Raw genomic sequence first — 72,089 nt, forward strand, 5'->3', positions numbered from 1 at the left:
TGGATGTTGCGCTTGTCCTTGGATGATAATATATATCTCTTGATGCGATCGTGGGGAAACATCATCGACAATAATGTATTGGAAATGCGTTGAGGATTGTTTCAGATTTCATTTAGCATAAAAAACAATGCTCAAATCTCTCACAGACTGGCGCTGTACGATTCAAAGGATGTGCAATCATTGGGTGAGTTGTAAGGAGCAAGTGTGAAAGAGCATGGTGCCCCCACGTGTGGTTTTGGTAATTGATGACATTCTCTATGGACTAATGGTTGCCTTGAGTTATATTTGAAGGATTAGTCCATGGGCATTTCTTGAAGTCCATGTGTTGTTTCAATGAGTTTATGAGATGACCAAGGTGTTATTAAAGGAATTATCCAAAGATTGGTCATGTAGAAGTCATGATACAAGGTTGATCAAGACTAAGTAAAAGTGTGAATCAAGTTGATCAACACGCAAAGTGTAGAAGATATACCAAAAGGGATCAAGTGATCCCATTGTCTATGTGAGAGCTCTATGTGAAGAAATATGCCCTAGAGGCAATAATAAAGTTTTTATTTATATTTCCTTATATCATGATAAATTTTTATTATTCATGCTAGAATTTTATGAACCGGAAACTTAATACATGTGTGAAAATACATAGACAAAACAGAGTGTCCCTAGTATGCCTCTACTTGACTAGCTCGTTAATCAAAGATGCTTAAGTTTCCTGACCATAGACATGTGTTGTATTTTGATGAACGGGATCACATCATTAGAGAATGATGTGATGGACAAGACCCATCCGTTAGCTTAGCACAATGATCGTTAAGTTTTATTGCTATTGCTTTCTTCATGACTTATACATATTTGTCTGACTGTGAGATTATGCAACTCCCGAATACCGTAGGAACACCTTATGTGCTATCAAATGTCACAACGTAACTAGGTGATTATAAAGATGCTCTACAGGTGTCTCCGAAGGTGATTGTTGGGTTGGCATAGATCAAGATTAGGATTTGTCACTCCGAGTATCGGAGAGGTATCTCTAGGCCCTCTCCGTAATGCACATCACTATAAGCCTTGCAAGCAATGTAACTAATGAGTTAGTTGCGGGATGATGCATTATGAAACAAGTAAAGAGACTTGCCGGCAACGAGATTGAACTAGGTATGATGATACCGACGATCGAATCTCGGGCAAGTAACATACCGATGACAAAGGGAATAAGGTATGTTGTTTTTGCAGTTTGATCGATAAAGATCTTCGTAGAATATGTAGGAACCAATATGAGCATCCAGGTTCCGCTATTGCTTATTGACCGGAGATATGTCCCGGTCATGTCTACATGTTCTCGAACCCGTAGGGTCCGCACACTTAACGTTCGATGACGATTTGTATTATGAGTTATGTGTTTTGGTGGCCGAAGTTTGTTCGGAGTGCCGGATGAGATCACGGACATGACGAGGAGTCTCGAAATGGTCGAGAGGTAAAGATTCATATATTGGAAGGTAGTATTCGGACATCGGCATGGTTTTGAGTGATTCAGGTATTTTACCGAAGTACGAGGGGTTACCGGAACCCCCCGGGGGAATTAATGGGCCTACATGGGCCTTAGTGAAAATAGAGGAGGGCTGCAAGGGGTGGCCGCCCCCCTATGGCAGTCCAAATTGGATTAGGGGAGGGGGCGGCGCCCCCCTTTTCCTCTCCCTCTCCCTCTACTTCCTTTTCCCTTCGGTGAAGAAAGGAAAAGGAGGGGGCGAATCCTACAAGGACTAGGAGTCCTAGTAGGACTCCCCCTTGGCGCGCCCCCTCTAGGCCGGCCGCCGCCTCCTCCCCTCTTTTATATACGGGGGCGGGGGCACCCCAAAGGCACATCAATTGTTCCCTTAGCCGTGTGCGGTGCCCCCCTCCACAGTTTACTCCTCCGGTCATAGCGTTGTAGTGCTTAGGCGAAGCCCTGCGCAGATCACATCACCATCACCGTCACCACGCCGTCGTGCTGACGGAACTCTCCCTCAACCTCTGCTAGATCAAGAGTTCGAGGGACGTCATCGAGCTGAACGTGTGCTGAACTCGGAGGTGTCGTACGTTCGGTACTAGATCGGTTGGATAATGAAGACGTTCGACTACATCAACCGCGTTAACCTAACGCTTCCACTTTCAGTCTACGAGGGTACGTGGACACACTCTACCCCTCTTGTTGCTATGCATCTCCTAGATATATCTTGCGTGATCGTAGGAATTTTTTTGAAATTGCATGCTATGTTCCCAAACACTATGTGGGGTTAGGTATTTTTCCATGGGCTTGCGTCAAGAGGAAGATCTCATATAACCCATGGGGGATGACATCAAGTGGTGATCGTCATCAAGATTGTTGTGTGCAAGTTCAAGTGGAGCATCACGAAGAGATCATGCTGGAAGCTTGCCGTCCATTGTGGTGACAATGGAGTTGTGAAGATGTGTCGAAGAGTGGCTCACCCATAGTGGAGTATGGGGGAGCAATCTACTTGTCAGCGCAGTCAAGAAAGGTGGTCCAACTTAGGAAGTCAAGATCGTCATCATCTAGCTCAAGTGGACTTCCAAGGCAAAGGTTTGCCCTTGATGGGTTTTCTATTTTACCGGTCTCATGGTGATAGTTGGGAGGCCGGGTTATATAATCAATTGTCGTACTATCAAAGGGGCCCTTGAGTAAGTAGCTTGATCGTATCATTCGTAGAGAGCTCAAACCATTGCATCCTTGCATCATCTTTCTTGGTTCTTGTTTGGTGCTTTTTTTTGTGAGTTTTAGAGCTTATGATCATCTTTATGACAAGATCGAGTTCATCGAAAACGGAAATCATATGCATCTTCTATGATGTTTTCGATGTTGGAGTTTTTGCCGGTTCTTCATTCATAGAGGTTTCACATCTTTATATCATTGGCCCTTTTCTACTACCTCTTCTCACTATAACCATTTTCTTGTTTTTTAGGGTATAACCATTTTCTTGTTGGATATTACTCGTCGTCGTCTATTCAACAAGCTTGAGTTTTCTCAATTCGGAGCTCATATGTACAAGTTATGGCGGTTCTAGTTTTCTTGCTCCTTCTGTTTTGCTTGGGCGGTTTTTCAGCTTGAGCGGTAGTAGAGTGGTAGTACCTCTCAAGCGGTAGTACCTCTCTCCCGAGCGGTAGTACCGCCTAAGCGGTACTTCCACTGACCAGTACCGCTTCCACTTCCGCTTATTTTATGCTTCTGTTACCCAATCCGCTTGAGCAGTAGTAGAGAATGGTAGTACCTCTCTAAGCGGTAGTACTGCTCCCCCGAGCGGTACAACCTCTCAAGCGGTACTACCTCTCTGGCAGATCTACTATTTTTGTTTTTTTCTCCTCGTTGGGCTGTTTTGGCCATGCTAAGCGGTAGCACCGCTCAACCAAGCGATAGTACCGCTTGTGCACGACCAGTGGGCATAACGGCTGGATTCGCGGGTTCCTATTTAAGGGGCCTTCTTCCCCAATGGTCCCCAACTCTTGAGATCGTGTTTTGCCCCCATTGTTGACCCTCTTCGATCTGCTATCTCTCAATCCCTCCAATGATTCTTGCTTGTTCTTGAGGGAAAAGAGAGAGGAGATCTAGATCCACATTTCCACCAATTACTTTCTCCTCTATGTGAGGGAAACCCCTTGAATATAGATCTTGGAGTTCTTGGTGTTCTCCTTCTTGTTCTTCGTCTCATATTGTTCCATAGCTTTCAATGCTTTGGTGGGATTTGAGAGTGAGGGACTTGGGCACTCCATGTGCCCTTGCCATTGCATTAGTTGCATCGGTTTGAGTTTTCCAGAGTTATACGTGGAAGTGAAAAGTTGAGAAGCTTATTACTCTTGGGTACTTGGTACCCTAGAGCTTGTTTCTCTTGGGTGATTGGGCGCCCTAAACGGTTGGTGGTGTCTCGAAGCTCAATCATTGTTGTGTAAAGCTCCGGGCTTGCGTCGAGGTCTCCAATTAGGTTGTGGAGATTGCCCCGAGCAATTTGTACGGGTTCCGGTGACTGCCCCCAAGGGTGCCAAAGTGTACGGGTTCGGTGACCACCCCCAAGGATTGCCATTTGTACGGATTCGGTGACCACCCTCAAGGGTTGCCATTAGTACGGGTTTGGTGACCACCGTCAAAGGTCCCTTAGTGGAATCACGGCATCTTGCATTGTGCGAGGGCGTGAGGAGATTACGGTGACCCTAGTGGCTTTTTGGGGAGCATTGTGCCTCCACACCGCTCCAAACGGAGATTAGCATCTGCAAGGGTGTGAACTTCGGAATACATTGTCGTCTCCACATGCCTTGGTTATCTCTTACCCGAGCCCTTTACTTATGTACTTTACTTTTTGATATCTATAGTGTTTCATGATATATATCTTGCTATCACCTAGTTGTTTATCTTGCTTAGCATAAGTTGTTGGTGCACATAGGTGAGCCTAATTGTTTTAGGTCTTGTGCTTGACAAATTAAACGCTAGTTTTATTCTGCATTTTTTCAAGCGTAAATCGTAATTATTTTAAAGCGCCCATTCACCCCGCCCCTCTAGGTGACATCCACGATCTTTCAAAGTGAAGCCCGCCCCTCCTAAGGGTGTCACCATTTATCAATATATAAGAAAGCTTGTGGTTTTTTATTTTCACATTTGCATTACTTTGAGAATTCTCATCAATTTGTGCATTTGTTTATTTTAGGATGAGATAGCCAAAGTGAAGTACAAACAAATGCCCAAGTCGAATGGGAAAACCGTTTGGGCTCCAACATTATACGGATTTGTTGGAAGAGCATGAGAAGTGTAATTCAACGAATGATGATGGCGCCCCAAAAGCCAAGAATTGGGCCAATTCCTTTTCGGAGATGGACGGCGGTGCAAATGATGTTGATAGAATGAAAATGGCAAATATGGCTAGAAGTACCATTCTAGCATCTAGCACGGGTCGGCCAGATGGGAGGAAGCAGAAGAACTAAGTCTCAAGAGAAAAGAAGAGGTGGGGGCAATAAAAAAATAGATAAGTTGAAGTGGACATGAGACGAGTATGTCGAGAAGAGGAAGCAAGATAAACTAGAGATGGATGAGAAAAAGAACCAAGAGAAGAGGGCCAGATGGGATGAAATGCAAGTGAGAAGATGGTATCATGAAGAGATGAAGGCACGTAGGCACCAAATCCAGTAGGAGATTGAGCTGCGTAGGCTTCAAATTTCTGACGCCCCCGATTCAATCGTACACTAATCATACACGCAAACGTGTACGATCAAGATCAGGGACTCATAGAAAGATATCACAACACAACTCTAGACGCAAATTAAAGTTATACAACTTCATATTACAAGCCAGTGGCCTCGAGGGCTCGAATACATAAGCTCGATCATAAAGAGTCAACGGAAGCAACAATCTCTGAGTACAGACATAAGTTAAACAAGTTTCCATAAGATGACTAGCACAAACAGGGAATTTTAACATAGGAATACGAAAATTTATTTCACAAAAAAGTGTAAACTGTTGATTTCTTAAATGGGAAAGTGTAAAAAATGTATTTTAAATGAAACAAAATGTAAAAAATATAGGAAAAACTAGGGAACTCTAATGTAGCAATAAAAAAAATGTATTTTATATGAAAATGAAAAAAATGATGGAGAAATGGGGAACTTTAGTGTAGAAAGCTAAAATTTATTTCACAAAAAAAAAATTTGAAAAAAAATGTTGAAAAACATTCTTGATTCCTTGAAAATGAAATGTTGAAGGTATCAAAGAAAAATTGTCAACAAGGTCATAAAAAAGGAGGCAATAAAAATGTATTTGAAAAAAATGTAGCAATAAAAAATTGTGAATCTTAATATAATAATAAACAATTTCACACAAAAAATGTGAAACAAAACATTTGCATTCCTTGAAATTGAAAAATTGTTGAAGATATGAAGAAAATTGTTCAGCAAGGACTTAAAAAATGTATTTCAAATGAAAGTGGAAAGAAAAAAAAAGGATGGGAAAATGGGGAACTTTAATGTATGAAGACAAAAACGTATATCACATAAACATTGTTAAACAAAAAATTTCATTCCGTGAATAGGAAAATGGCGAAGATAAGGAAGAATGGGTAACTTTAATGTAGCAATAAAGAATTTATGTCATAAATACATGTGAAACAAAAGACTTTAAAAAATGTATTTGAAATGAAATTGAAAGTGAAAAAAACGGGGAAATTTAATGTACCAAGACAAAATAATGTATTTCATACAAAAATAGTTTATACCAAAATGTTGATTCCTTGAATGGGAAAATACCAAAACTATGGAAGAAAATTGTTTAGCAAGGACTTAGAAAATGTATTTCAAATGGAAAAAAATGAAGAACTATGAAACGAAAATGTATTTCATAAGAGAAACATGTATCCATCAAAATGGGGAATTTTAATGAATGAAAAAAATGTATTACACAAAAACGAATTCCAGAGAATGTTGATTCCTTGAATGGTAAAAGTTTTGAAGCAATGAAACAAATTTGTTGAACAAGGACTTTAATGCAGCAATAATAAAATTGTCAACAGTCTTTAAAAAATGAAGCAACAAAAAAAGTATTGCACACAAAAATGTGGAAGTAAAAAAATGAGCAAAAATAAATGGGGAACTTTAATGTAGCAATAAATAAAATGTATTTTAAAAACAAAAGTTGAATAATAATGTTGATTCCTTGAAATAGAAAAAAATGAAGTATGAAAGAAAATTGTTCAATATATATATATATATATATATATATATATGTATGTATGTATGTATGTATGTATGTATGTATGTATGTATGTATGTATGTATGTATGTATGTATAATTTATTTCAAATGAACAAGGGAAATTAGGGAAATTTAATGTATGAAGAAATAAATGTATACCACAAAAAATATTAAAAAAATATAGATTCCTTGAATTGGAAAAACCCGAAAAGGGGAGAAAACAAAAAGTAAAAAGAAGATGAACAAAGAGCTGCACGAGATACAAAAAAAATGAAAAATAATTATTCTACAAACCTTCAGTTGGTCTGGGTGAACAATGCAATTTCTTAACACCCCACTATTGCGCTATGCATGGAATAGATTGCCCGCGAGTCCTATATGTCCCTCATTGTGGCACATTGTCGTTGAATTACATAGGGACGACCGAGGGCATGACGAAGTGGGCAGACCCACTTGAAATTTTTTTACGTGCGACCATCTTGGTTTTGAGAAGTTCCTGACATGTTATTGGAACCTTTAGAATGTTCCTTTCCTGAATCTGTTTTTTCATTATGTTGTTTCATTTTTTATTCCCCTATTTTTTCCTTATTTTATTCTCTTTATTTTTTCATATACATATTATAAAAATGTTCAATCTACCAAAATTGTGCGTGTTTTTAGAAAATGGTCACAATTTCTGACATTTATTCCTAGGAAAAGAAACATTCATGTTTAACCAAACTTCTTCACATATTAAAAAACGTTCATGTTCTTTTAAATCACAAATTTGAAAATTGTTAGCGTTTGCAAAAATGTTCCTGTTTTGATAAGTTTTTCTATAATTTTCAATATTCCAAATTTCAGAAATGTTTAGATTTAAATTTTGTTTTGATTTTTAAATAATGTTCCTGTTTTGAAATTTTTGCACATATTCAAAAAGAATTGCATTTCCAAAAAAATTTGGATATGTTCAAAATTATTCATATTATCCCAAAACATTTGAAATAAAAAACTGTAGAAAACCCTTCCCCTATAGTGTCGGTTTACTTTTTTTTGAGACAATCTTACGAAGCTTTTATTTAACTCGTCACAGTGTTTACAGGGACGAAGTATAGTTCACCTGGATTGCTTAACCACACATGGCGGCCAACACCAAGTGAGAGAGCATGCTTTGCTAAATTGTGAGCCCCGACATTCAAGCTCCTAACTCATGGCTAAAAAACAGGAAACAAAATGCTTAGATCGATCTACAATCTCCCTAATGATAGCTCCATATGCCGATGCACTCTTTTGCCCAATATCATCAACAACCACTTTGCAGTCTGAGGCCACCAAAATCCTGCGTTCGTAAAGATCATCCGCCAAAGCTAGTGATTCCCGTATTGCCAAAGCCTCTAGCATTGTAGGATCATCTAGGCCATCGAAGGTGATCGTGGACGCACCTAGGAAAAGCACGTGCCTGTCCCTGCACACAGCTGCTACCGCACCAACCGGCCTGGTCCTCATAAGTGCTGCATCAACGTTAATCTTGCATGTTCCTTCGTTTGGTGGCATCCACCTGTCTGGCCGAGGCCGAATCACCCTGGGCTGACCCTGTGGTTTCGCTAGAACCTGAAGATCGCGAATGTAAGCGGCAACGAATGCATTCGTTGCGTACGGCGTTTGGTGTACCCCTTCATGGATCATTTTCCTCCTAGAACTCCAGATTGCCCACAACGTGACTCCAAGTCTAGTAAAGTCCGCATGTGATAATGTGTTTTTCAGTGAAAACAACCATACTTTTGCGCTTGCGTTGTCACATGTGCTCATCTGCTCGACAAGGAGATCAGGTGCCAAGGACCAGACGCTCCTCGACATCGCGCATTCGAGCAAGGCGTGCCTCCAGGAGTCCGCCGCCCCGCACATCTGGCATGCTGGCGAGGTTGCCATGTTGCGGTGGTGGAGGATATCGTATGTGGGTATGGACTCCTCGCCAGACGCCACAGAAACACACGGATCTTGTTCGGGACTTGCGTCTGCCAGAGAGACGACCAACTGCTGCCTTCCTCGGTGTAAGAGGGACCCTCGGTGCCATATAGCCAGTTCTCGCGGTTAAGCTTGGTGTTTTGTATCATGCGATATGTTGATCTGATAGTAAAGTTACCTCTATTTTCTCTGCTCCAAGCCCAGAAGTCTTCCACTCTCCTTGTGCACAAAGGGATCTTTAATATGGCCTCGACATCTATAGGGATGAATACAGAGCGGACGAACTCCACTTTCCAAGTGGACGTTGTCGAGTCTATGAGTTCATGCACTCAGGTGGGTGGGTTGGGAACCATATATGTGATTGTCCTTGGAAAATCTTGCCTCGGGATCCAGTTGTGTTCCCAAATCAGCGTGTTCTCTCCTGTCCCGATTCTTCAAATAACTCATTGCTTCATTATATCCCTTCCATCAATGATAGCGCACCAAATCTGTGAAGGGTGCGCTCCCAGCTCGGCCTCCAACAGGCCTGTCTCAGGGAAATATGCGGCTTTTGGGATTAATGCGCTCATAGTGTTTGGGTTGTCTAGCATTCTCCATGCTTGCCTGGCCAATAACGTGAGGTTAAAAATCTCCAGATCGCGGAAGCCCAAACCTCCCATATATTTTGGCCTCGTCATGATCTCCCATGATACCCACGCTGGTTTGCGTTTGCCGTGCTTGCCGCCCCACCAGAACTGTCTTATGATGGATGTGATATTGTCACACAAACCTCTCGGCAGCCTAAAGCAAGCCATAGAGTAATCCAGAATTTCCTGAGCAATTGATTTGATTAGTACCTCCTTTCCTGCCGAGGATAGTAGCTTCTCCATCCAACCCTTGACCTTCTCCCACACCCGGTCTCGAAGATACTTGAATGTGCCGTTTTTTGAGTGACCCACATCTGTAGGCATTCCCAGATATTTGTCACTTAATGATTCTCTATGGACTTGAACAAAAACTTTCACAGTATCACGGGTGATCTGAGGGCACCCTTTGCTGAAGAAAATAGTGGACCTGTCATTGTTAACTCTTTGGCCAGAAGCACCACAATAAGCATCCAATAGGTTTGACACCGCATTCGCCCCCTCAACACTTTCTTTGAAAAACAGCAGTCTATCATCTGCAAACAAGAGGTGGTTTACAGCCGGGGCTGTTGGCGCCAACGTGATTCCTTCTAGCACCGATGACTGAGAACTGGATTTTATCAAAAACAAGTAAGGGGAAATAGGGTCTCCCTGTCGAATACCTCTCGAAGGCTTGAACTGCTCTAATTTCTCTCCATTGAAAAGAACTGAGAAAGACATTGAAGATACCATGTTCATCACTGTCTCAACCCATGGTTGTGCAAATCCCAACTTGGACATTATAGTCCTCAGATATGGCCACTCCAGACGATCATATGCTTTCATCATATCGAGCTTTAGGGCACATGTGATGTTAGTTTTTGCTCTGGACCTCTTCATAAAATGCAAACACTCGTAAGCACAGATGATGTTGTCTGTTATTAACCTGTCTGGGACAAAAGTTGACTGTTCCTCAGAGATAATGTCAGGAAGTATTTGCTTAAGCCTGTTCGCCACAACCTTTGAAGCAATCTTGTATAGGACGTTGCATAAGCTTATGGGTCGGAATTGAGAAAGAAGAGTTGGATTCATTACCTTTGGTATTAACACCAAAACAGTATCATTAATGCTCTCCGCACTCTCTTCCCCTCTGACAATTCTAAGGACAGCTCGTGTGATCTCATCTCCGCATAACGACTAGTGTCTTTGGTAAAAGTGAGCCGGGAAGCCATCTGGTCCTGGTGCCTTCGTCGGGAACATTTGGAAGAGGGCCACCTTCACCTCTTCATTCGTGTATGGAGCACATAAAATGTCGTTCATGCCCGCTGTCACCTTAACTAGGACATGCGCCATCACCTCTTCAAGCCCCGTAATTCCTTCAGATGTGTATAGCGTCTGGTAAAAGTCATTAACCATCTCCTTGAGATCTCCTGGATCCTCGATGAGCACTCCCACCGAACTTGCTAAGGCCTTCACCATGTTTTTCTTTCGCCTTATACTCGCTCTGAGATGAAAAAACTGGGTATTCTTATCACCTGCAGCGAGCCACTCGATCCTCGATCTCTGTCGCCACATCAACTCCTCTCGGTGATACAGCTCCACGAGTTTATCGTTGATCTTTGTCTCCACGTGTGAAGGCCCAGTCCTCCCGGGCTCACCCCTTAGACAGTCCAACTCTGTTTTTAGGGCTCGAATCTCTTTGCGTACACTGCCGAAAGTGTCCTTGTTCCACCTTGACAGGTCAGTTGCTAGCTCCATAAGCTTTCGCCGGATTTCCTCTACTGTTTGTCTGGGATGTTTGGAGTTCCATTTTTCGAGGATTGTATCCTTCCAATGGTCATGCGTTTCCCACATAGTTTCATACTTGAAATCTTTGCGTCCCAAAGGGGTATTGGGCTCATTTATTTCCAACAAGATTGGACAATGATCCGACGTAGCAGCTGTCAGGTGAGAGAAACTTGCTAGAGGGAACTGAGCACTCCATTCCGCCGATTCAAGAGCCCTGTCTAGTCTGACTCGGGTGAAAGTGCCACCGGCCACCTTCTTCTCAAAGGTCCAAAAGCAGCCTCTATACCCCAAGTCCATCAACATGCACAGATCGATAGTATCTCAAAAACCCTGGATCTGGGCATTGTTGCGCTGCCCCGCACCTTCGTGCTCGTCCGGACGCAGAACTTCATTAAAGTCGCCTATGCACAGCCACGACGGCGTGCTTGTGCTGCTTATGTTTTTTTATCACAGTCCATGTTTGGTGTGTCAGATGGGTTTGCGCTTCCCCGTACACACATGTCAAACGCCATGGATCTTTGCCGGGGTCAAGAATTGAACAATCAACATGGTAAACAGAATAACCCAAAATCTCAACTTTTATTGGATTGTTCCAAAAAATTCCAATGCCACCACTCCTTCCTTGACTATCTGTAGCAAAACTATTATCATAACCCAACGTTCCAGCAAGTGATTCTACCCTACCTCTCTCAATCTGAGTTTCTACAATACAAAGAATAGGGGGGGGGGCAAACTTCTTCGCTAGCTCGCAAAGCTCGTTAACTGTCGCGGCATTTCCCACAACACAACAGTTCCAGCATAGGGTATTCATTGCTCCAGGCGACCCTCCAAGTTGGAGGACGCCGATGAATTCTCTTGAAACTTGGACACCAACGAGACCTTTGGAGCACTCTCTGCACTTGCGACAATCTTGGCCCTCTTGGGTTCCTGTTTGGAGTTCGGGCTGACCGCCAAAGGTGGAGCTAGGAGCAGAAGAGTAGACGCTCCCACCGTCGTACTCGGTCCTGCAGGCGCCACCTGTGCCTGAGGGTTTGAGGTTTGGTTCTTTTCAACATCGTCACTCTTGGTGCGCTGACGGCTCTTGTCAACCTCCGTCATTGTGGTATCATGTGTCATACCCTCTTCTGAATAGTCATCCGGTGCCGCTCCTCACCCGCCTGATTGGCCTGCGCGCCCCGCGCCTCTGCTGCGGCCACCACGGCCGCCACGTCCAGCAAAATGATTTTGGCCAGGCCCCGAACCAGCCCCTCTGAGCCACTCTGCGCGCAGCTCATTAAACACTAGCGCTGACTTTGGGTGTATGCCGCTGCCGTGCTCCTTAAACTGATGCCCTAGGTGGCCACAAACGGCGCACGATTCCGGGAGCCTTTCGTACTTGACGTTGAAAATCTGCCTCTCATCATTGTGAACCAGGCTGATCGCGTTTTTGAGTTGTTTGAACACATTGATCTTGATCCTCACCCTGTAGAAGTTCCCCTAGAAATCCTGAGACTTTGGCTCGGCATAAACAACCTCTCCCACCTTCCTCGCAAGGGCCTTTAAGAGTAAGAGGAGGTAGAAACCATCAGGCAGATCATGCACTTGCATCCACAACTCCAAAGTGTCCAGCTACATTAGCGAGGGCTTTGTGACCGTGTCGGTTTACTACAATAGACCACCTTGGTACAATGCAGCAATCGCTACAGTGCTCACTCGCCCTGGCCTTATTGCAGTTCGTGCATGGCCCGGCCTACCCATACGAATCCCTGTGCAGCCGCCTCATATTGAATCCCACTTCAACTCCCGTGGTTGCGACAAGTGGCACACATGCAGCGCGCCACTTGTCGCAACCTGGGAGTTTTCTCTTTTTTCGTAGATCCGTTTATTCAAAACGTTTTATCTCTGACACCGTGCGTCCAAATCTCGAACCGCTTTCACCGTTGGATTTCTGGCGTTGAGATCTTCAAAACTAGATCCCATGTTGATAGGTTTTGACGAATTTTTTTCTGAAAAACCGGACAAAAAAAGAAGAGAAAATGCGTTTTTTTTCCGTTCCCAAGGAGGCACGACCGTGACTCTCGCGAAAGCACAACCGTGCCTCTCGCGGAAGCAAAACCTTGACTCTCGCGAAAGGAAAATAACAAGAAACACATTTTTTTTCCGTTTCCGAGAGGCATGGCCGTGACTCTCTCGAAAGCACAACCGTGCCTCTCGCGGAAGCAAAACCGTGACTCGCGAAAGAAAAATAAATAGAAAACACGTTTTTTTCGTTTTCGAGATGCACTTCCGTGACTCTCGCTAAAGCACAACCGTGCCTCTCGCGGAAACAAAACCGTGACTCTCACGAAAGGAAAAAAAATAGAAAACACGTTTTTTCCGTTTTCGAGAGGCACGGCCGTGAATCTCGCGAAAGCACACCCGTGCCTCTTGCGGAAGCAAAACCGTGACTCTCACGAAAGGAAAAAAAAACAGAAAACGCATTTTTTTCTGAGAGGCATGGTTGTTCCTCTCGTGAAAGCACACCCGTGCCTCTCGCGGAAGCAAAACCATGACTCTCGCTAAAGAAAAAGAAATCAGAAAACGTGTTTTTTTAGTTTCCGAGATGCACGGCCGTGACTCTCGCTAAAGCATAATCATGACTCTCGCGAAAGGAAAAAAAATAGAAGACGCGTTTTTTTCTGTTTCCGAGAGGCATGGCCGTGACTCTCGTGAAAGCACACTCGTGCCTCTCGGAAAGCAAAACCGTGACTCCCGCGAAAGAAAAAAAACAAAAAACAAAAAAAAAGAGAGAGGAGCACACCCGTGACTCTCACGAAAGAAAACAAGAAAGAAAACAAGAAATGTAAAAGGAAGAAAGAAAAGCGAGAAAATCAATGAAAAACGGAGCTGAGGGGGGAGCAACTAGTTGACGAGTGCTCCTTCGAAAGCCTCGCAATGATCAGCACCACTTGGCACGCTCCCAGCCACCCCGCCATGTGTCGCGTGCTTGGCGCTCCTTCATATTTTTTCTATTTTTTCGCACGCGTTTTCGGCTTTTTAAACGATTTTTTCTGGGTTTTTCGGTGTTTTGGTTTTCCCCCGGTCTTCCTTAGCTTTTGGGCCGGTTTTTTTTCCCGAAATTGCATGAAAAAATGTGTTTTTTCTGCTTTCCCCGAGAGGCACGGTTTTGCTTCCATGAGAGGCACGGTTTTGCTTTCGCGCGAGGCACGACCGTGCCTCTTGAAAAAAAAATGTTTTCTGGCTTTTTCCCCGTACCTCTTGGAAAAGAAAAAAAAAGTTTTCTATTTTTTTCTTCGGCGAGAGGCATGGCCGTGCCTCTCAGAAACGAAAAGAAAACACGTTTTCTGTTTTCTTTCCTTCCACGAGAGGCACGGTTTTGCTTCCGCGAGAGGCACGGTTGTAATTTCGCGAGAGGCACGGTTGTGCCTCTTCAGAAAAGGAAAACATGTTTTCTATTCTGTTTTCCTTTGCGAGAGGCTCGGTATTGCTTCAACCTGGGATCTAGTTTTGAAAATCTCGACGCGAGGAATCCAACGGTGAAAACGGTTCACGATTTGGACGCACGGTTTAAGAGATAAAATGTTTTGAATAAACAGATCTACGAAAAAAGCTTCCAGAATGTGACAACTGGCTCACATGCAATGGGTCTTTGCAATGAGTACCGTTCAATTAATGATTTCGAGCAAAGGAAACCTACAGCGCGGCGAGCAAACCGTACTAATGGGCTAGCCGGCCAGTTAGGAGTCGGTACGGGCATCATATAACCCACTGTAATGGGCAGGGCCACGTGTGGCTCCAGCAGCCTACCCATAGGCCGAACTCGCAGTTCACTGCATCACTTGAGTGTGCAGGTGCGACAAAAAGAAGTAGTCTACTCTCCTTCCTTTCCTTAGCAAGAAAATTCTCACTCCACTACGTAGTAGCAAGATTTCGTGCATTTTGCGCTGTGGCTGTGCATGCATGACAAGTCCTTCGAGTTCGATCTACTGTAGTTCTGAGCTTTGAATCGTGAGAGCATCTGGGAATCTTTGCTTTGTTGACGTTCCGTTGCGCCCTCAAAAGCGGTGGCTTCAGCACTCAAAAGGGAAGCCAGCAAAGCTTCATGCAATGCATAACCTGGGAAACCCCCATGGCCGGCCTTTTTCGTTTTGCGCCTCGCTTTACTTTTTTGCCCTTTGCCGCCATGGTTGCGTTTCATGTACCCTGCCAGTACTCTGATCTTGCCGAAGCTGGCAACCACAGGGTGTCCGCAGTTAAAGCCATGGATCTGCTGCTGCTCAGAACTCGCCGCGGAGATCAGTCCTTCAGTCCGTGCCGCGGCCGTTGATCGTATTAATATATATATGTACGCCACTGAATAATCTGACCGACATGGAGCTCCTGGATCTCGCATATCTGCACTGCATGGCGACACCCAGCAGAATCTACTCGTCTTAAAGTGCGCTCCTTTAATTAACAGCAATCCGTTCCGTGGTGCTGCATGCATGTCATGCAGTAAAGTTCTGCATGACATGCATGGCGAATCTCGTCGGAAGGCTGGCCGGACGGGAGCGAGCGAGAGTGAGAGAGATACGGTGGAAAGCTCGGATAGAGAAGATGCAAAGCTGGACGTGGAAAGAAGATCACTCGATTTACCACCCCCTAAACAAACCAATCAACCTAGGGGCTCGCACAAAATCAACCAAATGGACCTAATTAACTAATGAAAACCTCGTGCGATCCACGCAGGAGCAAGGATACGGTCTCGCTCGCTGCTTGCTCCACATAAAGCCGACGTACTGTGCGCTGGCTTTCTGCAAGATTATGCCTAAGCCAATACCTTTACTTCCCTAGTTATTATCTTAGCAGCCAGGAGCGTGATTCTGCCTATGCCAATACCTTTTGAGATTTCTTCCCTAGTTATCTTAGCAGCAGCGTGATTCTCCATTGCCCAATAGCAATGGCGCCATCGTCTCTCTCTATCTATCTACTTGTCTCTTTTCGTTGTCAAAGTTACCTTGCAGAAAGCAAAGGGGCGGCCTAAGCCTTGGGAACCTTGCATGCGTGCATGGCAATATGGCCTCAGCATGGCGGAGCATGCAGGAGCCGAGATAGATCCGTCTCGTGGCAAGAGCAGCCAAGCCAAGTGTTGGTCGAGCCCATGTTGGCATGATAAACAAGAAAAAGAATTACCAGTACTACTACTCATTTTAAGCACTTGGAGGATACCGTTGCATTGCAGCGTGTCGTTGGGAAGTGAAGCCATGAGGTATACTTGCGGCCATGAGAATCCAAATGCACAGGGGTTTGTTTCCTTTTTGCAGCAATCCTGCCTGGTCACCCCTCATTTTAAGGACAGGATCTCCTCTGTTCGGACTTGTTCTAGTACTGTACTTCTTTTTCATCCTATGCTTGCATGCGCAGCATCACAATCTGCCTCCACGCTTGGTAGAGAACTGCTCTAGTGAAAGTGTACCTTCCTGATGTGGTCCAAATATTCCCGCTAGCTTAATGTCGAGGAAATGTGAAACAATTCATGGACTAGCAGATTGGTGTGAAAAGTTAAACTTGCAAGAATCTATTCCTGTTTTTATGCAAAAGCAGAGCTCCTGCTGTTCACATCAATTTTTTTTATCCAAGCTTGTCTTACTACGGGCCGCCCCCTGAACAAAAGTACATTAACTATTTAGTGCATTTTATTTTTTGTTTTATGAGTTGGTCTGTGTTTTCATTTTTTAGCATTCACTAGGCCCATAACTTATTTTAATTTTTATTGAAAAACCTAAAACTAATAACCACCACCCATAACCGAACTAGCGTTCCACACAAACGGTCAAACAAAGATCAGAACCATATTTGAGGTTTCATGATCGACCTGTTCCTGGTTTGGAGAGAAAATGGTAGAGTGGGCCACATATCTGTGCCACGATTCGGAAACTTGGTTTCACACATTCCGCACTAACTTCCTGTTCACTTTAAGTTTTGTGTAGCAAAACCTAGCAACTTATGCATAAGTGCACTAGCCCACAGTTTTAAGTTTAGCACAAACATTCAAACAAAGTTTAGAATCAGACTACATGGTTTTGCATTTGACGGTTTAGTGGGAGCAAGCGTCGTAGTTGAGGATTCACGGTGGACCTCTTCCTCTACCTTTCACGGAGAAGCCTCAGTGTGGTGAATCATGAACCAAATTGGAACCCACACGTCTAATCCAACTGTCCACGATGAGTTGCGCATCGGCTTTCCACGTCCCACTTATGAGCTAGCTAAGCTAGCCCATGGACAAAACGACAAAGGTGCTTTGATATTCTCATAACAGTTTATGTCCTCTCAAAAAAATGAAAAAGGTTTCTTGCAAAAATCCTGAGACTATTTCCGGGGTATTGCCCCTGCCTAAATTATTCTTTATGCAATGCCCAAGAGCACTAGATCAGTGGTCAACTCAATAAAAGGAGGCCAGCTGCCCCCTTCACGTAGGACTATAGGTGCCAAATTATGCATGGCTTTAGTGGTCTTGTCCTAAGTCAACTTGTGCGTGTGTGCCATACTACTATGCCTATATGCACTTATGATTCTTGCATGATTACATTGTCATTGCTAGAAAGGTGGCTAGGTGATAAGTAGAGGCAAATAGGCCCACAAATTTCCACCAGAAGATGTGGTACTTTATATTACAAAGAAATGACACTTGAGGTGCTTTTAAATTTTATTTGCGTTGGAAAAAACATGTGCACCAATTATGAGTGACACTATAGGAGAAAAACAGAATAAAAATGGGCAGGGAAGTCATGATCGATCTCCCTTTTGTCCCTGTCACTGAGCCCAGGGCTCTGAAGGTGAGATACTAGTCCTTGTAGGGGCCAAGACAATGCCTCCTTGCTTATCGAACAAGTGTTAACAGTTGATTGATGTGATGGAGGTAGAACTGCTACTAGTGAAAGTGCACCTTTGTGATCATGTGGTCCATATATTCCCACTAGCTACTCGGTTCACATGCCATGTAAAATTTCCCTGGAGAACTTTATGCTAGCTGCTACTAGGGGGGATGAAAACCCTTTAAAATCCTGAAGAAAACGACATAACTATAACCTGAAGGTGATAATCGATTGGGTTTATAGTATAATACTTTATGTGCCTGTCAAGCTAATCTCCTTTTGATGTTATCCAGAACCGTTGTTTAGGGGGATCAAATTAGTATCTATATCTTGTAGTCACGCGGCGATATGGTTCAGGAATCATTTTCTTTCTACCCGTGAGAGGGATGGCAGTGGTGTGGTGTCCGCAGGCGTTCAAGTGTTTTTCAAGAGAGCAGAGAGATTGATAGATGGCAGCTTCATGCCGAAGCTCGCCCAGCAACTGAAGGACTGCACGCGCGACACGTACATGCAGCTTTGGCCATTGCACCGCCATGAGATGAGCACAATGAGAACTGGACAGAGTTGGCAATGTCAGGACATCCACCAAACGATTCCCACCAAACATGCAATAAAGAAAGAAAGCAAGGAAAAGGCAAGAACTAGTACAAAAAGATCTATGCTCGATGATTTTGCAACTGGCTCTTCTGAGTGAACTAGCTGTGTCGTTTTGTGGCAACAGGGAGTATCCATCCAGTACTCACTCCTTCGGAAAATATAAATATTTTAGTACGCTCTCTTTCCCAAAACATAAGGCGAATTTTTTTATCTTTATCACACGAAGTTAACTATGATTTTTTTAACGAGAGAGGCATTTTGGAGGCCGAGCTTCATGAGGGTCTTTATTTTTAGTTCAAAAAATTCTGAAAAAAATATGTGTATATGTAAGGATGTAATCCACATGTGTGAAAAAATTCATGATGAAATACCTTGAGTTGCGACCTATAAAAAAAGACAAATTCATGGCCTGAGAGGATGAATAGTATCATGTGTTAAACAACCCAAGATTTGTTGTTTCGCACAGCCCTCATTTCAACGTATTTTGCCTTGAAAAATTACACACATGTGTGTTATGGCTTCATGTATATCTGTGTTTTTTTCAGAATTTTTTAAACGTTAAAATATGAATTTTGATGAAATTTGGAGGCCTCATTGGAGGCCGAGCTCCAAAAGGGATTTCCTTTTTTTAACACAGTATATAGCGCTCATATATATGCGCATGAGAGTTTCCACTGAATGCGCACATAAAAAATCCTAAAATAAATCTAGGATAAATGCAAGCACCCGAACTTGAACCTTAATGGGTTGGGGATACTACTGTCTTTCTAACCATCCAATCACAGGCTGGTTCGTTGTTAACTATGATGTTACTTATTTTATGTCTATAAAATTAATATAAAACATATGAACTAAAATTATATTGCAAGACAAATATGATGATAACATTTATACATGTTCAATCATTGCAATATGGTATATATTAATATTTAATGTATTCACAAAAACTTATTTAATGATCAAAGTCATGCATTAAAGACCATAAAAAGTCAACCATGCTTTATATGTTGGGAAGGAGGGGTAGTTTTCACTTCAAGGATAGTATATGTCATGGATATAAGGGCTACTCTAGACTAATTCCCAAAATTTAGCCTCTTAAACCCCTCCTCAAACCTTAACTCCTTAACTTTGAGGAGTTATTAAGATACGAATCTAACCGAACACTCAATCTTAACACTTCATACAAACTAGACCCCACACATAAGTCTCTCTTCCTCTTCTTCTTACTTCTTCATTCCTCTTCGTGCATGACGTAAGCGTGCGGCGAAGTAGTCGAGAAAGTAGGTGAAATTTGTTCTCAACAGACCATGGCTTGGGCGCTTCTTCGGATGAATAGGTTCTTCGCCTCATCCTTCTTATAGTGGTGAGATGGCATGGTCCAATACGCAAAGAATCATTGAAATAGGCGATGGTGGCCGGCGACCACTTTTCTTGTATATCTTTGCTCATGGTTGAGGATGACTGGAGAAGCGTTGCTGGGCTAGAGACAATGAGGGGGAGTGTTTCCGTGACCAGACATGATGGAAAAGACAAAAAAAGTTCGTCGATCTTATCACTGGGCAGGTTGGTTGCTGGAGGCAAGAAACACATCGGTGGGCGACACCTGGGTGGAGGAAGACGAGAAATAGAGAGAAGTGGACAAACAAGAGAGAGTGGGAACCTTTTGCTAAGAAATAGTTTTGACTGCTCAAATTTAAGAGGGAGCACTTCTCCTCAAATATTTGAGGAGTTAAAGATTTTTAGAGTTCGGCTAGTTGCTTCTTAACTCCTTAAAAGGTAATCTTATTAAAGAATCTTTTGAGGAGTTAAGCCTTTTAGGGTTCGGCTAGAGTTGTCTTCAGAGCATCGGCAATCATTAATTATGAGGCCAATGAGATAGCTCTTGCTATTTGGCAACTAGAAACCAATATAAAGATTGGGTCTACGCACGTGTATGATACACCTAAGCGAATGAAGAAGCTAGAAATCACAGAATATGTGCCATTTTTGACTACCCGCCCCCAGCTATCCCTTAAAGGTAAGGCGCAATTTTTTTAAGAATAAGTGAGTCATTCGGTTAGTTAACGGGAGAGCAAATAAAATTTGCGACATGTACAATTAAGATACTTCACACACTATAACTAAGAAAGCTTCGTTGACATAGTACAAGAGACGTCATGGTCAACACTTCTCCCAAACAAGTATCATCTCATCCCTTCTCCAGGAGCAAGTAGCTCCGACTTCATCATAGATAACCACCGAGCCAGCTTACTCCGAAGAAGCCGTAGGAAGCCACATGAACATCCATGCCAGTAGGGATGGACCCAGGGGTGGGCAAGCAAAGGCCATGGCTCCCCTTGGTATTTAAAAACACTCACATATTGTTAGCTTAGGATGCTTTAGATTTATATATTTGGCCCCTCCAACCTTTTACCTCACATGTTGATCCCGCATCCATCAAGATTCATGGCTCCACCACTAAATGCCAATCACACAGCCACATGCGACATGGACAAAACACCTCTGATTCGGACAAAGAGCTATGAGGAGAACTATGCAAGGTTCGCGTCGCGAAGATCATGAACATACCACCTGCGGCCCGTCATCGTTTTCACCTAGCCCCGCCACTACATCTCCAACTTCACAAACAACCCAAGATGAACCCATAGACACGTTGGAGAAGAGACAACTACCGATAGCATGTAGCAACCCTAACATCGCTCACCCCACCGCTGATTGCCACAGAGGTCCTGATGCCACGGTCGCTACCTTCCGCCATCCACATGCACACTGGTCCCTTCCAGCTAGTGGACACTCCAAGAAGGATGCCCCAATCACGAGCATGACGTAGAAATGCTACCATCATTTGATCCCGAAGGACATTTGAGGTTTCCTCAAGAGCGATCGGGTAGAATGCATCACGCATCGATGACATTTGCAAGAAGAAAGCAACACCCAAGAGCATTGATGTAGCCTGCCTTTGCAAGGGGCCCAAAGTGGGGCTTTCAACCGGTGTTGCCACACCCTCTGCTCTCCCGTGTCACGGGATAGGAAGGACCACTGAACTATCATGCACAATCGTCAAAGCCTCTCCAGATCCATGGCACTGGTGTGTCCATCCCGTTGCTTCCATTCTTCCGTGACACCATGTGTTTGGCAGAACCTCCACCACACAGCAACACAGCATAAGATGCTATTGCCAATCCCTCTAGTGAAGACCATCGAGAAGGCCCCATGAATTCTCCTCAGTAGGCCACTATCTCGTCAGATCCAACATCAACTCCCATGGACAACTTTTGACCAGACCACTCTCACACACACACTACCACCCCGACCAACTACACCAGTAATGCGGCAGCCAGAATCAGCCATGTTTGCCGACTGTGCATCTGTGCGTCCACAGGCATTGACGTTGTTGCTCCATCCAGGAGGCCATGTATGTGTCGAGCCCCACTCCCCATCTTCACCCATAGGACCGAAAGCCATATCCATGACGGCCCATTGTGCCTCTGCCCTCTGGGTCACCCGACACCTACACAATCCTCCATGTCGACCTCCATTCCTCCGTGAAGCCGAGCCGCGCCACACCTCTCAAACCTTGCTATAGTAAGAAATAGCCCACCACCATTGACATTACGCGGGCTTTGCCCGGTGGCAGCCTTCAACAGCGGCGAGGGAAGTGATATTGGGTGTGAGGTGGTTGGTGGTGGCTGATACGTCTCTGACGTATCTATAATTTTTTGTTGCGTTCATTCATATTTACATCATTTTTATTTGGAAGTTGCTGTTACACCATAAATTTTTGGTACTGATATTCTGAAAAACAAAAAACAGGCAAAAAAACCAGAAAATGGCATTGGGCACTAAGTTAATAGGTTATCCCAAAAAAATAATATATAAATGCTTGAAAGTGTATATAAAACACCCAAGATTGATACTATAATAGCATGGAACAATAAAAAATAGATACGTTGGAGATGTATCAGTTACTTCCAAAAAAATGATATAAAATAGAATAAAAATGCATATAAAGTATCCAAGATTGAAAATATAATAGCATGAAGCAATCAAAATTTATAGATACGTTGGAGACATATCACTCCGCGCCTCTCAAACCTTGCTGTAGTAAGAGAACCCAGCGGCACCCTTTATCAGTGGCAAGGGAAGTGATATTGGGTGGGATGTGGTTGGCGGTGGCTGATACGTCTCCGACATATCTATACTTTTTGTTACATTCATGCTATATTTGCATCATTTATATATGCTTTTTGTACAATTTATATCATTTTTATTTGGACTAACATATTAATCCAATAACAAAGGCTAGTTTCTCTTTTCTAGATTTTTTTTGTTTTTTAGTTGTACATCATTCAGAGGCAGAAAAATCTGAAAAATTGACGAAAATTCTTTTCCACCAAAAGACTCCACCTACCAGAAGATGAGCCCTAGGGGATTTACCAGGTGGCCACCCATCCCCTTCATGTGGCCAGGAGGCATGTGGTGGGGTTGCGCGGTAGCTCCTTAAGTCAATTGAGCCTCTTCTTTGGCAGTAAGAAAATATGAAGATCTAGAGTACCCTTAAAATTTTAGCCCAATAGAAGGATCTCTGGTTATTTAAGAAAAGGTGATTGATGACCCACAAGTATAGGGGATCTATCGCGGTCCTTTCGATAAGTAAGAGTGTCGAACCCAATGAGGAGCAGAAGGAAATGCCAAGCGGTTTTTTAGCAAGGTATTCTTTGCAAGCACTGAAATTATCGGTGATAGATAGTTTTTTGATAAGGTAAATCGTAAAGGATACCAAGTAAATATAGTAAACAAGGTGCGTCAAGGTGGCCCAATCCTTTTTGCAGCAAAGGACAAGCCTAGACAAACTCCTATATAAAGCAAAGCCCTCCCGAGGACACATGTGAATTGTTATCAAGCTAGTTTTCATCATGCTCATATGATTCGCGTTCGTTACTTTGATAATTTGATATGTGGGTGGATCGGTGCTTGGGTGATGCCCTTCCTTGTACAAGACTCCCACTTATGATTAACCCCTCTCGCAAGCATCTGCAACTACGAAAGAAGAATTAAGGTAAACCTAACCATAGCATGAAACATATGGATCCAAATCAGCCCCTTACGAAGCAACGCATAAACTAGGGTTTAAGCTTCTGTCACTCTAGCAACCCATCATCTACTTATTACTTCCCAATGTCTTCCCCTAGGCCCAAATATTGGTGAAGTGTCATGTAGTCAATGTTCACATAACACCACTAGAGGAGAGACAACATACATCTCATCAAAATATCGAACGAATACCAAATTCACATGACTACTTATAACAAGACTTCTCCCATGTCCTCAGGAACAAATGTAACTACTCACAAAGAATATTCATAATAAAATCAGAGGAGTATTAAATATCATTAAGGATCTGAAAATATAATCTTCCACCGGATAAACCAACTAGCATCAACTACAAGGAGTAATCAACACTATTAGCAACCCACATGTACCAATCTGAGGTTTTGGGACCAAGATTGAATACAAGAGATGAACTATGGTTTGAGAGGAGATGGTGCTGGTGAAGATGTTGATGGAGATTGACCCCCTCTTGATGAGAGGATCGATGGTGATGACGATGGCGATGATTTCCCCCTCCTAGAGGGATGTTTCCCCGGCAGAACAGATCTGCCGAAGCCCTAGATTGGTTATGCCCGGGTTCCGCCTCGAGACGGCGATGCTTCGTCCCGAAAGCTTCTTCTTGATTTTTTCAGGGTAAAAGACACCATATAGCCAAAGATGGGCACCGGATGCCTGCCAGGGGGCCCACAAGGTCGGGGCGCACCTACTTTCTTTACCCAATACTTTTATTTATTCCAAAAACGTGCTCCATGAAGTTTCAGGACTTTTGGAGTTGTGCAGAATAGGCCTCTAATATTTGCTCCTTTTCCAGCCCAGAATTACAGCTGTCGGCTTTCTCCCTCTTTATGTAAGCCTTGTAAAATAAGAGAGAATAGGCATAAGTATTGTGATATAATGTGTAATAACAGCCCATAACACATTAAATATCAATATAAAAGCATTATGCAAAAGGGACGTATCAACTCCCCCAAGCTTAGACCTCGCTTGTCCTCAAGCGAAAGTCGATATCGATAAATATGTCCACATGTTTAGAGATAGAGGTGTTGATAAAAATAAAATACAGACATGAGGGCATCATGATTATCTTTAGAAAAAAAACATATAATTCCATTCTTATGCCAAAGTAACAATTCGTTCACAAAGTAAAGTATGAATCAGAAACTTCATTGAAAACTAGCAAACTATGATCTCAATCATTGGAGCAATTGCAATTTATCATAACATCGGAAAGAGTCAATATAAGAGCTTTTCAGCAAGTCCACATAATCAACTATCATATAATCTTTCACAATTGCTAACACTCACGCGATACTTTTCGGTACAATGTTTCAACCGAACACAGAGAAAGATAGGGGCTTATAGTTTCGCCTCCCAACCTTTTACCTCAAGGGTGATGTCAACAATAATACTTTATGAAAACCTACATCCGAGGCCCTTCACAGAGGGAAGCAGAGGTTGTCATGCGCTTTTATGGTTGGATGTACAAAATCTTAGTGCAATAGAACGTCACTTTATATTGCCGCTTGTGATAAGGACCTTTAATATGCAGTCCGTCGCTTTTATTTAATCCATATCACAAGCTCGTATAAAGCTTACTTTCTTCACACTAATAGATCATGCATATTTAGAGAGCAATTTTTATTGCTTGCACCGATGACAACTTACTTGAAGGATCTTACTCAATCCATAGGTAGCTATGGTGGACTCTCATGGCAAAACTAGGTTTAGGGATGTTTGGAAGCACAAGTAGTATCTCTACTTGGTGCAAAGAATTTGGCTAGCATGAGAGGAAAAGGCAAGCTCAATATGTTGGATGATCCATGACAATATAACTTCTATTCAGATATAAGGAAATATAGCCCATTATGTTGTCTTCCTTTTCCAACATCAACTTTTTAGCATGTCATATTTTAATGAGTGCTCACAATTACAAAACATATCCAAGATAGTATATTTATATGTGAAGCCTATCTTTCTTTATTACTTCCTATTAATTGCAACAGTGACCTAAACTATGTTTGTCAACTCTCAATAATTTTTATTCATCATACTCTTTATATGTGAAATCATTACTCTCCATAAGATCAATATATGATCCTTTTATTTTTTTATTTCCCTTTTTATTTAATTCCCCCAAGATCATAGCAAGAAAGCAAAGCCCTTATCTCAAAACTACTCTTTATTATATATCGCATGGACTCGATTGCATAGAGGGAACATAAAGAAAAACTCAAAAGCTAGATCATACTAAAACTTTATTCTACTAGATCAAGATATAACCAAAAGGATCGAACTAATATAAGCAATAAAGATAAAGATGTGATGGTGATACGATACCGGGGCACTCGCCTAAGGTTGGCAGTTGCCAAGGGGAGTGCCCATACCCATGTATTTATGTCTCTTTCTTCTGGGGTGGTGATTGAGGGAGTCCTGGACTAAGGGGTCCTCAGGCGTCCGGCCTATTATCCATGGGCCAGACTGATGGGCTGTGAAGACATGAAGGACAAAGACTGCACCGTGTCCGGATTGGACTCTACTTGGCGTGGAATGCAAGCTTGGCGACCAAATATTCCTTCTTATGTAACCGACTCCATGTAAACCCTAGATCCTCTCGGTGTCTATATAAACCGAAGGGGTAGACCGGAAAGGACACCACATATACTCATTACCCTACCCATATAGGCTAGACTTCTAGGGGTTAGCCATTACGATCTTGTGGTAGATCAACTCTTGTAATACTCATATTCATCAAGATCAATCAAGCATGAAGTAGGGTATTACCTCCATAGAGAGGGACCGAACCTGGTAAACATCGTGTCTCCCGTCTCCTATTACCATTAATCCTAGACGCACAGTTCGGGACCCCTACCCGAGATCCGCCGGTTTTGACACCGACATTGGTGCTTTCATTGAGAGTTCCACTGTGCCGTCGATGAAATGCTCGATGGCTCGCCTTGTCATTAAAGACAATATTACCACAGGGGTAGTTTTGGCGTCGGGCCAAACCCTCCGGCTGGGAGACTTTACTATGATTGCCCGTTCGGCCGCAGAGCCGACGATGACCTCTCGGGCCATCGAAAATCCCCTTCGCATCAACTCCGAGCACTCCAAGCAGATGGATCCGGTTGAGTTTTCGTCCCTAAACGAGCTCCTAGATCACATCGCCGCTTTGGGAATCGTCACAGATTATGATCAGATCAGGCCTAAAACCGATCAGGGAGAAACCGAAACTCCATCGGTCACCCACCAGATCGCGGACATCCTTATCAAGGAGGCCCAGAACAACACACCCCAGAAGATGACGACCCAAGAGTATTGATAGTCTTTGAGACATTCGCTTCAAATAACAAGCGCAAAAGGGCACTTCGTGAGCTCAACGAAGTCTGCCAAATCGCTGTAATAAACCCATGGAACGACATGGCTATAACATTCAACGCTGGTGACGAACCAAAGTACAGAACAACACGAGAACCAGCCGTGTTAGTCCTCAGCCCCATCGTGGATGGGTTTCAACTCACCAAGGTCCTCATGGACGGCGGCAGCGGACTAAATCTCATTTATGAGGACACACTCCATAAAATGGAAATAGACATGAGCCGCATCAAAGAAAGTAACACAACCTTTCGGGGAATTATTCCTAGCCGGGAGGCACGGTACACGGGCAAAATCACACTTGACGTGGTATTCGGATCGCCAGAGAACTATCGTTCCAAAGAAATAACCTTCCAAGTGGCCCCTTTCAGCAGCGGATATCACGCCCTGTTGGGGCGGTATGCTTTTACACGCTTCCAAGCTATACCTCACTATGGATATATGAAGCTCAAAATGACCTGACCAAACGGTATAATCACTCTCGTCAGTGATCCGGACATAGCACTCCACGCTGAAAACAAAACCGCATCCCTGGCCCTGGAGGCGCTATCCGAAGCCCTCGTGGCCGAAAAATTAACCGCACTACGCTCCACAGTGGACAGGGACAATGTGATCCTCGACAAACGCCCCAAATCCACCTCGTTCAAACCGGCAGAAGAAATAGTCAAATTCTAGGTCCACCCAATGGACCCCAAGAAGACAGCATCCATCGAAGCTCAACTGAACCCAACAGTTGACGCCGCACTATGAGAATTCCTGCGTGAAAACTGGGACATATTTTCCTGGCACCCTTCGGACATGCCAGGGATCCCACGCAAGCTGGCCGAACATAGCCTCAATATATTAAAGGGGTTTAAACCGGTTAAACAAACACTGCGGCGCTTTTTCGAACCCAAGCGACAAGCCATGGGGGAGGAGCTGGCCAAACTCATCGAGGGCGGATTCATTAGAGAAATCAAACATCTGGACTGGCTGGCAAACCTGGTGATGGTACCAAAGAAGGACAATCTTGGCGCATGTGCGTCGATTTCAAAGACCTCAACAAAGCCTGCCCTAAGGATCCCTTTCCCCTCCCCCGCATTGATCAAATCATTGACACCACCGCAGGACACGACTTACTGTGTTTCCTCGATGCATACTCCGAATACCATCAAATCAAAATGAAGGAATCCGGTCAAGCTGCAATAGCATTTATTACCCCATACGGGCCATTTGCTTCAATACCATGCCCTTTGGGCTCAAGAACATCGGCGCCACATATCAATGCATGATTCAAACATGGCTGGAGAAACAGATCGGCAAAACAGTAGAAGCTTACGTTGATGACGTTGTCATCAAAACCAGGCACGTGGAAACACTAATAGACGATTTATGTCTTACATTGGACAACCTCAGGGCGTATGACATTAAGCTCAAGCCGGAAAAGTGTGTCTTCGGCGTCCCCGCTGGAAAACTGCTGGGCTTTATCGTTTCCAATAGAGGAATTGAAGCAAACCCAGCCAAAATCCGAGCTTTGTCACAATTGGCTAAGCCAACAGACCTTAAGCAAGTTCAAAAACTGGCAGGTTGCGTGGCAGCTCTAAGCCACTTTATCTCCAGATTAGGAGAAAAGGCACTGCCTCTCTATCGCCTTCTACGGCGAACCGACCACTTCGAGTGGACGGACCTGACAACAGCCGGACTGGAAGAAATAAAAAGCCTTCTCGCGAGCAATCCAATCCTGGCCGCACCAAACTCCGGCGAACCGATGTTATTATACATATCGGCAACACATCAGGTGGTGAGCGCCGTACTCGTTGTCGAACAAGAACATGATGGACATAAATTCCCGCTTCAAAAGCCAGTATATTACGTATCTACTATCCTTACACCATGCAAATCCCGGTACCCTCATTATCAAAAAATAGCATACGCAGTCTTCATGGCATCTGAAGCTCCGTCACTAATTCCAGGAGTGTTCGATCACGGTGGACTCCGAAGTACCACTCAATGACATTATAAACAACCGCGATGCTATGGGCTGAATTTCCAAATGGGCCATTGAGCTCCTGCCATTTGACATTACATATAAACCACGTCGAGCTATCAAATCCCAAGTACTGGCCGACTTCATCGCCGAATGGACAGAGGCCGAACTCCCTAAAGAGTACGGCACATACTCCAATTGGGTCATGTACTTTGATGGCTCCAAAATGCTGGCAGGGTTAGGAGCGAGTGTCGTTTTAACGTCCCCTACTGGAGACGTCATCCAGTACATTCTCCAAATACTATACACAGACTCCAAATAACGCAGCCGAATACGAGGCCTTATTGCATGGTCTCCGGGTGGCTGTTTCCATGGGCATACAACGCCTAGAAGTGCGCGGGGACTCAAACCTTGCAATATCTCAAATAAATGGAGATTTTGACGCTAAATATCCGAAGATGGCAGTGTATCGTAACGCAGTCATAAAAATGTTGGCCCGGTTCGAGGGGCTCGAGTTCCATCATGTGGCTCGAGAAAGTAATCAAGTGGCGGATGTTCTTGCTCGTATTGGCGCTAAGCGCGACCCCGTCCCACCTAATATCTTCTTGGAAAGGCTCTTTAAGCCATCCGTGGTGTGGCAGGGGGAAAACGGCAAAACTAGTCCGGACCCAAACATAACCCCAGATCCCGGAAACATCGACATAACACCGTCGGCGCATCTCATCATGGCAGTCATTGCCCCATGGACCGAACCCTTCCTGGCCTACCTTAATAGGAAGGAGCTTCCTAAGGACCAGAATGAGGCCCGCTGCATTGTCCGGCGCTCGAAGGCCCACAAGGTTCATGATGGAGGGCTCTACAAGAAAAGCGCCACCGGAGTCCTTCAACGATGTATATCCGAGGAAGAGGGGCGACAGCTCTTGGCTGAAATTTATGCCGGACTCGACAGTCACCACGCCGCAGCTCGGGCCCTTGTTAGTAAGGCCTTCCGTACATGGTTTTATTGGCCGATGACCCGAGCGGATGCACAGGACCTTGTCCAACGTTGCGTCGAATCCCAGCTCTTTGCCAATCAAAGCCATATACCCCAACTGCCCTACAAACAATCCCCATCACTTGGCCTTTCGTGGTCTGGGGACTCGACATGGTTGGACCCCTTAAAGGGGGAAGCCATAAGAAAAAATATCTACTGGTTATGGTGGACAAATTTACTAAGTGGATAGAGGCTAAACCGGTCAAAACGGCTGAGTCCGGCCCAGTGATAAACTTCATATCCGATGTTGTGCACCATTATGGTGTCCCACACAGCATCATCATGGAGAACAGGTCGTATTTCACAGCCGACGAGGTAAAAACCTGGTGTACTAATCTGGGTCTTAAACTAGATTACGCCTCCGTCTACCACCCACAAACCAATGGTCAAGTCGAACGCTCCAACGGTCTTATTATGAGCGGCATCAAGCCCAGACTAGTGTGGTCTTTGAAAGAATTAGACAAGCACTGGGTTGAGGAGCTCGACTCCGTACTCTGGGGGCTGTGGACCACGCCCAACCGTACTACCGGGTACACACCTTTCTTCATGGTGTATGGTGCAGAGGCCGTATTGCCCTGCGATATTATTCACGACTCACCTAGAGTGCGTATGTACGAAGAGAGAGAAGCCGAGCTCGATCAACAGGACAACCTAGATGCCCTGGAGGAGGAACGCGATGTCGCAAAAGCCCGTTCAGCAGTTTACCAACAATAGGCTCAAAAATATCAAAGCAGAGAAGTACGGGCCAAGACTTACGACGTCGGCGAACTCGTTCTATGCCTCCCGGAGAAGAAAAAGGACAAACTCAAGCCCAAATGGGAGGGTCCCTTCATAATTGACGAAGTTCTCACTGGAGGAGCGTACCGTCTTCACAATGCATCAAACAATCGCCTCGAGCCGAACCCATGGAACGCGGCCAGACTCCGGAGATTCTACGCCTAGCGCTAAACCCATTGTTCGCCTCCTCCTCCCCTGTAGTTTGCATTATTTTTTCTCTCTTTTTCGATTACTTTCTTTTTTCTCGCTTTAAAGCTTTAAGTGCGGCTAGACCGCACACCGTTGGCACATACATCTTTAAACATGTATGCAACTTGTACCTGGGGGCTTCTCGGACAGAAGTTCTTGTCATTCCTTGAGCATCAAGCTCCTCACATATGAGTTTTTCCATTTGTACCTTTTCTTTACCATTATATGCATCGATATGACTTAAGTTTTGGCCAAGCTGGCTTGCCTGGCTCCTGTGCTTATGCCCTACGTTCCCGTTAGTTCGGCTAGGGCATAAAGGGAGCACCTCTGCGATTGTTACCGCCGGGTGATCCGGATGTGTACCTCAGACTGGGTGAAGCCGAAAGCTAGCGTTCTTAAGGGAATATTCGGTCAGTGAATTAAAGATGTTATTCAAACTCACTCCATTGTGCACCCCCAGAAGTTATTCAAACCGTGGTGCTCACATCACAATTCGGACGTGCGCATTAAATGCATGCACACCCAGGGAAAGGAACCCTTAACGGAATTATTCTCTCTGGAAGATGTTTCTTACGATATCAATGTAATATAACATAGCTAGCCGGATACAACTTGTCTGTTCAAGCAAATATGACCCCTACGCCTAGTTTTCCAGGCATACCCCAGCCTATTAGGTTGCGACGGTATTCGGAAACACTCCGCACCTTCAGGACCGGAGGTTGAGGCGAAAAGGTCTGCCATGACAAATGATATACAATTCTGCTAGATGAGGAAAGTATACAGTCACTTGGACTCGAAAACCTCCTCCTCTACACCTTGCAACAGGCAGTCTAACTTACAATCCTGTTGGGAATATTTGGCTGCCACCTCTGCTTGGTCATATACTAAACTAATGGGAATTTCTTCTCCATCCGACCCTAGCGGTCCGACACGAGCCATGTGATTAGGATCCAGCTTGGTATACCACATCTTCACCATGGCTGAGGCCTCTCGCACATCCTCTCGACGTGCCGATATCTTCCACAGCCAGATACGCCGCCGCGCTCCCTTGAACAGCTCTACCAGCTTCTCCATGCTTCCTGGAGGGGGGTCGGATGGCCATAAAGCCTTGGCTACACTCTGCATCGCCTGCCGAGCTTGCTCGTGCAACTGCGACAACCCTTGCAGAAGATCACTCGATGATCCGGACACCTCCTCTTCGGTGCGGTTCGTCAAAACACCTGAAATTTCAGCTATATCAGCTAGCGTTACCTCCAACATTGTTATAAAATAAAAAGTGGCCACATACTGAATATGCCGCCTCGCAACCTCTTCTTCTCCTTCACAGAGTCAGCTAGCTGAGCTCGCACATCTTTCAGTTCTTCGCCCAGTTTGAAGTTCGAGTCCTAGAGTTTCTTTTTCTCCTGAACGACTTTTGTCACTACATGCTCGCTCGCTGCTAGTAGCTTTTTGGCTCTGCATTCTTTGCTTCGAGCGGCGTCCAGCTGCTCTTGTACTTGGTCTAACGGCCGAACACAAAGATTAGCACCCAGATTCGCACTATCGGTGTATCATTATGAATTTTTGATAGAAGGAAACATTACCAGGAGATGCCTTGTATTTCTCCAGTTCGGCATTGGCAGCAAGCAGCCGGCACTGACACTTTTCTAGCTCCTGAGCTAGCTGGGTGTTCTTCTCCATAAGCACCTGGTCATACATTGATCCTTAAATCAGTTGTTTCAACTCCTTTAAGTCTCGGGGGCTACTGGCATATGGTTATCATAGTCAGAAAAAATAAATTTACCTGCACATCTTTCAAATGTTGCTTTGTGGCCCTGTTAATCCCATCTCGAGCAGCTCGGATGTACGCATCGGCCGAGTTGAAGGCGTTAAATGACTCTTCTGAAAAGCCAGGGTCATGTAAAATAGCCCGGCGGCGCCGATGATTCATCGCACTCTCCACTTGCGAGTTGGTGACGGATACATCATCCGAGTCCTCGGCCGGAGGACAGTCCGGCTCCACCTCCGCATCGGCCTCCGTCTTCATGGCAGGATCTGAATCCTGGATACGGGAAGTACGGCCGCCCAAACCACCGGATACAGTCTGGAGCGTCTTTCTCTTGACACATGGATAACGGTAAGGTCACGGTTGGACGTGACCGCTCAGGTGCAGGTTGGCGAATTCATACCTCTTCGATGAGGGCATGGCCGTATCTTCGTTTGCTTTCCTCTTGGAAGGCTCGCTCGGAGTGGGGGACGCTGTCTTCGGAGGTACCCTTGGAGTGCGGTGGGTAAGAAGGAAGGAGAAATATCTTTTGAATAAGGTGTGTTTGGATCACTTACGTATGAAGCTGGAAGAAGACCTGGGGTAGTCGGCGATGATGGCCACTTCTGTGCCATCGTAGCTCGCCTGGTAAAACACCCCCTCCGCAAGCACCACAAATATATCAGGATCCTCTTCGAACCAGGGATCTAGCTCCCGGTTGTGGTCCTCCGGCTGTGGGGCGGGACTATAAAATCCCTCGGTGACCTTTCGCCAGTGCTGTCATAAGAAAACAAGCTAGAAGTTTATCAAAGGCAATTCAGAGATGGAAGAAGTAAAAACGGAGGGGTCGGGCCTTACCCAGCTAGGAGGGTTATACATAGAGTACCCGTCTCTAAATTTGATGCGGAGAAATTCCTTCCTCCCCTTTGAACAGTTTGGCTAATATCTTAGCCAAAATGGCAGGGGTATCCGGACCTTTCCGGCTGCAGCGAGAGGCGTTGTCCTCACCATTGTAGTGCCACATGGGAAGCCCTTTGTATTGGAGCCGCTGAACTCCTCGCGCTATGTAAATCGCCATAACCTCGATTATTGTGAGTCCGGACTGAGTGAGCTCTCTTATCCTGCTCATCAGCTGATGAACCTCCGCGCCGTCTTCCTCTTCAAGACTCCAGGGACGCCAACTATGGCGTTTCTTCAGCGGGACGCGAGCAAATTCAGGAAGACCCTTTCGAATCAGGTCAGGAAGCGCAACGTCCTCTATATAAAACCATTCGGAGGGCCATTCATCAGGTGCCTTCCTTGGTGTGCCGGATGGATATCCGGTATCGGCGAATCGCCATACTTTGGCTCCGCCCACTTCAAATATTGACCCTTTGTGATTGCGCGGGACGAGACAAAACAGCTTCCTCCAACAACTCGAAGTGAGCCTCGACGCCCAGGAAAAGTTCGCATAAAGCGGCGTAACCCGCAATGTGCATAATAGAGGCCGGAGTGAAGTTATTCAGCTGGAGGCCGTAATATTCCAAAAGCCCTCGGAGGAACGGATGGATTGGAAATCCAATGCCTCTTAGCAGGTAGGGGACAAAACACACTCGCTTCCCCCCGGACTGATTGGGGAAGTCCTCTGCCTGAGTCCCCTCATTGAAGGAAGCTAGCCCCGTTCAAACAGGGACTAGATCCGCATGGGGAAGGAATCCCTGCGTTTGCAACTTCGTCAATCGGCTATGAGACACGAAACACCTCTCCCACTGGCCTTTCTCTGGGCCGGGACGAGCGGAGGAGCTGGGGACACTAGCCATGGTGGAATAGTTTCTCCTGAGCAGTCTCTGGGGATTTCTTCTACGTAGCGCTGAATGGATCTGGGATCCAATCTCTTTAAATAGGCGCTCTTCCTCGCATGGATGGGGTGTTACTCGCAAAAATACCCTGACTTTCCACATTCACTCGACACGTGGAGGACAAATATTATTCAACGCGCAGAAGCCAAGGAGGCGACATTGGATGAATGGTCGAATACATTAGTTGGAGATCATCGAAGGAAGAACCCGCCTTGCAATGCCGAAGACAATATGTGTGCCGAGCACCTCGCTATTGAAGACTGGTTCGGGGGCTACTGAGGGTGTCCTGGACTAAGGGGTCCTCGGGCATCCGGCCTGTTATCCATGGGCCGAACTGATGGGCGGTGAAGACATGAAGGCCGAAGACTGCACCGTGTCCGGATTGGACTCTACTTGGCATGGAAGGAAAGCTTGGCGACCAAAGATTCCCTCTTATGTAACCGACTCCATGTAAACCCTAGATCCTCTTGGTGTCTATGTAAACCGAAGGGGTAGTCCAGAAAGGACACCACATATACTCATTACCCTACCCATATAGGCTAGACTTCTAGGGTTTAGCCATTACGATCTCGTGGTAGATCAACTCTTGTAATACTCATATTCATCAAGATCAATCAAGCAGGAAGTAGGGTATTACCTCCATAGAGAGGGCCCGAACCTGGGTAAACATTGTGTCCCCCGTCTCCTGTTACCATCGATCCTAGACGCACAGTTTGGGACCCTCTACCCGAGATCCGCCGGTTTTGACACCAAAAGTGATGATGGAGTTGTTGATGAAGTAGTCATCTTCAATAATGCACCCTTCAGAACTTGCAGTTCTTGGAGCACACGTTGGAGCACATTTGCATTCTTCTGAATTTCCTCCACAAGATGCTTATTTTCAGGCCCCCAAGAGCTCTTCCCAGCATTGCTTTCACTTGGACGGGATATGTCCCAATTGGAGGGTATATGTGTACGAGGGGTGTTCTCCACTCCGTAATTATGAACCAAATTATGAAAGTTGTTCTGATGTAACCTGTGTAAGGGCCTCCTAGGGGGAATCCGTTCTCGAACCTCTTGGTCTTCATGGTTGTTTGAGGTTCCTATTGCTTGATGGGGACTTGGAATAGTGGAGATGCCCGCTAGAGTACCTCTCTCCGACGTCGGAGGTTGTTCCTCAAGTGAATCCCCTTCATCCTCCCCCAGCGTGGCTCCCTCGGCATCCTCCCTTCTGAATTCCATCTAATCAACCAAGCATCGCCGTCAGCGTTGTTGGAGGAGGGGGGCGACATGATGCCTGGCCTTGAAAAATCTGGCAGAAAATAGCTCCAAACAAAAACAGGAGATATTGTCATGGTACGATGGTCAAAAGCTTCGGCATATTATATAATGAATTTTTAGCAACCAGAAGAAGTATTGTGCAAGAAAACAGAGTTCGGAGGACACACGAGGTGGCCACAAGGACGGGGCGCCCAAGGGGGTAGGGCGCGTCCCCCACCCTTGTGTTGGACACATGTCTCTTTCGGACTACTTTTAATTTTCCTAATTTTTTAAATATTCCAAAACGGAGAAAAATTATCATTGGAATAGTTTTGGAGTCGGTTTACTTACCGTACCACATACCTATTCCTTTTCGGAGTCTAAAACATTCTGGAAAGTGTCCCTTATGTACTCCTCCGGGGTATGATATCAATTATATTGATCTCAACATTTATGGGAGTACCTGAGATATAATGTTTGAGTCTTTGACCGTTTACCACCTTTGGATTTGTGCCTTCGGCGTTGTTGATTTTTATGGCACCGGAACGATAGACCTCCTCGATGATGTATGGACCTTCCCATTTAGAGAGAAGCTTTCCTGCAAAAAAATCTTAAACGAGAGTTGTATAGCAAAACATGACCACCTACATTAAACTCACACTTTTGTATCCTTTTATCATGCTATCTTTTAACTTTTTCTTTAAACAACTTGGCATTCTCATAGGCTTGGGTTCTCCATTGATCAAGCGAGTTAATGTCCAATAACCTCTTCTCACCGGCAGGTTTGAAATCATAACTGAGCTCTTTAATAGCCCAATATGCCTTATGTTCTAGTTCAAGAGGTAAGTGACATGCTTTTCCATAAACCATTATATATGGAGACATACCCATAGGATTCTTATAAGCAGTTCTATAAGCCCACAAAGCATCATCAAGTTTCTTAGACCAATTTTTTCTAGATCTATTAATAGTCTTTTGCAAAATTAATTTAATCTCTCTATTGCTCAATCCTACTTGACCACTAGACAGAGGATGATATGGAGATGCAATTCTATGATTAACATCATACTTAGCAAGCATTTTGCGAAAAGCACCATTAACAAAATGTGAACCACCATCACTCGTTAAATATCTAGGGACTCCAAACCTTGGAAAAATAACTTCTTTAAGAATCTTAATAGAAGTGTTATGATCAGCACTACTACTTGGAAGGGCTTCTACCCACTTAGTGACATAATCAATAGCAACTAAAATATGTGTATACCCATTAGAGGAAGGAAAAGGTGCAGCGACCCGACCCGAATGGATCAAGTCTCTGTGCTTAAGTGTCATCCTTGGATCGGTATGCTGACACACACAGTACTCGAGGATTTATAACAGAGGTAAATCACATGTAAAAGTAACGTAAATACTATTACCTCAATCCAAAATAGCGGAAGTAACAAGGCTGTGGATTCCCATCAACACCAACGGCAAAGTTGAGTGTAGAAATCGTAACCCTAACGTATCACTTACTCGTCGTAAGATAAACCTGCAACATGAGACGTTGCAGCCACAAAGGGTCAATGCATTGAATGTACTGGCAAATTCACACCATAGAGTGAAATGATGAACAAATGGCTATCACTACATGCATATATGGGTGGTGGAAAAGCTCTATGGTTATAAGGTTTTTGCGAAAAGCCAATTTTTCCCTACTGCAAAGAAATAAATTTTATTTAACTATCGTGGTGGTTGTTGAACATTGAGAATGGTTGACAGCATTCTCAATCCCAATTAAGTAACATCATTAAACCCAACAAACTTAATTTAAAGTAACATGATGAGATTCACATGATAATCCAGGTACTAGATACTCAAGATGTCCATAACCGGGCACACGGCTAATCATGATTAGTTTATACACTCTGCAGAGGTTTGCGCACTTTTCCCCACAAGACTCGATCTCCTCCGTTGGATATCTCGCACTGCATGGTGTTTGAGAAACGGATGACCGAGACATAGTCTTTCAGAAGTGCTAGCACCTTACGATCGGGTAGACCGTACCACCTACATCCCCTACATCTGCTAGTCTACCACTGTAAGAGTTCGCACGACTTAGTCAACTATGCTAGAGCCCATAATAGCTTGTGGCTGCACACAGAAGTTTCTAGCATGAATAATCTCATGATCCCTTTGAGCCTGGGTGGCGGTCCAAAAGAAAACAGGCAATCCTGGTCTACCCAGGTGCCTAGAAAGGCAATCCTGGAATAACCAGGTACCTCAATCCACCCAGATGTGTGTTTAAGTTGCCACCTTAAGTAAACCAATAATTAACAATCTCACATCTGTCATGAATACTCTCAAAAACCAATCCACGTCTACGAGCATAGCATGGCACTATAAGCATAACGTAATAGTAACTCCCAAGGTTTGAATGCAGGGCAATAGGTTCCTACCTCACCAACTACTTCCTTATACCCATATGTTATCAATCCTACTCATGCATTGTTTGAGAGTGAAACTAATGCATAAAAACTGGGTATGAAAGGGATTATGATCAAAGTGTGAACTTGCCTGCAATGTTGATGAAGATGATTCACACTCAAAACTCTTGATAGTTCTACTCGTCACACTCCAGTCAATCTATCGTAAGCAAGCAATAGTAACCACACATAAGCAATCACTCAAAGATCAGAAGGATCGAGGAAGATGATTCGGAAAAATTCAAAACCAAGCAAATAACTCTTGCAACATAAAACAATTTCTAACAGTACCAAAATTATATGAATTTGGCCTTATCAGAAAGTTTAGGTCAAGAGCTTCGATTTGCAAAAAGAATCAACTCAAACGGAGCTACGAAACTCAAGTTATGATCAAACGAATTTTGAATTCAAATCTGATCTAATTCAATTTTTAAACTTTTCAAAAACATGTTTGAGTTGTATTACTGGATAGAGGGGACCATAACGAAGACTTGTGCGTTGGTTTCGTCTAATTCCGACTAACGAGCAAAAAGTAATGATCATTTGAAGTTCAGGGACTAAACTATAAAGAAAATCATCACAAAGAGGTCCCTGTCTAAAACTAACAGAAAAATAAAAAGACTAAATAACGAACGTTCGTTGTATAAACCTAACCAGAGAATGTTCTCTAAATAAATAAACCTAAACAAAAACCGGCTTTAAAAGAAAACCAGAGAAAACCTATAAGAATATAAAATAAACCGGACCGGGGGCGGTTTATACCGGTTCGGGGCGGATCGGATCCGGCGGCGGCGGACCGGTCAACTCTGGAGGTTTCCCACGGCGGCGGGTGTCGGTGACGGCGGCGCGCGGGCAAGGCGAGCGGTGGCGCGGCTCAGGAGGAGGAGCGGCGGATGCACGAGGCGGGGGCGCCGGCGCGGTGCGGCGATGGCGGAGCGACGCAGCAGGCGGCGGCGATGCAGGTGAAGTGCGGCGGCGGCGGTGCTGGATCCGCGAGGGCAGCGCGAGCGGCGAGGAGGAGAGAGAGGGGGTGGCGCGGGGCTCCGGGCGGCGCTATCTATAGGCGCGGGAGGCGAGGCCTGCCGTGGGCGAGGGGCAGCGACGGCGTGGCGGCGCCGGACTCCCGGAGGAGTCCCGGTCGCGCACGGGAGGAGGTAGCCGGTGGCGACCTGGGCCGGTTGGGCTGGGCGCGGCCCAGGTCGGTCGGCACGTTTTTTTTAAATAAAGATTTTCTTTTTTCCAGAAAAACAAAACAAATAAAAACAAATAGAAATAAAAATATTATATAGGCATATAATATATCAAAATTTTCAGAAAAAGATTTCCAACAACATGGACATTTTTCTAGCATTAAATAAAATACACATAAGTTCTAATAATTCAAACAGTGCTCCTGCTCTAATAAAATCCAATAAAAATCATTTTAAAAATACTAAAATGATTTCAAATTAATTTTTCTCCAATTTTCTATTGTAGGGAATCATGTTACCCTATTTTCCATGTATTCTGTTTTTGGAGAAAAATAATTTGAATAAAACTCAAATAACTCTAACTTGAAAATAAATTGAAAAGAACTTTGAATTTAATTCTTTGAAACTCCCAACTCATATTTCATATAATTTGAAGAAGTCATTTTATCTTCTCTCATGAAAATCATTGAGCTGCATGAAGTTTATGAATTGAAATATTTCCAAATGAAATTCAATTATTTTCAAATACCCTTTCATTTAATTTAAATGGGAGAAGTCATATCATCTTCGCTCAAGGGTTTTGTATTTGAAAAGAATTTGAATTCATGGAGATCAGAAAGCTAATATGAAAGTTTGGGAAAGTCCTTTTATTCCCTCTCATTTAACTTTCAAAAAGTTTCGAATTCACTCGATTGCAGTCAATCAATCACACAACAATCAAACAAACAATAAAATCTATCTATTTAATATAACATTCCAAAATTTAGAATTTCGGAATGTTACAAAAGGTCCCATATAATCAAAGCCCCAAACATCAAATGGTTCAATAACAAGTGAATAATTCATAGGCATTTCCTGACGTCTACTAATATTACCAATTATTTGACACTGATCACAAGACAAGACAAACTTACGGGCATCTATAAAGAGAGTGGTCTAATAGAAACTGGATTGCAATACCTTATGTGCAGTTCTATCTCCAGCGTGGTGTCCTCCGTAATACTCGGAGTGGCACTTGTGTAGGATCTGTTCCTGTTCATGCTCAGGTACACAACGTCTAATAGCACCATCTACTCCTTTGTTACAAAGGTGTGGGTCATCCCAAAAGTAATGTCTTAAATCATAGAAAAACTTTTTCTTTTGCTGTTATGTGAAACTAGGTGGTATAAATTTAGCAACAATATTGTTGATAGAAAGGGGTTCTCAGCTCCCTTTCTATCAACAATATGCAAAACAAATTCTTGTAGCAAGAGAACCCATCTAATAAGTCTAGGTTTAGCATATTTCTTTTGCATAAGATATTTAATAGCAGCATGATCAGTGTGAACAATTACTTTGGAATCAACAATATAAGGTCTAAACTTATCACATGCAAATACAACTGCTAAAAATTCTTTTTCGGTGGTAGCATAATTTCTCTGGGCACTGTCTAGAATTTTACTAGCATACTGAATAACATTTAATTCTTATCAAATATTTGTCCTAGAACAACACCAACAGCATAATCACTAGCATCACACATAATTTCAAAGGGTTAATTCCAGTCAGGTGGCTGAACAATAGGTGCACTAATCAGGGCTTTCTTAAGTATTTCAAATGCTTCTACACAATCATAATCAAAAACAAACGGAACATCCTTTTATAAGAGATTAGTGAGAGGCCTAGAAATTTTAGAGAAATGTTTAATAAACCTCCTATAGAAACTAGCATGACCAAGGAAACTTCTTAGACCTTTAATATCCTTAGGACACGACATCTTTTCAATATCATCTACTTTAGCTTTATCAACGTCAATACCTCTTTCAGAAATTTTATGCCCCAAGACAATACCTTCATTAACCATAAAGTGGCACTTCTCCCAATTCAAGACAAGATTAGTTTCTTCACATCTGTGCAAAACTCGATCAAGGTTGCTTAAGAAATCATCAAAAGAAGTCCCGTAAACGGAGATATCATCCATGTAAACCTCAACAATCTTTTCACAAAAGTCAGAGAATATAGTAGTCATACATCTTTGAAAGGTAGCAGGTGCATTACATAAACCAAAAGGCATACGTCTATAAGCAAAGGTACCGAAAGGGCAAGTAAAAGTGGTTTTCTCTTGATCTTCTTTTGACACAGGTATTTGAGAGAAACCAGAATAACCATCTATAAATAAAAAATGAGTATGTTTGGATAATCTTTCTAGAATTTCATTTTATAGTAGCTTTATTTAATTTGCGGAAATCAATTACCATTCTATAACATGTAACAATTCTTTGAGGAATCAATTCATTCTTATCCTTAGTAACAACAGTAATACCTCCCTTCTTAGGGACACAATGAACAGGACTTACCCATTGACTATCAGCAACAGGATAAATTATACCTGCCTCCAAAAGCTTTAGTATTTTATTTCTTACCACTTCTTTCATCTTAGCATTTAACCGTCGTTGATGATCAACAACCGGTTTAGCATCTTTCTCCAATTTAATTTTGTGCTGGCATAGAGTGGGACTAATGCCCTTAAGATCATCAAGAGTATATCCAATAGCAGCACGGTGCTTCTTCAGAGTTTTCAATAATTTATTTTCTTCATGCTCTGAAAGGTTAGCACTAATAATAACAGGATATATATTCTTTTCATCAAGATAAGCATATTTCAGAGCATCGGGTAATTGTTTAAGCTCAAACACGGGATCATCCTTAGGTGGAGGAGGATCTCCAAGTATTTCAACAAGAAAATTGTGTTTGAAAATAGGTCCCTGATTAAAGAATACTTCATCTATTTCCCTTCATTCATTCGTAAACATATCATTTTCATGGTCTAGCAAATATTGTTCTAAAGGATCAGCAGGAGGCACAACAATAGAAGCAACACCAATAATTTCATCTTTACTAGGCAATTCTTTATCATGGGTTTTTCTATGAAATTTAGAGAAATTAAAATCATGAGACATATCTCCCAATCCAACAGTAACAATATCTTTCTCGCAGTCTATCTTAGCATTAACGGTATTCAAGAAGGGTCTACCAAATATAATGGGACAAAAATTATCTTGTGAGGAACCAAGAACAAGGAAATCAGTAGGATATTTAATTTTCCCACACAAGACTTCACTATCTCTAACAATCCCAATTGGTGATATAGTATCTCTATTAGCAAGCTTAATAGTAACATCAATATCTTCTATCTCAGCAGGTGCAATGTCATTCATAATTTCTTTATATAAGGTATAAGGAATTGCACTCACACTAGCACCCACATCACATAAGCCATGATAACAATGATCTTCCATTTTAACACAAATAACAGGCATGCCAACAACAGGTCTATGTTTATCTTTCATATCGGGTTTGGCAATTCTAGCAGCTTCATCACAGAAATAAATAACATGCCCATCAATATTATCGACCAAGAGATCTTTAACCATAGCAATACTAGGTTCGCCTTTAATTTGTTCAGAGGGTTTGAGTGGTCTAATATTTCTTTTGTTGACCGCATTTGAAGCTTTAGCATGATCCTTTATTCTAACAGGAAAAGGTGGTTTCTGAATATAAGTAGTAGGAACAATAGGACGAACATTATAAATAATAGTTTCTTCTTCAACTTTAATAGGTTCAACTACTTTCACTTCAATGGGATGATGATATTTAAACCACTTCTCCTTAGGGAGATCAACATGAGTAGCAAAATATTCACAAAAAGAAGCTACTATCTCAGAGTCAAGTCCATATTTAGTGCTAAAATCCCGAAAAGCATCGGTATCCATAAAGGATTTAACACAATCAAACTTAAGGTTTATACCTGACTCCTTACCTTCGCCGAGATCCCAATCTTCAGAGTTGCGTTTAATTCTTTCCAATAAATCCAATTTGAATTCAATATACTTCTTCATATAGGAACCAGGACAAGAAGTATCAAGCATGGATCGATCATTATGAGAAAGCCGAGCATAAATTTTTTGGATAATAATTTCTCTTGAGAGCTCATGATTGGAGCATGAATATAACATTGACTTAAGCCTCCCCCAAGCTTGAGCGATACTTTCTCCTTCATGAGGCCAAAAATTATATATATATATATATATATATATATATATATATATATCATCCACAAACTTCATCCACATAGATTAGGTGCATATCGGGATGTAATGTTCCATCTCTTGCATAGGGATTAGCTAGCAGTTTCTCTGTCATGCTGAAGGAATTTCATAATAAATATTTTCAGTAGGTGATGTAGGTTAAGGAGCAACTAATTGTGGTTCCGGTAGAGGTGAAGATACCCCGAACAAACCCCTCAAAGGATTATTTTCCGTAGTAATAAGTGACAGTAAATTTCAGCACACTATATAAATCTTTCCTTACCAAATTCCACTTACCAAAGGCTCCTCACTCCCCGGCAATGGCGCTAGAAAAGAGTCTTGATGACCCACAAGTATAGGGGATCTATCATAGTCCTTTCGATAAGTAAGAGTGTCAAACCCAACGAGGAGCAGAAGGAAATGACAAGCGGTTTTCAGCAAGGTATTCTCTGCAAGCACTGTAATTATCGGTGACAGATAGTTTTATGATAAGGTAAATCATAACAGGTAACAAGTAACAAGTAAATCTATACCTTATAATAAAGTATGGAAACTTTCATATTTCTCCATAAGTCATCCTTTTATATTCGTTGATTTTGTATTAACCACAAGGATTGACGGCTGAGATTTAAAAGGATGTAAGTTTTTTTCTCCTTCCATCACCCCTTAAGAGACAAACTTTACATCTATTTCCATACAAAAAATTAACTAGCAGGGCTATGTACAAACTTTACATCTGTTTACGTACAATTTTTTTTAACTAGCATGGCTGTGATTTGAACTTAGGACCACCCTATTGATAACTCATACAATAACCATCCAACCAGATAGCACTGTTATTCTTCCATAGAGATAAACTCTATGTGTACATACTGGATGGATGGAGACTATGGGCCGGCCCATCAGCATTGCACGGCTCCGACATTATACAAAATCCCACCTCGCATCCTTAAATAGAATTCTTCCAATTTATATATGTTTTAAAGTTCCCTGGTATCAAGGAGTCATCATAGGAATTAATAAGCAAAGGAAGGAAGGAAAGGATCGAGATAAAGAAATAAGGAAAGGAATAACAAAGGAAGGGAGCGCTTTGTGGATTCATCGCATCCTATGCTGGTAGGGCTAGAAATAAGGAAATGGATAATAAGGGACAAAAGGAAAGTATGTTGGTAGGGCTGGACGTATCTCCTGGTGCATGCAATGGCGTGAATCATACAGGTTTGATCTTCACCGATCCTAAAAAATCAATGTTCAATTATCACTTTGAGTACGCTTTATATCTTCTTTTTAAAAAGAAGTTATAATGATTTTTGTCTACAGCTGCATACGACTGGAAAGAGATTGATTTTAAATCTTTGGGTGTCCCTAAAACCTTATGAATCATAATAACTTATAAAATAATAGGAAACAAATTTTAAAAAAGGAATTCATGACATGAAATATGCCCAAAGTTTGAAGCACTGGTTTTATTTGTCATGTATAGAGCTCCTCAGATGATATTTCTCGACAAAAATTTGCAAGCACCAAAAACGTTTGAGCATATTTGATGTCACAAAATTTCAGTTTAATTATTTTGTTTTCTATATTTTATTACTCTTCATGGGGGTGTAGGAATACTTGGGAGCTACGACACCTTTTTCTCGTTAACAACTGAAAGCACATGGGTTCATATCGTTGGCTAACATCAACCGTAGATCAAAACCTTTGGTGAATTGGTCTGCTGTACTTTTTTTCTCTCATGCAATTTTGGTCAGGTCTGGTGAGGTGATAATCTATGCCAACCAAAGTCTTCCAGGTGCTACATGGATGTGGCCATGGTGGATGTGCATCTTTTCCATGGTGAGTCGGAATCAGAATAAAATTGAGCGAAGATGGCGGATCGGATCGAAAAACTCTTTGTTGGAAGTTCTAACCAAGTGGCCTTGATCTCGTCAAATAGAAATTATGACCCTATTTTTTTCCCGACCAATTGTTTTTCATGGTAAATGATGTTTGATCTGTAGGGAACTGCAAACGCACATTGTAGTCTTTTCTTGGATTGTAAAATTATGAGCTATTGACCTACGATGTCAGTGGGTCGATGCCTTGAGAAGGCTCAATTAAGATGGAAGATTGATTTGGGGTTTGGTTTTATTTGCGTCGAGGGGAGGTGAAACTAAGGAGAATCCAAGCAAAGTAGAGAAGATTCAAGCCCAGTCCCTTGAGAGCTTCATGTTGAAATAGACGGCATGGACCTGCTAGGGGGTGGGGAGAGGGCTTGATGCATGCCTAATGCCATACGAGCCTGTGACTTTTTCTCCCGTTGGAACGCACGGTCATATTTCCTAGTATAGTAAAAAAGGTGCAGCAAGGTGGCTCAATCATTTTTGTAGCAAAGGACAAGCCTGGACAAACTCTTTTATAAAGCAAAGCACTCCGGAGGAAAAATGGGAATTGTTGTCAAGCTAATTTTCACAATGCTCATATGATTCGCGTTCGTTACTTTGATAATTTGATATGTGGGTAGACCGGTAGTCTCATTACTTGTTCCGTAATGCATCATCCCGCAACTAACTCATTACTCACATTGCTTGCAAGGCTTATATTGATGTGTATTACTGAGAGGGCCCGAAGATACCTCTCTGACAATCGGAGTGACAAATCCTAATCTCGATCTATGCCAACTCAACAAACACCATCAGAGACACCTGTAGAGCACCTTTATAATCACCCAGTTACGCTGTGACATTTGGTAGCACACAAAGTGTTCCTTCGGTATTTGGGAGTTTGATAACCCACAAGTATAGGGGATCGCAGCAGTTTTCGAGGGTGAAGTATTCAACCCAAATTTATTGATTCGACACAAGGGGAGCCAAAGAGTACTCTCAAGTATTAGCAGCTGAGTTGTCAATTCAACCACACCTGGAATAGTAGTGGTAACAGTAGCAAAAGGTAACAGTAGTAAAAGTAATGTTTTTGGTATTTTGTAGTGATGATAGCAATAGCAACGGGAAAGTAAGTAAGCGAAGAACAATATATGGAAAGCTCGTAGGCAATGGATCGGCGATAGAGAATTATGCCGAATGCAGTTCATTGTGTAACAGTCGTAACCTAGGGTGACACAGAACTAGCTCCAGTTCATTGATATAATGTAGGCATGTATTCCGAATATAGTCATACGTGCTTATGGAAAAGAACTTGCATGACATCTTTTGTCCTACCCTCCCGTGGCAGCGGGGTCCTTACGGAAACTAAGGGATATTAAGGCCTCCTTTTAATAGATTACCGGAACAAAGCATTAACACATAGTGAATACATGAACTCCTCAAACTACGGTCATCACCGGTAAGTATCCCGATTATTGTCACTTCGGGGTTAACGGATCATAACACATAATAGGTGACTATAGACTTGCAAGATAGGATCTAGAACTCTCATATATTGATGAAAACATAATAGGTTCAGATCTGAAATCATGGCACTCGGGCCCTTGTGACAAGCATTAAGCATAGCAAAGTCATAGCAACATCAATCTCAGAACATAATGGATACTGGGGATCAAAACCTAACAAAACTAACTCGATTACATGATAGATCCCATCCAACCCATCACCGTCCAGCAAACCTACGATGGAATTACTCACGCACGGCGGTGAGCATCATGAAATTGGTGATGGAGGATGGTTGATGATGCCGATGGCGACGGATTACCCTCTCTGGAGCCCTGAACGGACTCCAGATCAGCCCTCCCAAGAGGTTTTAGGGCTTGGCGGCGGCTCCGTATCGTAAAACGTGATGAATTCTTCTCTCTGATTTTTTTCTCCCCGAAACACAATATATAGAGTTGGAGTTGCAGTCGGAGAGGCACCAGGGGGCCCACGAGGTAGGGGGGCGCGCCCCCCACCCTCGTGGAGAGGTGGTGGGCCCCATGGCCTTCATCTTTTGCAGGTATTTTTTATATTTTCCAAAAAGTTGCTCCGTGAAGTTTCAGGTCATTCCGAGAACGTTTGTTTCTGCACATAAATAACACCATGGTAATTCTGCTGAAAACAGCGTCAGTCCGGGTTAATTCCATTCAAATCATGCAAGTTAGAGTCCAAAACAAGGGCAAAAGTGTTTGGAAAAGTAGATACGATGAAGACGCATCAACTCCCCCAAGCTTAAACCTTTGCTTGTCCTCAAGCAATTCAGTTGACAAACTGAAAGTGATAAAGAAAAACTTTTACAAACTATGTTTGCTCTTGTTGTTGTAAATATGTAAAGCCAGCATTCAAGTTTTCAGCAAAGATTATAACTAACCACATTCGCAATAACGCTTAGGTCTCAAGTTTACTCATATCAATAGCATAATCAACTAGCGAGCAATAATAATAAATCTCGGATGACAACACTTTCTCAAAACAATCATAATATGATATAACAAGATGGTATCTCGCTAGCCCTTTCTGAGACCGCAAAACATAAATGCAGAGCACCTTTAAAGACCAAGGACTGACTAGACATTGTAACTCATGGTAAAAGAGATCCAGTCAAGTCATACTCAATGTAAACTAACAGTAATGAATGCAAATGACAGCGGTGCTCTTCAACTGGTGCTTTTTAATAAGAGGATGATGACTCAGCATAAAAGTAAATAGATAGGACCTTCGTAGAGGGAAGCAGGGATTTGTAGAGGTGCCAGAGCTCGGTTTTGAAACAGAGGTGAATAATATTTAGAGCGGTATACTTTCATTGTCAACATAACAACCAAGAGATGGCGATATCTTCCATGCTACACACATTATAGGCGGTTCCCAAACGGAATCGTAAAGTTTATACTCCCCCTTCCACCAACAAGCATCAATCCATGGCTTGCTTGAAACAACGAGTGCCTCCAACTAACAAGAGTCCCAAGGGGAGTTTTGTTTGCAATTATGTTGATTTAGTTTGCATAAAGCATGGGACTGGGCATCCCGGTGACCAGCCATTTATCTCGTGAGTGAGGAGCGGAGTCCACTCCTCTTGAGAATAACCCGCCTAACATGGAAGATACAGACAGCCCTAGTTGATACATGAGCTATTCGAGCATACAAAACAGGATATTTATTTGAAGGTTTAGAGTTTGGCACATACAAATTTACTTGGAACGGCAGGTAGATACCGTATATAGGTAGGTATAGTGGACTCATGTGGAATAACTTTGGGGTTTTAAGGGATTGGATGCACAAGCAGTATTCCCGCTTAGTACAGGTGAATGCTAGCAAAAGACTGGGAAGCGACCAGCTAGAGGGCCACAACAGTCATGAACATGCATTAAAATTAATCAACACCGAATGCAAGCATGAGTAGGATATAATCCACCATGAACATAAATATCGTGAAGGCTATGTTGATTTTGTTTCAACTACATGCGTGAACATGCGCCAAGTCAAGTCACTTAAATCATTCAGAGGAGGATACAACCCTATCATACCACATCATAACCATCTCAATAGCATGTTGGCACGCAAGGTAAACCATTATAACTCATAGCTAATCAAGCATGGCACAGGAACTATGATCTCTAGTTGTCATTGCAAACATGTTTATTCATAATAGGCCGAATCATGAACGATGAACTAATCATATTTACAAAAACAAAAGAGGTCGATTTCATACCAGCTTTTCTCATCTCAGCCAGTCCATCATATATTGTCATAATTGTCTTTCACTTGCATGACCGAACGGTGTGAATAATAATAATAGTGCGCGTGCATTGGACTAAGCTGGAATCTGCAAGCATTCAATAAATAGGAGAAGACAAGGCAATGTGGGCTCTTTTGCCAGATCAACATTTATGCATATAAGAGCCACTTCAACAATTTAATTATGGTCTTCTCCTATTGACCCCCAAAGAAAAGAAAAGAAATAAAACTATTTACACGGGAAAGCTCCCAACAAGCAAAAAGAAGAACATGAAATATTTTTGGGTTTTCTTTTTAATTACTACTACAAGCATGGAAATTAAAACTAGCTAAAAGCTACAACTAATTTTTTTGGTTTTTCTTAGATTTATCAAACACACAAGAAGAAAGCATAAAAAGGAAAATAAACTAGCATGGATGATACAATGAAAAAGTATGAGCACTGACGTCTAGCAATGAGTGTGTGAACATAAATGTAATGTCGGTGGGAAATACGTACTCCCCAAGCTTAGGCTTTTGGCCTAAGTTGGTCTATGGCCACGGCTGGCCTGGCGGGTATCCATAATAAAAGTTGGGGTCGTACTGAGAAGAAGAAGAAGACTCCGATTGCCACTGGTTGACAATCATCTCCGGATCCCACTGGTAATTAGACTGTCGTGAAGGATCAACTTGTGGTTCCGGCTCTGCCTCCATGGCTGGTGCAGGTTTCCGGTAGGCGTGAATAGCCTTCAACAGAACAAGGTACTAGCCTGCAGATAAATCAAACAAAGAAGGAGCAGGCAGGGTAATAGTCTCAGGATGATATTTATCAAAGAACAATTTATATTTAAGATATCCTTCCCTATTCTTAACAATAAAATCATGTGCCACCATACTTTTATAATCTAAATAAACATGAGGCAGCACTTTTTCTTCCTTCTCATAATGCCTAATAGGTATGTTAAAATGTGCAATTAGGCGTGAAGCATAGATGACTCCAAAGATGGGGCCCTTGGTACAATTCAGACTTAACCGTTTAGAAATAATGTCGCCCATACTAACAGAGTTATCACTGTATAAATCATGGAGCAAAATAATAATATCAGGGATACTAACGTTTCCACAGTTTCCGCGACCAATTAAACAACGACTAGCAAATAATGCAAAATAGCGTAAAACAGGAAAATGTATGCTAGTGATTCGTGCATCGGAAACCTTCCTTCTTTCCCCTACAGTGATAGTATCAATAAACCCGTCCACATCATCGCGATGTGGTTCCTCTGTCTTGCCCTCGAAAGGGACTAAACAAACCCGACAAAAATCATAAAGTGACATCTCCTTATGCTCATCATATAAATGAAACTCCACCGTAGGTGGTGAGCTCCTAGAATGGAAATGAAAGATTTGCACAAAGGTATTTGTGAGTAAGAGATACTGATTGCATTGGTCATGGAGGAAAGCGGTGAGGCCTGCATTCTTAGCCAATTCATGAAAATCTTCATAAATCCCGGCTGCTCTCAAGAAATCATCGGAAGGCCATTCACACGCCCGAACCTCCGCAGTGCGAGGCAAATTATACTTAGGCTTTGGTGCCTTTTCCTTCGAGTTTTGGCTCGATGAGCCCCTCAAAAATATCTTCATCATTTTCTGAAAAATTCTGAAATTTTTAGTAACTTGAAAATAAAAGTAAACCAAACTCAATAATATTGATAGCAACTACTCCTAAAAGTGCCTAGGGCCTATATCATGCATCAAAACTACTTTTGACCATATAAATTTGACATGCAAGCTCAAGAACAGGGTCACCTAAGCAGCAAAAAATTTCAATGAATAAAACACTAGAACAAAAACTAATTGGACCAATGGAGGAGTCACATACCAAGGAACAATCTCCCCAAGTAGTTTTGTGAGAGGTGCTCTGAGCAAGGAGATCGAAAATAGGAGCAAAATGAGCTTGGAATAGGGTTTGAGCTGGTTATTCGTGTTTGTGGGAGGAAGAAGGAGTGTGTGGGTGAAAGGATAAGTGGAGGAGGGCCACCGTGGGCCCACGAGGCAGGGGCACACCCAGGGGGTAGGGCACGCACTCCACCCTCGTGGGCAGTTGGTTGACCCCCTGCTGTGTTCTCAGTGCCAAATATTCTCAAATATTCTAGAAAAAATCATATTTAAATTTCAGGGTATTTGGAGAAGTTTTATTTTCGGGGTATTTTTATATTGCACGGATAATCAGATAACAGAGAGAAAAATATTTATTTTTATTTTATTTAATATAGATAACAGAAAGTAAAAGGAGGGTACAAAGAGTTGTGCCTTCTAGTTTCATCCATCTCATGATCATCAAAAGGAATCCCCTAACAAGGTTGATCAAGTCTTGTTAACGAACTCATTCCGAATAACATGGAACCGGAGAAATTTCGAATAGCACTATGTTACCTCAACGGGGATATGCACATCCCCAATAATAAGAATATCATATTTCTTCTTGACAGTAGGAAGAGGAAATTCAAAACCTCCAAATATAATCGATGGAATTTTTCCAATAGAATTGATACTGTGGACTTGAGGTTGTTTCCTCAGAATGTGTACCGTATGCTCATTACCATTAACATGAAAAGTGATGTTGCCTTTAGTGCAATCAATAACAGCCCCTGCAGTATTCAAAAAGGGTCTTCCAAGAATAATAGACATACTATCGTCCTCGGGAATATCAAGAATAACAAAGTCTGTTAAAATAGTAACATTTTCAACTACAACAGGCGCATCCTCACAAATACCGACATGCATAGCAGTTGATTTATCAGCCATTTGCAAAGATATTTCAGTAGGTGTCAACTTATTCAAATCAAGTCTACAATATAAAGAGAGAGGCATAACACTAACACCGACTGCAAGATCACATAAAGCAGTTTTAACATAGTTTCTTTTAATAGAGCAGGGTATAGTGGGTACACCGGTATCTCCAAGTTTCTTAGATATTCCACCCTTAAAAGTATAACTAGCAAGCATGGTGGAAATTTCAGCTTCCGATATCTTTCTCTTATTTGTAACAATATCTATCATATACTTAGCATAATGATTCATTTTGAGCATATGAGCTAATCGCATACGCAAAAAGATAGGTCTAATCATTTCAGCAAAGCGCTCAAAATCCTCATCATCCTTTTTCTTGGATGGTTTGGGAGGAAAAGTCATGGGTTTCTGAACCCAAGGCTCTCTTTCTTTACCATGTTTCCTAGCAAGAAAGTCTTTCTTATCATAATGTTGATTCTTTGTTTGTGGGTTATCAAGATCAACAGCAGGTTCAATTTCTACATCATTATCATTACTAGGTTGAGCATCATCATGAACATTATCATTAACACTAGTATCAGGTTCATTACCAGATTGAGTTTCAGCATCAGAAATAGAAATATCATTTGGATTCTGAGATGGTTCAGTAACAGGTTCACTAGAAGCGTGCAAAGTCCTATCATTTTTCTTTTTCTTCCTTTTAGAAGGACTAGGTGCATCTATATTATTTCTCTGAGAATCTTGCTCAATTCTCTTAGGATGGCCTTCAGGATACAAAGGTTCCTGAGTCATTTTACCACCTCTAGTCATAACTCTAACTTCATGATCATTATCTTTACTCTTCAATTCATCGAGCAAATCATTTTGAGCTTTAAGTACTTGTTCTACTTGAGTGGTAACCATGGAAGCATGTTTACTAATAAGTTTAAGTTCACCTTTGACATTGGCTATATAATCACCCAAGTGTTCAAGCATATTTGAATTGTATTTCAATTGTCTACCAAAATAAGCATTAAAGTCTTCTTGCTTAGCCATAAATTTATCAAACTCATCTAAGCATGGGCTAGCAAACTTAGTAAATGGGATTTTAGCTTTATCATATCTATAGAGAGAATTTACCTTTACTACCTGTGTCGGGTTATCAAGACCACGAGTTTCTTCAATAGGTGATGGATCAAGATCATATGTTTCTTCAACAGGCGGTAAATTAAGACCGTGTATTTCTTCAATAAGAGGTAAATTCTTAACATCTTCAGCTTTAATACCTTTTTCTTTCATAGATTTCTTTGCCTCTTGCATATCTTCAGGACTGAGAAATAGAATACCCCTCTTCTTCGGAGTTGGTTTAGGAATAGGCTCAGGAATTGGCTCCGGAGGTGTCCAATTATTTTCACTAGTCGTCAACCCATGCATCCGCACGGGCTAGTTATTTTGAGATTCCATTGAATGATTTCTTTGTCTCTCAGATTTTAAAATCCTAGTAACAATACTTTTATAAAGTTTTTTTGGCAAAGAGCTCATGGTGATAATTATGGAATATACTTCATGATCCATAAAATCATACATAGATAGCCCAAAACAATCCATTGTTATCTAATAGAATTGCAAGGAAACACCTTACACTTGACAAAATATTAATTTCAACATCACTATGTATATCGAATTATAGATAAATATCTTACGTTTTCGTCTACTACTAATTAATTGATCTAATCAGAAATAGAAAAGAAGTAAGAGCTAACATGATTGAATTGTTGCACCTAATGCAGACAAAAATTTACAATTTAATATCATGGAATCAATAAGTACATATAAATTGTCTTGGAAGTTTGCTGTATTACTGGATCTCATTTCAATTACATAGGAGCTATTACTCTAAGATAGTCCAACCTCTATACAATAGAATAAATAAACCGTACAAAAATCAACTCACATTGTTATTAATTATTTAATAAATAAATGAACAAAGAAACAACATTAAAAATAACCAATTAAAAAAATTGAGGAAACACTACTGAGGTTTTAACATGAGCATAATTTCTTGAACCCACTTGTTGCTTCGAATAAATGCTTACCAAGGCTGTTCAAATGTATAGACACACAACATCTGCAAACAACACTATCAAAAATAATTAAATCATAACACATCATATTTTTTCGCCTGCAAGATATTCACATCCAATTGGATCACTGAGTGAGCATAAAATTGAAAGAACATATGAAAGTAAATAAAACCTTAATTTTTGCTCATAAAAAACAGAGAGAAGTCGTGAAGGAACTATGAAATTCTCCAAAACGACCTGTCTACTTTAAACTAAAAATAGAAGAGGTGCTTCAGTTTACTGTGCATAAAATATTAGAGCTTACATAATGATTATTCCTTTTAATATATCCAATTATATGAAAATGGAAATATATGTATGTTAGGCCATATTTTCTACTTAAAGTAAAGAAAACAGACATGACTTTATCTAGTCACGATGCATGTCTACTAAAGTCTGCACATGTATGTATAACATAGATATCAACCACAACATCATACAGTTTAGTATCATCGAGTTAATTAGTATGGATAATTTATTGGATGTTTCTTGGTCTTACTAAGCAAGCCCATGTTGCGTACGACCGAAGAAATAAATTGTACAAAATCAGATTGCATATATTCTTAATTATTTAGTACATCAATTTAACCAAGGATCAACATTAAAACTAACCAAGTAGATATATGAGCAAAAACAACCCAAAGGTTAACTTGATCATCATTTTTCAATCTCCTAGCTGATTCAGATAAATACTGCAAGGCGCCACCTTCTTTATCTATTAATGCATATATAAAATTATCACCGAGCAGATCGTGCCATTTTTTCTTGGAAGATGCACATATCCAATTGGAAGATTGAGTGAGCATGCAATTCAAAGAAGAGACCTAGGAATTCAAATTCTATGCAGAAATTGCCATCTACTTCGAGCTAGCGTCGCTGACATAAAATATATTAAGGGAAGGTATTAGGAACTATGTAGAGATAATCTTGTGTACCTACTCCCTACCACAAACCTCATGTACAGCCTAGCTATGTTGATTGGATAATCTAACAAACTCGATCCAAACAATGAAAACATACGTACTGGAATACCAGCGTGTCTCCTCCAGGGCGTAAATGATAACAAACTGCATCATAATATGGGACGGGTGATGTTGGGCGTTCATGGCACAACACTGGCACAACAGCTTCTCAATTGGAGTTCATGCTCAAGCAATGAGCAACCCGTCGACATTAAATCACATGGATTAGTCGAGCCTTCGAGGTCTCAATTGAACGCCGAGGTGAAGCTACAGTCACACAGTGATACTCCATGTCTCGTGATTGATTAGGGGAATCTAACAATGTTTATTTTCCTTTAATCTTGACCAGATAGCTTTTGATTGGCTTCTCTTAGAATATCAGATGACCAGTAAATTGACACAAAAGTTGGAAGATCCAGTGAGATATATACAAAGGACTGAATTATCCCTATCTAATATTTATTTGGTGTATTACATAATCAACAAAATCCCAAAATTGAAGTTCCTATTAACGGGGAACCCAAGCAAAGATTAAATAGTATCTGCCAATAGTGGCTCGAAGCCTCAAAAACTACCTGAACACTGTGTTCCTGAGAAAAACGCATTAAACTGTAAATCTGCGATAAAAATTGAATCGCATTACTGCACACACATTTGGAATAAACCCATTAAACGATAAATCAGAACATTAGCTGCATGTATGGACATGCAACTCGTCGGCTCATTTCAGCTTGCCTGTGAGATAATTAATTATCGCATGTACACGATGAGGGATGGATAACGTAAGAGTATTCAGTGGAGAGATTTAACAAAGCCTAATTGTAGCAGTTTTGCACTCCTAAAACTATCACAGACGTCACCTAGCACATGCAAACTGTAGAAAGAAAACTAATTAGCTAATAGAAAGAAGCGTAGATTTTACAGTATCATGTTGCAGCATACATCTAATCTCCATAAATTGGGGTGGAAGTAGATGATGTACGAATTGGATTCAAAGAAGATGGTGTACAACCTGTTTTGCGTGACCGTGGACCTATGAAACAGCAAGAAGGGTCCAAGAATATAGGCAAGGGAGACCGAATCATGATAGAGATGGTGCTGGACATGGGATCTGTACCAACAGTAGTGGGCTAGTTGCTAGGAGAAGAGAGGAGAGGCAACCACAGGCCAAGGCTGTGAGCAGACCAAGATAGTTGCCCTGCTGATTCACGGCTGCCGTGATGGCGGAAAGCAAGAAAGGAAGATTGGAAGAAGCTGTATGTGTAGATGGATCATGGCAAGGTCACGTAGGGTGGAATCAGAGAGGTGGCTAGGTAGGATTCCATTTGTTGCATGAATTGTATGGAACTGAAAGATAGATAAGCTTTTGCTTTAGACACAAAGCCTTCTTTAATTAGGTGAGGAAGAATAATATGCAGTATATTTTGGTATTGAGTGAGTATAATAAAATCAACTATTAGAGAGAGCATGAATACTATAGGTGACATCCTGTGTATTTAGGGCATCCAGAGTGGCCGACATTCTATAGAAGCGACCCTATGGAGGGATACTTTGTATATTTCTCGGGTGGGTAGTAAGATAGAACGGCCATCTGCATGGAGATGTGTAGGATATTAATATTTTGTACACTATTCTTTACGTACTTCTTTTTTTATGCATCCAGGAATGGAATGTTCCAAATAAAGTCAAAAATAATGAATATAAGAAAGGAGCATGCATTATTTTTAGTTCCAGAATAAAAATAAATCTCTTACTCCTTTTGATCCCAGAATAAAAATAAATCTAATAGGTTTCAATAATTTCAGAATAATATACGAAAAGAGCATGCATTAGTTTTAGTTCCCCTTCACCTGGCCATCAAACAGATAGCAATGCAAATCGGACACACCTACGCGTGCATGTAAACTATTGGTAGCGTGCATGTAAACTGTTTTACCAACAGGGTCCAGCTAAAGAAACATCAAGAACTGCCAAGTGATGGTAGTATTATCGAGAATCATACCTCTTATCTTTGAAACCAACTTGCAGCTTTCATCTCACGTGCTTGTGTGTGTACGCAATATGATTTGTCAGAGTAGAACGACATGGTCTCCTAGCTCAGCTGAGAGGCGATCGGTAATCACGTGGCCATAGCCGCTTTGGTCTGTTGGCCATCTGTTCCAAAACTTGGTTTTCTGGAAGCAGTGCATGACCACGGATGGACTAATTCTCAACCTGAGTTTCAATTATGCTTCAATGATCAAAACGGAAGAGAAATTTACTCACAGTTGCCAGGTTGATGTCGTGGAAGGCTGTGGAGCCCGAGCCTTCATGGAATCTCAATATTCATAGATATCTAGCTTGGAGCAGTCGGGGCCTTTGAGGACTCTCAATATTCATAGATCTAGCTTCGAGCAGGCAACGACAATATGGGGAGAACAAAGTGAGGCGGCAGCAGCGACCTCAAGTGTGCCACCGTGGGGGAGGTTGCAGTAAGCTAGACTCCTGGGCTTAGTTGTGCTCCATACCGATCTTCATGAAGTATCCTTAGAGTGTATGTGAGAATATCAAAGATTGAATCCTAGGACTGTCAAAGGACATGGTAGAAAACATGAGTCCAAATACACTTGAAAAGATATGTCCGATTCAATTTCAAACCAGCAAAACAATCAAAACAAATAAGTGTGAGAAGACAAACCTGATCTAGATGAGGAATAGATTTCGCAAGCGCAGTAGATCAATTCCCCAACTTGGTTGCGTTAATATGAGAGAGACATGGATATTTTACCCATGGGGGAGGAGAGATAGGAGAGAGACTCATTGGCGTGAGTGCACCAGATCAATCCATCAACTAATACAATTGAAAAGATATTGCTGATTCAATTTTAAAACAGCAAAAAAATCAAAACAAATAAGTGTGAGAAGACGAACCTGATCTAGATGAGGAATAGACTTCATGAGCGCAGCAGATCAATTCCCCAACTTGATTGCTACAATTTGAGAGAGACATGGATTTTTTTTCCCGTGGGGGAGGAGATAGGAGAGAGACTCATTGGCGTGAGCACACCAGATCAATCCATGAGATATCTATTCCCCAACTTGTTTGCTCCAATTTGAGAGATATTGATTTGTTTTCCATGGGGAGGAGGAGAGATAGGAGACTCGTATGGTGTTGATAGATTTGTTTACGGGGAGAGGAAGAGACGTGGAGTTGATAGATTTGTTTTGAGGGCTGCGTGTAGTATTTTTTTTGAATAGCTACGTGGAGTATTTTTTTGTGAAAAACGTGGAGTAGATAGAAGGGGATTGTACAACCTTAGTTAGGCATGCTCAATTCGTTGGGCTTTGTAATCAGAATATCTTGGGCCGAACTGAGGTGTACTCAACTTTCAAGAACCGTGCGTTTCAGGCCTTTGGGTCTTTTTTTTTCTCAGGCGAGAATTATATGGTCAATCTAATCTGCACCGTAATAACTCATAGGTCCCACCAGATTAATGGCTCATAATTACTGATTAACGTGGAAATTTTTAGAGTCTGTAATTAGTATAGGTAGGTAGGTAGGTATAGGTATAGATAGATAGATAGATAGATAGATAAATTTGTCAACATATTATTCAATATAATTTCAGCTTCATCCGGTGTTCTTTTCCTGAAAACAGAACCAGCACAACTATCCAGGTAATCTCTGGAAGCATCAGTTAGTCCATTATAAAAGATATCAAGTATTTCATTTTCTTAAGAGGATGATCAGGCAAAGCATTAAGTAATTGGAGAAGCCTCCCCCAAGCTTGTGGGAGACTCTCTTCTTCAATTTGCATAAAATTATATATATCCCTTAAAGCAGCTTGTTTCTTATGAGCAGGGAAATATTTAGCAGAGAAGTAATAAATCATATCCTGGGGACTACGCACACAACCAGGATCAAGAGAATTAAACAATATCTTAGCATCACCCTTTATTGAGAACGGAAATATTTTAAGGATATAAAAGTAGCGAGTTCTCTCATCTTTAGTAAACAGGGTAGCTATATCATTTAATTTAGTAAGATGTGCCACAACAGTTGCAGATTCATAGCCATGAAAATGATCAAATTCAACTAAAGTAATTATATCAGGATCAACGGAGAATTCATAATCCTTATCGGTAACACAGATAGGTGAAGTAGCAAAAGCAGGGTCAGGTTTCATCCTAGCATTTAGAGATTGCTTGTTCTATTTAGCTAATAACCTCTTAAGTTCGTATCTATCTTTGCAAGCTAAAATAGCTAAAGAGGCTTCTTGATCAAAAACATAACCCTCAGGAATAACAAGTGATTCTTCATCACCACTTTCATCAGTACTATCAGATTCAATATTTTCAATCTCTCTAGCCCTAGCAAGTTGTTCATCCAGAAATTCACCAAGTGGCACAGTAGTATCAAGCATAGAAGTAGTTTCATCATAAGTATCATGTATAGCAGAAGTAGCATCATCAATAACATGCGACATATCAGAACTAATAGCAGAAGCAGTTTTAGGTGTCGCAAGCTTACTCAAAACAGAAGGTGAATCAAGTGCAGAGCTAGATGGCAGTTCCTTGCCTCTCCTCGTAGTTGAGGGATAAATCTTGGTTCTTGGATCTTTCAAGTTCTCTATAATGATAAGCAGATATAAATCCCAAGTGACTCAAAGAATAGAGCTATGCTCCCCGGCAACGGCGCCAGAAAATAGTCTTGATAACCCACAAGTATAGGGGATCACAACAGTTTTCGAGGGTGAAGTATTCAACCAAAATTTATTGATTCGACACAAGGGGAGCCAAAGAATACTCTCAAGTATTAGCAGCTGAGTTGTCAATTCAACCACACCTGGAAATTTAGTATCTGTAGCAAAGTATTTAGTAGCAAAGTAATATGATAGTAGTGGTAACGGTAGCAAAAGGTGACAGTAGTAAAAGTAATGTTTTTTGTATTTTGTAGTGATGATAGCAATAGCAACGGGAAAGTAAATAAGCGAAGAACAATATATGGAAAGGTCGTAGGCAATGGATTGGTGATAGAGAATTATGCCGGATGCGGTTCATCATGTAACATTCATAACCTAGGCTGACACAGAACTAGCTCCAGTTCATTGATATAATGTAGGCATGTATTCTGAATATAGTCATACATGCTTATGGAAAGGAACTTGCATGACATCTTTTGTCCTACCCTCCCGTGGTAGCGGGGTCCTTGCGGAAACTAAGGGATATTAAGGCCTCCTTTTAATAGAGTACCGGAACAAAGCATTAACACATAGTGAATACATGAACTCCTCTAACTACGGTCATCACCGGGAGTGGTCCCGATTATTGTCACTTCGGGGTTGCCGGATCATAACACATAGTAGGTGACTATAGACTTGCAAGATAGGATCAAGAACTCTCATATATTGATGAAAACATAATAGGTTCAGATCTGAAATCATGGCACTCGGGCCCTAGTGACAAGCATTAAGCATAGCAAAGTCATAGCAACATCAATCTCAGAACATAATGGATACTAGGGATCAAACCGTAACAAAACTAACTCGATTACATGATAGATCCCATCCAACCCATCACCGTCCAGCAAGCCTACGATGGAATTACTCATGCACGACGGTGAGCATCATGAAATTGGTGATGGAGGATGGTTGATGATGACGATGGCGACGGATTCCCCTCTCCGGAGCCCCGAACGGACTCCAGATCAACCCTCGCGAGAGGTTTTAGGGCTTGGTGGCGGCTATGTATCGTAAAACACGATGAATTCTTCTCTCTGATTTTCTCTCTCCCCGAAACACAAATATAGAGTTGGAGTTGGAGTCGGAGAGGCACCAGGGGGCCCACGAGGTAGGGGGCGCCCCCCCCCACCCTTGTGGAGAGGTGGTGGGCCCCCTGGCCTTCATCTTTTGCAAGTATTTTTTATATTTTCCAAAAAGTTGCTCCGTGAAGTTTCAGGTCATTCCGAGAACGTTTGTTTCTACACATAAATAACACCATGGTAATTCTGCTGAAAACAGCGTCAGTCCGGGTTAGTTCCATTCAAATCATGCAAGTTAGAGTCCAAAACAAGGGCAAAAGTGTTTGGAAAAGTAGATACGACGGAGACGTATTAGAGTTGCATGATCTCATAGTCATAGGAACATGTATAAGTTATGGAGAAAGCAATAGCAACAAACTAAACGATCATCGTGCTAAGCTAACGGAATGGGTCAATTTAATCACATCACTCTCTAATGATGTGATCCCGTTAATCAAATGACAACTCATGTCTATGGCTAGGAAACTTAACCATCTTTGATTCAATGAGCTAGTCAAGTAGAGGCATACTAGTGACACTCTATTTGTTTATGTATTCACACATGTAGTAAGTTTTAGGTTAACACAATTCTAGCAAGAATAATAAATATTTATCATGATATAAGGAAATATAAATAGCAACTTTATTATTGCCTCTAGGGCATATTTCCTTCATGTATTCCATAAATAGTCATACGTGCTTTATTAAAAGAAGTTGCATGACATCTTTTGTCCTACCCTCCCGTGGCAGCGGGGTCCATACTAGGAACTAAGGGATATTAAGGCCTCCTTTTAATAGAGAACCGGAACAAAGCATTAACACATAGTGAATACTGTTGGGTAACGTAGTAATTTCAAAAAAATTCCTATGCACACGCAAGATCATGTGACGCATAGCAACGAGGGGGGGGGAGTGTTATCTACATACCTAGTAGATCGACAACGGAAGCATTTGGTTGATGTAGTCGTACGTCTTCACGATCCGACCGATCAAGCACCGAAACTACGGCACCTCCGAGTTCTAGCACACGTTCAGCTCGATGACGATGCCCGACTCCGATCCAGCAAAGTGTCGGGGAAGAGTTTCGTCAGCACGACGGCGTGGTGACGATCTTGATGTACTACAGCAGCAGGGCTTCGCCTAAACTCCGCTACAATATTATCGAGGACTATGGTGGCTGGGGGCGCTGCACACGGCTAAGGAAAAGATCACGTGGACCAACTTGTGTGTCTCTGGGGTGCCCCTGCCTCCGTATATAAAGGACTAAAAGGGGGGAGGCTGGCCGGCCAAGGAGGGCGCGCCAGGAGAGTCCTACTCCCTCTGGGAGTAGGACCCCCCCCCCCCAATCCTAGTTGGAATAGGATTCACGGAGGGGGGAAAAGAGAGAGAGGGGCCGGCCCCCTCTCCTTGTCCTATTCGGACCAAGGGAGGGGAGGGGTGCGCGGCCCATGAGGGGCTGCCTCTTCTCTTTTCCACTAAGGCCCATCATGGCCCATATAGCTCCCGAGGGGTTTCGGTAACCTCCCGGTACTCCGGTAAAATCCCGATTTCACCCGGAACACTTCCGATATCCAAACATAGGCTTCCAATATATCAATCTTTATGTCTCGACCATTTCGAGACTCCTCGTCATGTCCGTGATCACATCCGGGACTCCGAACAACCTTCGGTACATCAAAATGCATAAACTCATAATATAACTGTCATCGTAACCTTAAGCGTGCGGACCCTACGGGTTCGAGAACAATGTAGACATGACCGAGACACGTCTCCGGTCAATAACCAATAGCGGGACCTGGATGCCCATATTGTCTCCTACATATTCTACGAAGATCTTTATCGGTCAGACCGCATAACAACATACGTCGTTCCCTTTGTCATCGGTATGTTACTTGCCCAAGATTCGATCGTCGGTATTCCAATACCTAGTTCAATCTCGTTGCCGGCAAGTCTCTTTACTCGTTCTGTAATACATCATCCCGCAACTAACTCATTTAGTTGCAATGCTTGCAAGGCTTAAGTGATGTGCATTACCGAGAGGGCCCAGAGATACCTCTCCGACAATCGGAGTGACAAAACCTAATCTCGAAATACGCCAACCCAACATGTACCTTTGGAGACACCTGTAGTACTCCTTTATAATCACCCAGTTACGTTGTGACGTTTGGTAGTACCCAAAGTGTTCCTCCGGTAAATGGGAGTTGCATAATCTCATAGTTATAGGAACATGTATAAGTCATGAAGAAAGCAATAGCAACATACTAAACGATCGGGTGCTAAGCTAATGGAATGGGTCATGTCAATCAGATCATTCTCTTAATGATGTGATCCCGTTAATCAAATAACAACTCATTGTTCATGGTTAGGAAACATAACCATCTTTGATTAACGAGCTAGTCAAGTAGAGGCATACTAGTGACACTTTGTTTGTCTATGTATTCACACATGTATTATGTTTCCGGTTAATACAATTCTAGCATGAATAATAAACATTTATCATGATTATAAGGAAATAAATAATAACTTTATTATTGCCTCTAGGGCATATTTCCTTCAGTCTCCCACTTGCACTAGAGTCAATAATCTAGATTACACAGTAATAATTCTAACACCCATGGAGCCTTGGTGCTGATCATGTTTTGCTCGTGGAAGAGGCTTAGTCAATGGATCTGCAATATTCAGATCCGTATGTATCTTGCAAATCTCTATGTCTCCCACCTGGACTAGATCCCGGATGGAATTGAAGTGTCTCTTGATGTGCTTGGTTCTCTTGTGAAATCTGGATTCCTTTGCCAAGGCAATTGCACCAGTATTGTCACAAAAGATTTTCATTGGACCCGATGCACTAGGTATGACACCTAGATCGGATATGAACTCCTTCATCCAGACTCCTTCATTTGCTGCTTCCGAAGTAGCTATGTACTCCGCTTCACATGTAGATTCCGCTACAACGCTTTGTTTAGAACTGCACCAACTTACAGCCCCACCGTTTAATGCAAACACGTATCCGGTTTGCGATTTAGAATCGTCCGGATCAGTGTCAAAGCTTGCATCAACGTAACCTTTTACGATGAGCTCTTTGTCACCTCCATATACGAGAAGCATATCCTTAGTCCTTTTCATGTATTTCAGGATGTTCTTGACCGCTGTCCAGTGATCCACTCCTGGATTACTTTGGTACCTCCCTGCTAGACTTATAGCAAGGCACACATCAGGTCTGGTACACAGCATTGCATACATGATAGATCCTATGGTTGATGCATAGGGAATATCTTTCATATTCTCTCTATCTTCTGCAGTGCTCGGGCATTGAGTCTTACTCAACTTCACACCTTGTAACACAGGCAAGAACCCTTTCTTTGCTTGATCCATTTTGAACTTCTTCAAAACTTTGTCAAGGTATGTGGTTTGTGAAAGTCCAATTAAGCGTCTTGATCTATCTCTATAGATCTTAATGCCTAATATGTAAGCAGCTTCACCGAGGTCTTTCATGGAAAAACTTTTATTCAAGTATCCCTTTATGCTATCCAGAAATTCTACATCATTTCCAATTAGTAATATGTCATCCACATATAATATCAGAAATGCTACAGAGCTCCCACTCACTTTCTTGTAAATACAGGCTTCTCCAAAAGTCTGTATAAAACCAAATGCTTTGATCACACTATCAAAACGTTTATTCCAACTCCGAGAGGCTTGCACCAGTCCATAAATGGATCGCTGGAGCTTGCACACTTTGTTAGCTCCCTTTGGATCGACAAAACCTTCTGGTTGCATCATATACAACTCTTCTTCCAGAAATCCATTCAGGAATGCAGTTTTGACATCCATCTGCCAAATTTCATAATCATAAAATGCGGCAATTGCTAACATTATTCGGACAGACTTAAGCATCGCTACGGGTGAGAAGGTCTCATCGTAGTCAATCCCTTGAACTTACCGAAAACCTTTTGCGACAAGTCGAGCTTTGTAGACAGTAATATTACCGTTAGCGTCAGTCTTCTTCTTGAAGATCAATTTATTCTCAATTGCTTGCCGATCATCGGGCAAGTCAACCAAAGCCCATACTTTGTTCTCATACATGGATCCCATCTCAGATTTCATGGCTTCAAGCCACTTTGCGGAATCTGGGCTCACCATCGCTTCTTCATAGTTCGTAGGTTCATCATGATCTAGTAGCATGACTTCCAGAACAGGATAACGTACCACTCTGGCGCGGATCTTACTCTGGTTGATCTACGAGGTTCAGTAGTATCTTGTTCTGAAGTTTCATGATCATTATCATTAGCTTTCTCACTAACTGGTGTAGGTGTCACAGAAACAGTTTTTTGTGATGCACTACTTTCCAATAAGGGCACAGGTACAGTTACCTTGTCAAGTTCTACTTTCCTCCCACTCACTTCTTTCGAGAGAAACTCCTCCAGAAAGTTTCCGAATTTAGCAACAAAAGTCTTGCCTTCGGATCTGTGATAGAAGGTGTATCCAATAGTTTCCTTTGGATATCCTATGAAGACACATTTCTCCGATTTGGGTTCGAGCTTATCAGGTTGAAGCTTTTTCACATAAGCATCGCAGCCCCAAACTTTTAGAAATGACAACTTTGGTTTCTTGCCAAACCACAGTTCATAAGGCGTCGTCTCAACGGATTTTGATGGTGCCCTATTTAACGTGAATGTGGCCGTCTCTAGAGCGTACCCCTAAAACGATAGCGGTAAATCAGTAAGAGACATCATAGATCGCACCATATCTAGTAAAGTACGATTACGACGTTCGGACACACCACTACGCTGTGGTGTTCCGGGTGGCGTGAGTTGCGAAACTATTCCACAATTTTTCAAATGTACACCAAACTCGTAACTCAAATATTCTCCTCCACGATCAGATCGTAGAAACTTTATTTTCTTGTTACGATGATTTTCAACTTCACTCTGAAATTCTTTGAACTTTTCAAATGTTTCAGACTTATGTTTCATTAAGTAGATATACCCATATCTGCTCAAATCATCTGTGAAGGTGAGAAAATAACGATATCCGCCACGAGCCTCAATATTCATCGGACCACATATATCTGTATGTATGATTTCCAACAAATCTGTTGCTCTCTCCATAGTACCGGAGAACAGCGTTTTGTTCATCTTGCCCATGAGGCACGGTTCGCAAGTACCAAGTGATTCATAATCAAGTGGTTCCAAAAGTCCATCAGTATGGAGTTTCTTCATGCGCTTTACACTGATATGACCTAAACGGCAGTGCCACAAATAAGTTGCACTATCATTATCAACCCTGCATCTTTTGGCTTCAACATTATGAATATGTGTGTTACTACTATCGAGATTCAACAAGAATAGACCACTCTTCAAGGGTGCATGACCATAAAAGATATTACTCATATAAATAGAACAACCATTATTCTCTGATTTAAATGAATAACCGTCTCGCATCAAACAAGATCCAGAAATAATGTTCATGCTTAACGCTGGCACCAAATAACAATTATTTAGGTCTAATATTAATCCCGAAGGTAGATGTAGAGGTAGCGTGCTGACTGCGATCACATCGACTTTGGAACCGTTTCCCACGCGCATCGTCACCTCGTCCTTAGCCAAGCTTCGCTTGATCCGTAGTCCCTGTTTCGAGTTGCAAATATTAGCTACAGAACCAGTATCAAATACCCAGGTGCTACTGCGAGCATTAGTAAGGTACACATCAATAACATGTATATCACATATACCTTTGTTCACCTTGCCATCCTTCTTATCCGCCAAATACTTGGGGCAGTTCCGCTTCCAGTGACCAGTCTGCTTGCAATAGAAGCACTCAGTTTCAGGCTTAGGTCCAGGTTTGGGTTTCTTCTCTTGAGTAGCAACTTGCTTGCCGTTCTTTTTGAAGTTCCCCTTCTTCTTTCCTTTGCCCTTTTTCTTGAAACTAGTGGTCTTGTTGACCATCAACACTTGATGCTCCTTCTTGATTTCTACCTCCGCAGCTTTCAGCATCGCGAAGAGCTCGGGAATTGTCTTATTCATCCCTTGCATATTATAGTTCATCACGAAGCTCTTGTAGCTTGGTGGCAGTGATTGGAGAATTCTGTCAATGACGCAATCATCTGGAAGATTAACTCCGAATTGAATCAAGTGATTATTATACCCAGACATTTTGAGTATATGCTCACTAACAGAACTGTTCTCCTCCATCTTGCAGCTATAGAACTTATTGGAGACTTCATATCTCTCAATCCGGGCATTTGCTTGAAACATTAACTTCAACTCCTGGAACATCTCATATGCTCCATGATGTTCAAAACGTCGTTGAAGTCCAGATTCTAAGCCGTAAAGCATGGCACACTGAACTATCAAGTAGTCATCAGCTTTGCTCTGCCAGACGTTCATAACATCCGGCGTTGCTCCTGCAGCAGGCCTGGCACCCAGCGGTGCTTCCAGGACGTAATTCTTCTGTGCAGCAATGAGGATAATCCTCAAGTTACGGACCCAGTTCGTGTAATTGCTACCATCATCTTTCAACTTTGCTTTCTCAAGGAACGCATTAAAATTCAACGGAACAACAGCACGAGCCATCTATCTACAAACAAGTATAAACGAGCAAGATACTTATCAGGTACTAAGTTTCATGATAAATTTAAGTTCAGTTAATTTACTTAAAGAACTCCCACTTAGATAGACATCCCTCTAATCCTCTAAGTGATTACGTGATCCAAATCAACTAAACCATGTCCGATCATCACGTGAGATGGAGTAGTTTCATTGGTGAACATCATTATGTTGATCATATCTACTATATGATTCACGCTCGACCTTTCGGTCTCCGTGTTCCGAGGCCATATCTGTATATGCTTGGCTCGTCAAGTATAACCTGAGTATTCCGCGTGTGCAACTGTTTTGCACCCGTTGTATTTGAACGTAGAACCTATCACACCCGATCATCACGTGGTGTCTCAGCACGAAGAACTTTCGCAACGGTGCATACTCAGGGAGAACACTTCTTGACAATTAGTGAGAGATCATCTTATAATTCTACCGTCAATCAAAGCAAGATAAGATGCATAAAAGATAAACATCACATGCAATCAATATAAGTGATATGATATGGCCATCATCATCTTGTGCTTGTGATCTCCATCTCCGAAGCACCGTCGTGATCACCATCGTCACCGGCGTGACACCTTGATCTCCATCGTAGCATCGTTGTCGTCTCGCCAAGGTTGTGCTTCCACAACTATCCCTACCGTTTAGTGATAAAGTAAAGCATTACATCGCGATTGCATTACATACAATAAAGCGACAACCATATGGCTCCTGCCAGTTGCCGATAACTCGGTTACAGAACATGATCATCTCATAAAATAAAAATCAGCATCATGTCTTGACCATATCACATCACAACATGACCTGCAAAAACAAGTTAGACGTCCTCTACTTTGTTGTTGCAAGTTTTACGTGGCTGCTACGGGCTTAAGCAAGAACCAATCTTACCTACGCATCAAAACCACAATGATAGTTTGTCAAGTTGGTGCTGTTTTAACCTTCGCAAGGACCAGGCGTAGTCACACTCAGTTCAACTAAAGTTGGAGAAACTGTCACCCACAAGCCACCTCTGTGCAAAGCACGTCGGGAGAACCGGTCTCGCGTAAGCGTACGCGTAATGTCGGTCTGGGCCGCTTCATCCAACAATACCGCCGAACCAAAGTATGACATGCTGGTAAGTAGTATGACTTATATCACCCACAACTCACTTGTGTTCTACTCGTGCATATAACATCAACATATAAAACCTAGGCTCGGATGCCACTGTTGGGTAACGTAGTAATTTCAAAAAATTTCCTACGCACATGCAAGATCATGTGACGCATAGCAACGAGGGGGGGGGAGTGTTATCTACATACCTAGTAGATCGACAACAGAAGCGTTTGGTTGATGTAGTCGTACGTCTTCACGATCCGACCGATCAAGCACCGAAACTACGGCACCTCCGAGTTCTAGCACACGTTCAGCTCGATGACGATGCCCGGACTCCGATCCAGCAAAGTGTCGGGGAAGAGTTTCGTCAGCACGACGGCGTGGTGACGATCTTGATGTACTACAGCAGCAGGGCTTCGCCTAAACTCCGCTACAATATTATCGAGGACTATGGTGGCTGGGGGCGCCGCACACGGCTAAGGAAAAGATCACGTGGATCAAGTTGTGTGTATCTGGGGTGCCCCTGCCTGCGTATATAAAGGACTAAAGGGGGGAGGCTGGCCGGCCAAGGAGGGCGCGCCAGGAGAGTCCTACTCCCTCTGGGAGTAGGATTCCCCCCCAATCCTAGTTAGAATAGGATTCGCGGAGGGGGAAAAAGAGAGAGAGGGGCCGGCCCCCTCTCCTTGTCCTATTCTTACCAAGGGAGGGGAGGGGTGCGCGGCCCATGAGGGGCTGCCTCTTCTCTTTTCCACTAAGGCCCATCATGGCCCATATAGCTCCCGGGGGGTTCCGGTAACCTCCCGGTACTCCGGTAAAATCCCGATTTCACCCGGAACACTTCCGATATCCAAACATAGGCTTCCAATATATCAATCTTTATGTCTCGACCATTTCGAGACTCCTCGTCATGTCCGTGATCACATCCGGGACTCCGAACAACCTTCGGTACATCAAAATGCATAAACTCATAATATAACTGTCATCGTAACCTTAAGCGTGCGGACCCTACGGGTTCGAGAACAATGGTAGACATGACCGAGACACGTCTCCGGTCAATAACCAATAGCGGGACCTGGATGCCCATATTGTCTCCTACATATTCTACGAAGATCTTTATCGGTCAGACCGCATAACAACATACGTCGTTCCCTTTGTCATCGGTATGTTACTTGCCCGAGATTCGATCGTCGGTATTCCAATACCTAGTTCAATCTCGTTGCGGCAAGTCTCTTTACTCGTTCTGTAATACATCATCCCGCAACTAACTCATTTAGTTGCAATGCTTGCAAGGCTTAAGTGATGTGCAGTATTACCGAGAGGGCCCAGAGATACCTCTCCGACAATCGGAGTGACAAAACCTAATCTCGAAATACGCCAACCCAACATGTACCTTTGGAGACACCTGTAGTACTCCTTTATAATCACCCAGTTACGTTGTGACGTTTGGTAGTACCCAAAGTGTTCCTCCGGTAAACGGGAGTTGCATAATCTCATAGTTATAGGAACATGTATAAGTCATGAAGAAAGCAATAGCAACATACTAAACGATCGGGTGCTAAGCTAATGGAATGGGTCATGTCAATCAGATCATTCTCTTAATGATGTGATCCCGTTAATCAAATAACAACTCATTGTTCATGGTTAGGAAACATAACCATCTTTGATTAACGAGCTAGTCAAGTAGAGGCATACTAGTGACACTTTGTTTGTCTATGTATTCACACATGTATTATGTTTCCGGTTAATACAATTCTAGCATGAATAATAAACATTTATCATGATTATAAGGAAATAAATAATAACTTTATTATTGCCTCTAGGGCATATTTCCTTCAGTCTCCCACTTGCACTAGAGTCAATAATCTAGATTACACAGTAATAATTCTAACACCCATGGAGCCTTGGTGCTGATCATGTTTTGCTCGTGGAAGAGGCTTAGTCAACGGATCTGCAATATTCAGATCCGTATGTATCTTGCAAATCTCTATGTCTCCCACCTGGACTAGATCCCGGATGGAATTGAAGTGTCTCTTGATGTGCTTGGTTCTCTTGTGAAATCTGGATTCCTTTGCCAAGGCAATTGCACCAGTATTGTCACAAAAGATTTTCATTGGACCCGATGCACTAGGTATGACACCTAGATCGGATATGAACTCCTTCATCCAGACTCCTTCATTTGCTGCTTCCGAAGTAGCTATGTACTCCGCTTCACATGTAGATTCCGCTACAACGCTTTGTTTAGAACTGCACCAACTTACAGCCCCACCGTTTAATGCAAACACGTATCCGGTTTGCGATTTATTATCGCCTCTAGGGCATATTTCCTTCAAATACATGAACTCCTCAAACTACGGTCATCACCAGGAGTGGGCCCGGTTGTTGTCACTCCCGGGTTGCCGGATCATAACAGGTAGTAGGTGACTATAACTTGCAAGATCGGATCTAAGACATGGATATAATGATGATAACATAAACGGTTCAGATCTGAGTTCATGGCACCCGGGACCAAAGTGACAAGCATTAAGCATAGCAACATCAATCTAGGAACATAGTGGATACTAGGGATCAAGCCCTAACAAAACTAACTCGATTACATGATGAATCTCATCCAATTCCTCACCAACCAGCGAGCCTACGAAGGAATTACTCACTCCTGGTGGGGAGCATCATGGAATTGGCGACGGAGAAGGGCTAGTGATGACGAAGAACGAAGATCCCCCTCTCCGGAGCCCCAAACAGACTCCAGATCTGCCCTCCCAAGGAAGAACAGGCTTGGCAGTGGCTCCGTCTCATGGATCACGATAATTCTTTCTCCTTGATTTATTTCTCCGATAATATGTATTTATGGAGTTGGAATTAGGGTCTGCGGGGCCACTGATGACCCACAAGTATAGGGGATCTATCATAGTCCTTTCGATAAGTAAGAGTGTCGAACCCAATGAGGAGTAGAAGGAAATGATAAGCAGTTTTCAGTAAGGTATTCTCTACAAGCACTGAAATTATCGGTAACAGATAGTTTTGTGATAAGGTAATTTGTAACGGGTAACAAGTAATAAATGTAAATAAGGTGAAGCAAGATGTCCCAATCCTTTTTGTAGCAAAGGACAAGCCTGGACAAACTCTTATATAAAGGAAAGGGCTCCCGAGGACATATCGGAATTATCATCAAGCTAGTTTTCATCATGTTCATATGATTCGCGTTCGGTACCTTGATAATTTGATATGTGGGTGGACCGGTGCTTGGGTACTGCCCTTCCTTGGACAAGCATCCCACTTATGATTAACCCCTCTTGCAAGCATCCGCAACTACAAAAAAATAATTAAGGTAAACCTAACCATAGCATGAAACATATGGGTCCAAATCATCCCCTTATGAAGCAACATATAAACTAGGGTTTAAGCTTCTATCACTCTATTAACCCATTATCTACTTATTACTTCCCAATGCCTTCCCCTAGACCCAAATAATGGTGAAGTGTCATGTAGTCGACGTTCACATAACACCACTAGAGGAGAGACAACATACATCTCATCAAAATATCAAACGAATACCAAATTCACATGACTACTTATAAAAATACTTCTCCCATGTCCACAGGTACAAAAGTAACTACTCACAAAGCATATTCATAATCAAAATCAGAGGATTATTAACTATTGATACGTCTGCAATG

The sequence above is a fragment of the Triticum urartu genome, chromosome 7 (genome assembly GCF_003073215.2).
Source record: "Triticum urartu cultivar G1812 chromosome 7, Tu2.1, whole genome shotgun sequence".
Classification (NCBI taxonomy): Eukaryota; Viridiplantae; Streptophyta; class Magnoliopsida; order Poales; family Poaceae; genus Triticum; species Triticum urartu.